Here is a 70,690-nt window from a genome sequence, read left to right on the forward strand (position 1 = left end):
TCGACTGTCATTCGACTGTCATTCGATGAAATGTCATGTAATCGAATGAACTATCTTACAAGTAAAGTCGTCCCAGGAACGCAACTCAACAATATTGGCAATATCATTTTAAAGTCGTCTACTTTAAAATGTATAATGTATGTCTGAATTGTCAATATAAATGAGTCAGATAAAATTAAATTATTAGAAGAATTTTTCAACAAGTAACAAAAAAACAAAATTAGTTTAATTTACTAATGTTGGTATTTTGAGAACGATTTTCGAAGTGGAAATTGAGACGTCAATAAACGTACTTTAACCTTTAATTGTGGCTTATTCCCACTGAAAATTCTCTTTGTATTGCAGTGATTGCCGATAAAACGACAGACGTTGCTGGTGAATTTCAGTTAGTTACAGTTTTCCGATATTTGTGTAAAGAATGTCCAGTTGAGAGATTTTGGAGATTTTACATGCTGGACGGACATGATACCAAATCAATCGCTGAATGCATTGTAAACATTTTAAATTCCTTATTAAAACATACTCCGAAAAAAATTATTAGAGAATTAAATGGTGTGCAAAAAATTAGTAAGAAAACATATCCTCTTGCAAATTACGTTCATTGCTATGCACACCAAATGAATTTATTTACGACAAGTGCATGTTCTATCAATAAGCTGGCTAGGATATTTTTTTCTAATTTATCTAGTCTCCTCAAAGAACAAACATTTTGGATGAGGTGGTTCATTGCAGGTTGCCAAAATCTTCCCAAACACATTGGAATTTTCAATCACGGGGTGTTCATACTGTTTTGAAAATAGAAAAGACCTCAATGCAGTTACGGACATTATACAAAGTACTTCACGAGATTTGTCGTCCATTTTGTATTTTGGATATTTATTTTTTTATAAATTATTTTTCATCAATTGTAAAAAGTATGCACTGATTCTGTTAAGGCGAAAAAAGATTTGGAGAATTTTGAAGCAGTAATTCGAGATGTAAGGGAGCAAATGGACGTCATTATTAAATAAAAAAAAAACACGCGAATTGAAGAGGACAAACCAGCAGAAAACGGGAACCCTTAAGGCGCGTACAGACCTACAAACGCATGTGGTGAGAAGCCACGAATACACATACGTGTGCAAATGTGGACGGCGCTTTCGTAAACTCTCGCCGCATGCGTTGCTTCTCGCGAATGACTTGAGCACACATGCTGCGAGCCAGAGTGGTGTCGGTTTTTTCGCACACATCAAAGAAACATACGTGTGCGTTCGCGCTCAGTTTAGACGGTTAGCGTGGGTATTTGTTGCATTTGCAAGACAAGTTCGGATTTATTGAGTTTTATTCATTTTATTGATTTATGTGTAAAATGGAGTGGTAAAATGAACAATGTTTGCAATTAATAGATTTGTATGAAGAAAACTATATTATGGGATCCAAAAAATAAGTTTTATTATTCAAAAACAAAAAAAGAAGATGCATGGGAGTCGATTTCAAGAAATCTTGATATAGATTCAGCAGTTGTGAAGAAGAAAATGAGTAGCTTACTTGGGTCTTTTAGGGCTCAAAGGAGCAACTGCAAGAGGTCCGTGGGTACAGGCAAAGGTATTGTGTTTTTACAGTAAGTACAGGGTGTCCCAATTCGGACACTTTCATAGGTTATTTCGGTTGTTATGGAATATAAAGCATTGCGATTTTAACGAACTTGTGCCACTTTTTCGTCAAACTTTTAATGCTGCAAACAAAAATGGGCTACCAAGGTTTTTAAGATGCCAGTTGAAAATAAAAATTAGTGTATAAATATACAAATGTGGTACATCATTAAATCCCCTGTGGCCAGAAATCTTAATGTTATCAGTAAACGTTCCTTAACAGGTATGGCTTTTCTTAAGACTGTGTTGTTTTTCTTTATTACGGGGCCTATATCATTTAAAAGGCGTTCAAAGTCTTCTACTGACATACGTGTAAAATTTTGAAATTGTCCAGTATTAGGTTCTAACGCCAAATCTACTAGTAAATCGGGCTTCATTTGTAGGGTTCTTCTTTTAATTAAATGCGTCGTCCACCATCGCCTATTTTTCCTTTATTTTTTCTTTTTTAATGAACTAATAACCACAAACGCGGCACTAACCATAAGCAGCTCCTCAGACATTTTTTCACGAATGGATGGAGCGCCTTGAGCACGCAAACATATGCGATGATTTCTAATTTCAACGAATGCTCTGAGCGCGAATGGTTTGAGTACGCACGCATATGCGTGGCTTCTCACCGCATGCGTGTGCTAGTCTGTACGCGCCTTTAGAGATAAGCGATGCAGTTTTGTTGCAAATAAAAACAAGGTTTACCTTCTTTGGACATTTATTTATGTCAGGGAAGTTTTCTGCTTATAAGCATCAGTTCTCCGAATCATTTCTTAATGAAACAAGTAGATAATTTTTATTTGTAAACAAAACTTGGCTTAAAACTGAATTACAAGTATTGTATCAGAGAGATTTATGAAGTACTGCCTCTGGGGCTGTTACGGTATCAGTTTTATTAAAAGAGGAAGATTTAAAATGTACATTTGAAGAAGCTATTAAGTGTTTTAATTACTATATACATTCCTATATTAACATCTGAAGCAGAGTGCTGCTTTTCGATGCTAAAACAAATTAAAACATTCATTAGAAATACCATGAAGGAAGAACGACTTATTGTTTTAGATATGCTATCTGCAGAAAAACCTTTTGGCATTGATAATTTGATGGACTTCATATATCGGAAACTTTAAAGGTGATATTAATCAGCTTTGTGCTTGTGTTTAAATACTGAAATGGTGTTATTTTTATAATTTTATAAATAGACTGTAGAGTCTTAATCGTAATAACAAACTTCAAGTACTATCAGCAGTAAATACTGGTGGTAAGTTGAGTTTTTTGTTAATTAATTAATGGAACTGTTTTGATAAATTTTTGACAATTTCTTGGCACCCCAAAAATAGTAGATAACTACATAATGTAAAAGTATCCGTGACTATATACCTGTTTTGGCAATATCGTGAACCCGTCACTAAAAATTTAGGCAGCTGCCCGAATTCTGGCACTTCTTAAAGTAATAGGAGTTGCCACTGACAGGACGTACGTATGTTATTGATATTGTAAGAAACCGATCTTGTAAATAAGGCAGTCACCTAATGTACTGAAATAAATACATTTTTAAGATGTAAGTATTGCCAAATAATTAAAAACTCGTAACAACATCCTTTTATATCACAATGCCTACAACGTTCAATTAACACAAGAACTAAAAACTAATGACCATGTCCAGCGAAAAGAGTTTATTGAATGGATTATTGAACATCAACAAGTGGGTACACCAAGTGGCCTACTTGGAACAAACTGCTTCTCTACAAGCAGATATTAAAACCCATTAGAATGTATGGTAGTCACCTTTGGAGTTTGTCAGTAAAATAAACATTATAGTTATTCTACTATTCCAGAATAAAGTATTAAGAAACTTCACCGATGCACCTCGCTACTGTCGTAACAGCTGTAAACAGACCTAGTTGTAAAAACTGTTGACAAGATTATATCTTAAATCACAAAAAAACCCTTAATTTAAATTACCGTTTACCCCTTCCCGTTTAAAGATTATATACCTACTACATTACAGGTAATAATACCGCGCCTCTGGATTACAACGAAATTTCCTGTATAAATAAGCGACTAACATCTAGGCTGGGAAGAAAAAACGGCGCAATCTCTACTAGTGGACTTTGTTGATCCAACGTGGCGAATGTAACGTTCTCGATACAATAGGTCGTGATTCATGTCAAACAAAACGACAATAAAGTAACTCTTTGTCAACATTATTTGTTAGAAAATATTGACAAATCGTAGATTAACTTTGTAATCAAACCTCAGATATCGTTTAAAATAATAAAGGTTGTTTCTATCAAAAATAGTAATGAAACACTGATTAATTTCTATAAAATTCGATATATATATATATATATATTGTTGTGATCTGCTTTATGATGTCTTATTATTGATTAAGACTAATTTAATTAATCCAATTATTTAATTAATTGGTTCACTAATTTATGCAGAGTCATACAATTTAATTACTATTAAAAATTCTCAGGGTGCCTTTTTAATTTTACTTTAATCAGTTTACTTTATATATCTCTTTTAGTGGGTTCAGTATCTCCTAGTTGCTCATAATCGGGATAAAACAGGAAACGGAACTAACATTAAAACAACATAAATATGCACACAAATTATTATTTATTTCAATAAGCAATACGGTGAATGTTAATAAATAACTTTTTGTGGGCAATTATCTTTCCCAACAAACTCCTATACTCTAAATTTAATTTTAATTAACAAACTATCTATTGATCTGCTTTATAATAATATCTACTAAAAAATTCACCATATAAAAAATATAATTTATTCACAAAAATATAACTCTTTAAAACTTGGAATCTTAGTTCGTATGCTTATATTTGATTTTATCTTTAGAATGTCTTAAAGTTTTCTTTCATTCAAATTATTTGACTGACCTTTATTTTTTTACACCAATGATGTCTTCTCTCGATCAAACCACAGTTCCTTCCTTGATTGATTATGTCCGGCTACCATCAAATCTTTCCAGTTCTCAGCATCGCTCCAAAACCGCATACCAGCAAACTACTCCTCCGAAAACACAAGCCCAAGCCTCTTTTGACCGGTACTCTTTATTCACAAATTCTCCTTTCTTTCTCAATTAGATCTCGTGGACTATGCAGACTCAAAAGAGGTATTAATCTTCTCGTTTTTGATCTGCTCTCAGCTTCCACCTTTTTCACTAACAAACGAAAAACACTCCTACTCCGATTGACTACACGAAAAAAACACGTCTTCTCTTCTGGTCTGCCGGTAACATAATAATCTTTTCAATCTCCCCAGACAACCTTCTCAAACTATCTCATCCCCCATCATTCCTTTTTAACCAATCATAAGCATTCATCTTTCCCACTAATTTTCGATTCAGAAAATTTCCAACATAATATTTAAAACAAATAAACTAATTTCACTCAAATTATTTTTCAGAAACCATTAACAATTTTGTCTTTTTCAACCGAAATAAGCTTCCAAATTCTTGTTATCTCATATCTAAATCTAATTCTTATTTACTTTCGAAAAATGTCCACCGCAAAATACAATTACAAAGTTTATTCCTTAAATATATAATTACACGAATTCCATTGTCCTTTCACTATTCACTTAGTCCTTCAAGGAAAAACTAGTCCGTCACGGAAACAATGTCTTTTCTTATTCTAACGATTACAAATAAGTACAGGGTTGTATTTTAACTTATATGCCCGCGGTATATTAAAATAATAAAAAAACTCTTTATTCTATTTCTGATCGATAAACTGATCCATAACAATATACATATTATATATATATATATATATATATATATATATATATATATATATATATATATATATATATATATAGATATATATCGAAATTAATCTGTGTTTCATTACTATTTTTGATAGAAACAACCTTTATTATTTTAAACGACACGTCCTGTCTAATAATCTTTAGACTTGTCTTTAGTCTTGTCTAATAATCTTTAGAGATTATTAGACACAAGACGTGTCACAAATATTAAGAACAGCCAAGCCTCCGAAAAAGAATCTAACTTACGAAAAAAAGAAAGCCTTGAAGAATATACAACAAAACAAAGACATTATCGTTCTTCCAGCTGACAAGAGCAACGCTACTGTCATAATGAACATTGAAGACTACGACACAAAAATAAAAAACATTCTAAACGATAGTGCATATCAAAAACTCGCAACAGACCCAACAACGTATCTGGAGAAAACAACGAAAGCCAAAATACAAGCGTCAAACATCAAGAAAGAACAACAGTTCCAGCTCATTCCACGAGAAAAATCGTCAAGATGTCCAAAATTGTACGGTTTACCTAAAGTATATAAGTCAGAGCTACCATTACGACCAATAGTCAGCTCTATCGGATCACCGTTACAATCACTGGCAAAATTTCTTGCTGACCAGCTACAACCATATGCGGAGGAAGCGGATTCTTACGTCAAGAACGCAAGTCACTTTATCGACAGTATCAAGGACGTTATTCTGGAACCTGAACACTTATTAGTGAGCTTTGATGTAATCTCTTCTTCTTCTTCTGGTTCCTATCCGTTTCGGATGTTGGAAATCATATTGGCAATCATGACCTTGCTCGCTGCGGCTCGAAACAGCTCCGTTGAGGTTTTCTTAAACCATGTTCTTAAATTCCGCAGCCATGATATTCTTCTTCTACCGGGTCCTCGCTTACCTTTGACTTTACCTTGCAATATAGATGTAATCTCATTATTCACCAATGTCCCAGTAGAAGAAACATTAGAAATTATACGTAGAAAATATCCAATACCACAGAATACACTAAACTTAACGAGGCATTGCTTAAACAACACCTACTTCATCTACAAGGACCAGAGGTACAAACAAGTCGAAGGAGCACCGATGGGTTCACCACTGTCACCCGTAATAGCCAACCTTTTTATGCAAGATATGAAATCAAAAGCAATAGAAACAACAGAGCATAAACCCAAACTGTGGCGTATGTTGACGACACATTTATTATCTGGACGCATGGAGAAGAGAAACTTGATAAATTCCTACAACATATTAACAATATCCATCCAAAAATACAATTTACCATGGAACGGGAGAATAACCAACAACTTCCATTCCTAGATGTGTTAGTTATTAAGAAAGAAGACGGAAGCATAGGACATACAGTATACCGAAAACCAACCCATACTGACAGGTACTTACACGCAGACTCACACCATCATCCTGCACAATTAAATTCGGTAATAAAAACCTTAATAACAAGATCTGAGAAACTGGCAGATGAGGACCATAAGAATGAAGAAATGCACAAAGTTAAAACAGCTCTAAGAAAAAATGGTTTCTCCATGTTCACGATTAAAAAAGCACAGAAATCCCGAAATAACAGCAAAGATCCAGAAAAAGAAGAAAAACCAGTCGGTAAAACTATCCTGCCCTATATAAAGGGTACGACAGACAAAATCTGCAAAGTTCTAAGAAAAAACAAAATAAAAACTATTTTTAACACCGACAGAAAAATCACAACCATATTACCATCAACAAAAACAAAAGTTGCATTGGAAAATCAAGGCGTATACAGGATCCCGTGTGAAGATTGCTATAAATCGTACATCGGACAAACAAATCGAAGGATCCAGGTTGGAAGCGAAGAACATCGAAACGCCATCGAAAGGAAAGAGAAAACTTCATCCCTAGCACAACATGTCATAAACACAGGACACAAAATAGACTTAAATGGAACAACAATGCTAGCAACATCGAAAATAAGGCCAAACGTGTAATCAGGGAAGCCATAGAGATCGAAAAACATGCGAAAAATTTAAACACCAGAGATGATGCCCAAAGACTCCCAAATACGTGGAAACCAATTCTGCAGAAAAACGTAGAAATTAAAATAGCGAAGAAGACCACGCCCACTCTGCGCACAGGACCAATCACAAGAAGCGCAACAAGAGATTTAAACTCAGCGTGCAGCGACAGAGAAATCTTTCCATCTTTTAGATCTAAGGAAGATATAGAACACAAACATATCGATGAAATAAACATGTTATTTACTGAAACTCTAATGAAAGTGGGTAAAGAAATAGCACAGACAACAACAAAAAAAGGAAGTTTCATATCCCAGGAAACAAAGATTCTTATGAACACAAGAAGAACATTACTAGAACAAGAGGACAGAAATAAAATGGAACACAAAGAAATGAAGAATAACAAATCTCCTGCGAAAGATGGAATAACTGTGGAAATGATAAAAAATGGGGGGAAAACTACAGTGTGTCTGAAGTTTTAGAAAAGGATTCAATACAAGCGACCATCTGCTTACGATAAAAATATTAATTGAAAAGGCCAACGAATATCAAATCCCAATGTATATGGCATTTAAAGACTTTGAAAAAGCATTCGATAAGGTGGAACATTGGGCAGTAAAGAAGTTTTTACAAAATGGGAGAATAGACTATAGATATACGGACTTAATTTCCAATATATATGATCAAGCAACAACATCCATCAAAATAGTTGAACAAACGGAGCCCATTAAGATATGGCGAGGAGTCAGACAGGGTGACACTATATCACCCAAACTATTCAATCAGGCTTTGGAAGACGCTATGAGGAAATTACAATGGGAAAAACGGGGTATTAACATTAATGGCCAATGTTTGAATCACTTGAGATATGTAGACGACGTTGTATTAATAACAGATAAAAGAGAAGAATTACAAAATATGTTGGATGAATTAAATAGCGAATTAACAAAAATAGGTCTACAAATGAATTATAATAAAACGAAAATTATGACAAACCAACCAGAAGAATTGATAATTACAATTGCACAAACAACTATAGAATAAGTAAAAGAATATGTATATTTGGGACAAGTAGTTAAATTAAAAAAAGAAAATCAGACCGGAGAAATAAAGAGAAGGATACGGTTGGCTTGGGTATCCTTCGGAAAATTTTCCTATATACTAAAAAATAGAAAATACCCCCAATATTTAAAAACAAGAGTCTTCAACCAATGTATACTTCCTGTTCTCACTTACGGTTCTCAAACTTGGACGTTTACAAAGGAAAACATGGAAAAAATAGCAAAGACCCAAAGAGCCATGGAAAGGCAAATGCTGAACATCAGGCTATCAGACAAGAAAAGAAATACTTGGATCCGCAACAAAACAAAAGTGACCGATACATTAACGCAGACAGCAAAACTTGAGTGGAAGTTCGCTGGACATATCATAAGACAGAAAGACGACAGATGGAATAAGATGATTATACACTGGAGACCATATAGTTACAAACGAAAAAGAGGAAGGCCACAAATGAGATGGTCAGATGACTTGAAGAAACACGCAGGCCCAAAGTGGACACAAACTGCCTACAATAGAGAGATGTGGAAGAAGAAAAAGGAAGCCTATGTCAAAAATTGGACAGCAAGGGCTGTATAGATAGATAGATAGAATCATATTTATGATTAGTTAAAGATTTAATAGATATTAAAATTGAAAATTTTAACATTAAATTAAAATTAAACAAAACAAATCTTGCCTGTAGCTTTACATAAAAAAAATTTGAAATGATACTTACGTATGGCTTCAAATGTTGTCTTCAAGTAGCTGGACAGGATTGCAGTAGAATGTAGTGATTAGATGTAGTTGAATTCGGATAAGTTCATGTTTGTATCTTCAGGTGGCCATTTGGTTCTAAATAGCAGCTGCAGTTAATATTTCATGTTCGACCATGTGCTGTGGAATTCTTTACCCAAAAAGATGGACAAAAATTAGGCTAAAAAAACTCAGAGAAGATTTAATATTCTAAATGAATTTTCAATCCAAGCATGCCTTTTTACAGATGAACGATATTTATAAAAAACATGCCACTTCTACATGATTGTGGCTATGTGAAGTGACACGACAGAGCAGAGTTGCCAACTTACAAATAACGTTTGTCGACTGAAGTGAGGCATAGAAATTGACCAAATATTTAGTAAATAGAAAGTTAATCGAAGAATTGAGTTGAACGCCAACTATTTTTAGAAAAAATAGTAAAATGAAAAAAAGTTAATAAATGAATAACATCAAAAGAAATGTGACGTTTATAAGGTTACAATTGCATATTGATCTTTCTAGATTAGATTGCAGTTATAATAAAATATACCACGTTAAGATACTTTATTAACAACAAAAGATATAAATCATTAAATTAAAATTAACGCCTAAAATCAGACAGTCCTTAAATAAAGGATAAAAGAAGTTCACAATAGGTGACGGTCCAATGTTGAAAAATGATTTCTGCAGTAGTCAATTAACTTAATACCTACTATCATTGTTTACTACTAATAATATTGTGAAATGACGTATTACTTTGATTTAGTTAAAATCATTTTAGAGATAAGTAATGTTATCGTAATGGTTCCAGTTAACACTTTTTTAATTTTGTCTCTCATTTTGTGGTGTAATTTTATGCCTGTTATCTTTTTTATTGGTATGTTAAGTACCATACGTTCTGTTAAAGTAAACAAATATTGTATTGTTTTTAATTATTTATATTTAGTTTAAATATTTACAAATATATCAAATACCTCAATCACGTAACTTTGAAGGCCTCCAAGTTTTGTTGAATCGTATCTGCGTAATAGGAAAGGAAATTAGTATCAAAATAAACGAATTTATTACAATCAAAAACTCAAAGATCTATTTTTTAATCTTCTTTATTTGAAATTTTACAATATTTTTTTTATTAGCTCCAATTAATATCCCTACTATTCTATCGTGCCTATATCAGGTCCATATTAGATTATGGATGTATCTTGTACGGCTCTGCTAGTTCACAGATTTTAAACAAAGTAGATCTTGCAGAACTCAGTCCTACGTGTATGTCTTGGTGCCAGGACAACAACTTCAGTCGAACCTCTTCATGTAGAAGCTATTAAGCCTCATTTAAATCACAGAAGGCAGTTCCTTGCAGACAAATTTCTTCTTAAAATATCCAGAATCAACAGTAATCTATATTCAAATATAGTAGTATTAAATGAACAAGATTTGACAAATAACTATTGGTCGAAGAAAAATTTTCCACTACTGTGCATCGCACTTCAATTTAATCAAGACATCCTTAGTGATTTATATGATCCCAGCTCAACTTTGTTAGATCTTTATCGTTATAATTCATTGTTTCTAAATATAAAGATTGTAAAACCTTCATATAGTGATAATTTTCATATTAACATTAACTTATTATAATCAATACTTGCAAGCTTCGAGGAATCTGTGGCAATATACTGATGCTTCGAAGTCTAAGGATGGTGTGGGATGTGCTTTTTATATTCCCTCCAAAAATATTAATTATTCCTACAAACTGGATAACATATTTTCTATATTTAGTGCTGAATCTATTGTAATCTACGAAGCGTTCACAGTCACAGTCTACAATTGATTCTGCAATAATTATATCGGACTCCCTGTCTGTTTTAAATTCCTTAGTTTTGGTTAAATACCCAAGTTACTCCTCCAAATATATCATATATGCAATTAAAAAACGGATTTTAGAACTGCAAAAAGTTAAGAAAAACATTAATTTTATGCTGGCAAAAAAAGTGTAAGAAATGTTGGTTACAACATACTTATACCAACCCTTCTAGATACTGCAGCATACAAAATAAAATACCGAATAAAACGTGGTTCCAGCCATATAATTATTCAAGAAATTATATCACAACTGTAACACGACTTAAGTTTGGCCACGCCAGTTATCCTACACATCTACATGAAATTCATGTTCTCGAAAATGATCTTTGTCAAAATTTGTGATTTAGATCTTATTTTGTTCGAATGCCAAAAATATAAGATGTTTCAGGCATTGCAGAGAGTAACTGTGATACAACTTCACTATCTTGTACTTGACCTCCTGCACAAGTTCCCACACAGTTTAATTTCATTCTGTTAAAAACGTATTTAGAGACCCTGTTCTCTGTTTCAATGACCTTTGTTTTTGGTACATGTGCTGAAATTTTCTTCTTTTGGTAAGCTTCTCCAAGGTACCTATAATCTCTATTGCTGAGGTAGTTGATTTAATTATTTCCAGTACATTGTCATGCAAACATTGCACAATTAGATTCTGGGCTTTCACATAGTATTTCTTATATACCTCTCGAGCGACATCACCTGCAGGTAGTACAGCTAAGACGCCAGCCTGTTCCAGTAACAATTTTACCCTAAATAACCAGTTGAAGAAGCCATCACATATCTAAAAATACTATTTAATATATGTCTATTCGAAGGCAACATACCCGAACAATGGAATACTGCTAAAACAATACTAATACACAAAAAGGGAGACACCACAGACATGAAAAATTATCGACCAATTTCACTTCTTTCACAACTTCACAAAACCTTTACAAAGATTATTACAAACTGGTTAACAATTAAATTTGACGGATATCAACCAGTAGAACAAGCCGGATTTAGAAAAGGGTACAGCACCTGTGATCATCTATATACTTTGAAAATCCTAATAGAAAAGACTAACGAATACAATCTCTCATTATGTCTGGCTTTTATAGATTATGAAAAAGCTTTTGATAGCGTAGAACTGTGGGCAATAGAAGAAGCATTAGTCAACAACCGAATCGACTCCATGTGCAGAATATTAATACTTAATATTTACGAACAAGCTGAAATGATAGTGACGTTGGTTAATGGAATCGAAACAAGACCAGTAAAAATCAACCGAGACGTAAGACAAGGAGACACAATATCTCCAAAATTATTTACAGCTGCACTAGAAGATATCTGTAAGTCAATACACTGGGAAAATAAGGGAATCCCTATTAACGGAAGATACTTGAACCATCTTAGATATGCAGATGATGTAGTACTAATAGCCGACACGTGGAATGCACTTAATACGATGATTGAGGAGCTATACACAGAATCCATAAAAAAAGAACTGAAAATGAATTTCAGCAAAATTAAACTAATGTCAAACAAAGATGACAAACCTACGATAAACATCCAAGGGACAGAGATAAAACATGTAGATAAATATACATATCTGGGTCAAAATGTCAAGGTAAGCAAAGAAAATCAGACTACCGAAATAAGCAGACGTGTAAAAATGGGATGGGCAGCATTCGGAAGACTCTCATACGTACTTAAAAATAAAAATATACCTCAAAGACTGCGAACCAAAGTGTTTAATTCCTGTATCCTACCTGTACTTACATATGGAGCTCAAACCTGGACATTCACTAAAATAAACATGGAGAAGATCAGAAAAACTCAGAGAGCTATGGAACGGCAGATGATGGGTATCTCACTCAAAGACCATAAAACCAATGAAGACATTCGTTATAGAACAAAAGTAAAAGATGCTGTGTCGAACAGACAGCTAAACTGAAATGGAAATGGGCTGGACATAACGAACATCTTAAGGATGGCCGATGGAATAAAGAAATCGGGAATTGGCGGCCATATGTAGAAAAAAGACCACGAGGAAGACCGCAAATGCGCTGGAGCGACGATATTAAAAGAACTGCAGGACCAATGTGGAAACGTTTTACAAAAGAGATGAATGGCGAGAATTAGGAAAGGCCTATATTCGGCAATCCGAATAGAGAGAAGGGTTTGAAAAAACCAGTTAGAAAAATTATTTCCATCACAGAGTTTGAGTATATTATTTCTCACCACACATCCCTAGAAAATTTAATGATACTTTATGTCGAAATTATTTGTTTCAACGAAAATGGTTTTCCATTGAAGATATTTCCCCTTTAATATATTTTGGTAATATAATTTCAACATTAAATAAAAATATAAACACAAAAGTATAATTAACATAAATATATAACATAGCAATAGCATTTAAAAAACATTCAAAACTTTCCTGAAAAAACCTAATGATTAATGCTTAATGATCAACAAACAATAAAAAATTGTATGTATGAACTAACACGTGAATGCAAACCCCAAGCTTATCAACAACTATTACCTTTATCAAACAATTCCTAATTGTAGGGTGATAATTTCATTGAGATGTCCGCAAAAGTTTAAGTGATGCGCAGACTGGACGACTACGTGGGCGCTCCCTCATGGATGTGTATATATATAAAGGAGCCTCTAAATGAAAGCGAGTTTTAAGAAACGGTTTTCAAAAAGTGATCTGACTTTTAGTGAACTTCACGTAAGTACTACGTATGTGTTTTAATAAGTGTTTTATTGTGTGCACAACATAAAAATATTATTTTATAAAACTAGTACTTATATATCACACGTGTTAAGTCTTTAATTAATAAATATATATAAATACTAAAATATATAATTATATTTATCAAAAGGGCACAAAAACTTCAAAATTACAAATAAAAATTACAACATAGAATCTTGTAACTGAAAATCAACTGAAATTATATGGAAAGGACAATTTTATGGTTTTAAAGGGAGTTTAATGTGTTTTCAATACATGTTACCAAGTTTAGAGGTAACAATTCTATAATTGATAGAATTTTAAATTGACCTTATATATTTAAAGAAAAAACCACCATTTTACAATTTTTTGAATTTTGAATTATTTATAGTTTGTAATTTTAATATTTTCTTAGTAATCTTGGTGGTGTTCCTTCTTAAAGTAATTATGGCTTGATTTATGTATTTTCTTCCTAATTGCCATAACTTTTGAGTTGTCTATTCAGTTTTGGACATATTCCTCTCTTTTTCTCTTACACCAATGCTGTTGTCATCCATATGTAACGTGTGTTTTTTAAGATCGTTATTTTATCTCATTTGAGGTGAGTTTATTTGACATATTATCCTTTTGCTCTTCTATCCTGTAACTGTTTTATACAATTTAATCCCGTAATTTTTTTAGATCAGTGTTCTTGTTTTATTGAGATCTTCCTTTATTTTTACCTAGATATGATCTTTTTTTAATATTTTTTTACGCAACTTGTTGTTCTTTGGTCTTGAAATATGTTTCGCAAACGCTAACTTTAATTTCGTGACAGTTTTTCTATGTCTCTTATTTTTCTTTTGTTTCTTATCTAATTGTTTCTTCTTTTATTTTAAAGAAATTCTCAGCATTGCTAGTTCTATTGCTCTTTGTGTTACTTCAATAATTGATGTTGTTTTCTTTATTAATGTCCATGTTTGTGCTCCGTACGTGAGTATTGAAAGGATGCTTTGATTCTACATCCGCAATCATTGTTACATAGCTATTTTTTGGGTTGTTCAATGTCTTTTTCAACGATACTTATTCATTCCTTCTAATTTTTCCAGTCTTCTTCTTCTTTTGTTGCCTATCCTCTGTGGATGTTGGCAATCACGTTGGTTCATAAAACTTTGTTGACAGCTGTTCTAAATAGATGTATGGTAGTCATTCCTGCCCACTGTCTTATGTTCTGCCAGTCCACACTCATCTAAAATCTTCAATTGTCTTTACGATTTTTGCTCAAATTTCACTTAATTTATTTATTTTTCCTTATTAGATCTTTATACCAGCCCAACTGTTTCTTTTAATTTTTTTCTAGTATCACCATTCATCATTCTGGTTTTACAAGCCTGCGTGGGCCATAGCCTCCTCAAAAAATTTTCGCCAGTCGTCCCTATCCATCGCCTTCCTCAGCCAAGCACGTATTTCTCATGTCTTCATCAATATTATCAAGGAACCTTCCTAGGTCTTTCTCTTTTTTTTTTTAAATATATTCTATGATATCTGGTTCCTGGCATATTCTATAAATTTCGAAGTTGTATCGTCTTTTCCATACTCCATTTTAATTCACCGCTTCATAGATTCGCCTTAGTTCTGTTCTTTCGAAACATCCTAACATGTTTTCATTACTTTTTGTTCAGAGTCCAGGTCTCTGAACCATATGTTAGGACTGCGCGTATTATTGTTTTGTAGAGTTTTACCTTTGAATTTCTCGATTTAGTTGAAGATTTAAGAAGGAGATTAAGCCCAAAATAAACTCTACGGTAGTAGTATTTTCAGTGTTAACGAACTCTCCCAGGTATAAAAATTCGTTCTTTGCTTCGATGACGTCGTTTTCTATAAAACATACAGTGGCCAGAGGAGATGTGGTTCACACAGTTCCCTCTGGATTCGTACTCTACATTTAAATTGTCAAGAGTTAGTTTTGTCAAATTTACCAACTGATTTTGTACTCCTAGCTTTTTCATTGCATTGAACATTTCTCTTCTATTTACAGAGTTGTAGGCTGCTTTAGTCTATAAATATGTGATAAGTGTCTCTCTTTAATCCTTACCCCCTGAAGGGAGTGTAGTGATCCGATCTCTATCTCTGGTCATTTCTTTTAACTCATGGATAGGTTTCGCATCGATTTTGTTGGAAATCTTTCCCGTAATCTTAGGCCTCCTACCTCTTCTTGGATAACAAGTCTTTCCATATTTTTTGTGTCTGCTCTCCTGACTGATCCAAAAGTGTTTTAATTGTTGGGGATGGACTTTGCTGGGACTTTTAGCACATTTAGAATTAAATTATTTGTCATGTGGTCGGTTTACGAAATTTATAACATTCTTCTCCAACACAACATTTCAGTGGCGTCTATCTTTCTTCTTTCTGCTTGTCTTAGGGTCCCAGATTCAAATCCGTGTGTCACTATTGGGAATATTAAGCATGTGATGAGTATCTATGCCATATTCCAGTGTTTTTTTTTTAAATATTGTCTCAAGGTGTCGATCTGATGAATTGTCAATTAACCACCTCTGAAACCACCCTGGTATTTTCCTACTATCCGTTCTGCATATCGTGCCATACGGAGGCATAGTATTGTGGAAATTCTCTGTGGTTTGAGCATTCAAAGATATCTCTTTTTTATGTATGGTGCAAACTATTTCAATATTCCAATCACTGGGGAGGGGTTTTTGTGTACATATTTCTTTTATGAGCTGCTGTATTGCCATTATGGTATCGTGGCAACCTTCTTTATATAGTTTAGCTGGGAGATTATCTATTCCGGGTGATTTGTTTCTGGTTAATTTTTTAACTGCGTTTTTAACAAGAATCGTTGGTGGTTCCTCTCCTCTCTCATCTGTTACGCTTGCCCCATCTCTTTTGTCTTCTAGGTTTTGATCTTATTCCTCTATATTAAGTACCTGATTAAAGTATTCCACCCATCTATCCAATACATCATTCCTTGTTGTTAAAAGGTCGCCATTCTAAGTTCTGCATTGGCTTGTGGTTGCCTTGAATTTTTTTCTGTTGATGTTATTTTTCTTATAGAATACTGCTCTGATTTCTACTCTCTGTTAACGTTTTCTATATATTCAAATTCCCTATTTAAGTGGTTTTGTTTCTTTTGTGTATCCTCTTCTCTTCTCTTTGTCTGGTAATTCTCTACAGTCTTTTTTCTAGTACAGGTTCTTGATTAATCTGTTTTTTTTTCGTCATGTGTGGTTTTATCCATTTTATTATGATATCTGCTATCTTTCTTGTGCCTTCGTCCAGAGAAATAAGGTAAAAAAGTATCCCCTTGGAGATTTTAATCCGGCTAGGTATCTAACAAGTTTTATGGACCTCAATAACCCAAAATTCTATGATTTCTGCAGAGGGTTTGTTGGATTTTTTTTATATTATTAACAATTTAAGGTCAAAAATTCACAATTTTAAGAACTTTTGGCTACCAGTACAAAGTAAAGCATTTTAAATGGATTTGGAGGTACTTGTTTAATACAAAATATTTAAAGCTTTAGAATGTCGATGATTTGAATGCTAGTTTGCTAATTTGTTACTTAGTTATCGATACAAAATAATTAAAAAAAAACTTACAATGAACTAAAAACTTCCTTTGTAAAATGGTATAAAATTTTTATTAAAATTTAAAAATTATCCAAAATAGATTTATAAATTTTTAGAACGTTTTCGATCCTATCAGATCATCATCGGTGAAAAACAAAGTAGTTGGAACCAGCCACATAATAAGGTCAGATGGCTCTTTAATTACATAATTAGAGTAACGAACATTTTAAGTCTTAAGACACTAAGTCGATAATAAGGGATTACATTTTTTAAGGGAACGTACAATTTCCCAGTTTGAAAAAGGGACTTTAGGCACTGAGTGGTAACAACCAATTGAAGGAAATTGGAACAACGGAAATTGTCCGTTCCCTTAAAAAGTGTAATCCGTTATCGACCTAGTGTCTTAAGTAATAAGGCTGGTCTTAATATACATAACTGGTCTTATTACTGTTTTATAGAATTTTTCCTTCAGCTACATTGGAATTTTTTGTCATACAACAGACCACTCGATTCCTTCCACTTCATTCATCCAACCCTAATTCTACTGCATTCGTCTCCGTCTATTGCCTCATTACTTTGTAATACCAAGTCGTCTTCACTATTTTCTAACACTACATCATCAGCATACATGAAGCACCAGGGAATGTTACTCTGTAGTTTCGTCGTCACAAGGAGTGAGACTTGGTGCAATTCTACTTTCATCAGAAATTTATCAGTCTCTTCCACACCTGTCCTAACCCTAGGTGTTACTCCCTCATACGTGTCTCTTACAATATTTACATATTCACCGGCGACTCCTTTCCTATTGAGTGTTTATCACAAAATAAATCGAAGAACTCTATAATATGCTTTCTCATGGTCAATGAATGCTATATAAGCGTTTGTTTCTCAATTCTTGTATTTTTGCATCAATTACCTTATAATGAAAATTGCATCATTTGCTGATCTACCTTGCATAAAGCCAAACTGATTTTCGGATATTTCTCTACACTTTCTACATATTTTCATGGTGTGAATAAGCAGTTTTATGGCCCTGTAGCTTGTACATTGTTGTATATTTCCCCTGTTTTTGTAAACAGGTACTAATTACTATACTGCTTTTTCATTCGTTTTGCATTTGTCCAATTTCCATAATTCTATGAAATAAACCTGTAAGTCAACTTGTTCCTATTTCTCGTAATGCTCTCCACACTTCCCCAGGAATATCATCTGGTCCAACTGCTTTTCTTTTCTTTATTTTTTGAAGTATTTGAACCACTTCCTTGTTTGTTATTTTTGTGATCATAGCTATTACTGTCTCCTTTAACTAAGTTTTTAATGTAATAGTGTTCCCCTTGAAATGGTCCTCATCTGCTAGCACTTTTTGTATAGGCCTACACTATAATACGGACTGCCTAATAGAGCCTGACTTGTATGCAGAAAGCCAGAAATGGAATCTCAGAGCAGAGAAAGGCCCCAGGTCCACTTAGTATAAATAAAATGAGTACCTTGGGTAAAATCAGGGGTAATAATAGGCAGTTGATGCGCAGCACTGGTCCTCTTACTATCCTTGTATACCAAGAGATAGGAGAATACCCTGATCTTCTTCTTCGCGTGCCATATCAAAATTATCTGACATTGGCGATCACCATTGCGAAGGCTTCTCGGTCTTCTGCAATATGGAATAATTGCCCTCCATTTGATATCCGAGTCCGTTCACGAATGTTCCTCAACCAAGAAACCCGTTTCCTTCCTACACCTCTACGGCCCTCTATTTTGCCTTTAAGGATCAGTTGTAACATTTAATATCGACTTCCCCTTACTATATGTCCCAGATAAGACATTTTTCGGTGTTTAACAGTCTTTTGCAGTTCTCTATCTTTGTTGACGCTCCTTAGTACTTCTTCATTAGTTTTCCTTGCTGTCCAAGGTATTTTCAGCATTCATCTATGAACCCACATATCCAATACTTCAATTTTGTTCATGATCGATACTTTTAGCGTCCACACTTCTGCACTATAAAAAAAATGGGGACCAAACATAGCACTTAACCATTCTTTGTCTTAGTACACCTTGATATAATGCCAAAACCGCACTACTGATATAAAGGGAGACTATTATTATGTTATTAAAGCTCATTTATATTTATTTTAAATTTCTTTACAAATTATAAGATAGATTTCAGCTACAATTCATGCCTCCCGTGCACAGTAATCAGTATATCCTTTATTTAATTATGTAATTACTGTACAACAAGATTTTAGTCGGTTATGCGTATTCTTTCCATTTTTTGTGAGTAAGTAATTTAGTATATCCTACTGTTATCTTTTTTCTTGACTGTTTTTCCGGGTAAATTTAAGTTTCTTGATAAATGAGTTGTTGATGATCGATTTTTCTTTTTATTAATAATAAACTTGAGACTATAAATATGTCTGCACTTTAAATTTTATTATTACATTAATTTTAATTTTATAATGTTTGTTTCTACAACTGTAATATGAGTTTTATGTAAAAGCTACTCTTTACCATTTACTTACCATTTCATTTCAATTTCATTCCAAACAACAATTTTTATGTTTTTAGCTTTTTATCAGCTACCGAACTATTCTATTAGTAATACTACATGTTTTATGACAGTTAAAAGTTAAACCAAAGTTTTTCTTTTTCTTTAGGGTCCATCATAACATCTAATCGTTTATCCTCACCAATTTTATGGCATGCTCAAACTTTACGATCTTACTATATAGGGTCTTTACTTTGAAAATGCAGTTATGTAATTTTTTGATATCCATGTGCGCCAACATGGATGAACTATGTACGACGAAACAAGATATGACACATAATTAGAAAATAATAAAAGTCCTGGAGTGACATCAGTAACAGCTGAAATATTAAGATCTGAATATATGCCGGAACACCAACGTATTTGTAACAATATTAGCTAAAACGAAAAACAAATTGAAAAGAACTATAAGAAAAATAGCAAAAGAAGCAAATACACATGGGTTCAGAATAAATCAAAAGAAAACTAAATATATGATGATGGAGGACACACTATAAGATCATGAAAAATACCAACTGTATAAATTGAACAAGAACATAGTTTTGAAAGAGTCAAAGAGTTGACGTATTTGGGTGTTAGAGTGATGGAAAACGGCTGTGAAGAATAGGAAATGCAAAAAGCAATCAAATGTATGGAATGCTGAGATCGATAAGAGAACTGTATTTTGTGTCCACAAAAACAACAGAAAGAATTTACAAAACAATTTCTTCAGACAAAAATGGCCAATAATATTGTGTCTAAATATTCGTAATCAAAAATTTATTTTTCGACTGCATGTGACGGGGATCCAATCAATTGCCATCTACAGTCATTTATTAAATTTTTAAAATAATACAGAGGCCTTCTTTAGGCCAATAAAGCAAATTTTTCTTATAGTGTATCTAATATCATCCACAGTGTCATGTTATATGTCGTATGTCGCTATACGTTCATTAAACAAAATTTTTTTTTTGGAAAATTTGGAAAAAAATTTCCAAGGGGGGTACCCTTGGATTTTTATCAAATTTGGTTAATCGGCTATATTGACGTCAATTTTGGTCCAAGAGTCAAGCGAATACACATTTCCTACATCAAATTGGCCTCTCGTTCTTCTGCTATACTCAGAATTTTCCTACATTTAACGGTTCGTGAGAAAAATTTCCACTTGGATGTCTGTATTTGCTGAAAATTTCGTGAAAATTAAAAGTGAATATTTTGTTTGAAATTTGAATTATTTCGATTAATGGTTACTTGCTGTTTAAAAAGAAATTAACATGTGGCTAGAAATTATGCACCGTTTTGCCGAAAAATCGAAAAAACTGTAGACCGTTGGATTTTTATCAAAATTCGTTAATCGGCTATATTGGTGTCAATTTTGGTCCGAGAGTCAAACGAATGGATATTTCCTACATAAAATTGGCCGCTCGTTCTTCTGCCATACTTAGAATTTTCCTACATCTAACTGTTCGTGAGAAAAATTTCCACTGGGATGTATGTATTCGCTGAAAATTTCGAGAAAATAAAAAGTGTATATTTTGTTTGAAATTTGAATTATTTCGATTAAGGGTGACTTGCTGATTAAAAAATCTAAACGCGTGGCCAGAAATTATGCACCGTTTTGCCGGAAAATCGAAAAAACTGTAGATTTTTTAATTCGATTTTTCCTCTTTTCCGGCAAACTGGGGTTAAGGGATCAGAAAAAACACATGTTTGGAATAAGCTGGACCAACTGTATGTACCAAAACAATAAACAAAATTTTTTTTTGGAAAATTTGGAAAAAAATTTCCAAGGGGGGTACCCTTGGATTTTTATCAAATTTGGTTAATCGGCTATATTGGCGTCAATTTTGGTCCGAGAGTCAAGCGAATACACATTTCCTACATCAAATTGGCCTGTCGTTCTTCTGACATACTCAGAATTTTCCTACATCTAACGGTTCGTGAGAAAAATTTCCACTTGGATGTCTGTATTTGCTGAAAATTTCGTGAAAATTAAAAGTGAATATTTTGTTTGAAATTTGAAATATTTCGATTAATGGTTACCTGCTGTTTAAAAAAATCTAAATACGTGGCCAGAAATTATGCACCGTTTTGCCGGGAAATCGAAAAAACTGTAGATCATTGGATTTTTATCAAAATTCGTTAATCGGCTATATTGGCATCAATTTTGGTCCGAGAGTCAAGCGAATGGATATTTCCTACATAAAATTGGCCGCTCGTTCTTCTGCCATACTTAGAATTTTTCTACATCTAACTGTTCGTGAGAAAAATTTCCACTGGGATGTATGTATTAGCTGAAAATTTCGAGAAAATTAAAAGTGTATATTTTGTTTGAAATTTGAATTATTTTGATTAAGGGTGACTTGATGATTAAAAAAATCTAAATACGTGGCCAGAAATTATGCACAGTTTTGCCGGAAAATCGAAAAAACTGTAGACCATTCGATTTTTATCAAATTTCGTTAATCCGCTATATTAGCGTCAATTTTGGTCCGAGTGTCAAGCGAATAGACATTTCCCACATAAAATTGGCCGCTCGTTCTTCTGCCATTTTCAGTATTTTCTTGCATCTAACTGTTCGTGAGAAAAATTTTCACTTGGATGTATGTATTCGCTGAAAATTTCGAGAAAATTAAAAGTGTATATTTTGTTTGAAATTTGAATTATTTCGATTAAGGGTGACTTGCTGATTAACAAAAACTTAACATGTGGCTAAAAGTTATGCACCGTTTTGCCAGAAAATCGAAAAAACTGTAGATTTTTTAATTCGATTTTTCCTCTTCTCTGGCAAACTGGGGTTATGGGATCAGAAAAAAACACATGTTTGGAATAGGCTGTACCAAGTGCATGTACCAAAGCAATAAACAAATTTTTTTTTTGGAAAATTTGGAAAAATTTTTCCAAGGGGGTACCCTTGGATTTTTATAAAATTTGGTTAATCGGCTATATTGGCGTCAATTTTGGTCCGAGAGTCAAGCGAATATATATTTCTCACATAAAATTGGACGCTCGTTCTTCTGGAATATTTTGTTTGAAATTTGAATCATTTCGATTAATGGTTACCTGCTGTTTAAAAAAATCTAAACACGTTGCCAGAAATGATGTACTGTTTTGCCGGAAAATCGAAAAAACTGTAGACCATTGGATTTTTATCAAATTTCGTTAATCGACTATATTGGCGTCAATTTTGGTTCGAGTGTCAAGCGAATGGACATTTCCTACATAAAATTGGCCGCTCGTTCTTCTGCCATACTCATAATTTTCCTACATCTAACTGTTCGTGAGAAAAATTTCCACTTGGATGTATGTATTTGCTAAAAATTTCGAGAAAATTAAAAGTGTATGTTTTGTTTGAAATTTGAATTATTTTGATTAAGGGTGACTTGCTGATTAAAAAAATCTAAACACGTGGCTAAAAATTATGCACCGTTTTGCCGGAAAATCGAAAAAACTGTAGATTTTTTAATTCGATTTTTCCTCTTTTCCGGCAAACTGGGGTTAAGGGATTAGAAAAAAACACATGTTTGGAATAAGCTGGACCAAGTGCATGTACCAAAACATTAATAACGAAGATGCTGTGTGCCCATTTGGTATTTACCTTGTTTGTTTTTTTTTATCTTAAAAAAATTTCCGCTCGTCTCTTAGCATCTCCTGTTCTTAGTTCTTAATGACAGTGAAATTTGTACGAACGGAATTTGTTTCTTTTCAAAAAATTTAAGGCTCTGAAATTATAAATATCGAACTGGTGTGCAATGGTTTAAGAACTTTTTGTAGGATTTTCAACTACTGCTGTTACTACATTGATTTCATTTTAACTTTCTAAATTTCTTGGTACCTCAGCAATATTTGTACACGTCGAATTAGGAATCACAGTCCCAATATTTTCAAACATTTTTAAAATTGCTGAATGTATTGCATATTGCTCATTGGGAAATTTTACGGTAAATAAAGAACTGACAGTGCGCGCACTATTGCCCTAGTAAAAACATTTTTATTATTGCTTTTTTCTCCTTAACTAACTACATTTTATCAACTTAATTATTAATCATAAACTAAAAAATACTGACAATTCAAACAGTGTCAATATCTAAGTTTATTGTGACTAAACGCAACCCGTAATACACATTGTGCACCACTTGTGGCCTAACTTTTACAATACTCTGAAAAATATATTATTTATATTTTTGGAAAATTTTGGAGCAATATAAAATAATTTTACATTTGTTGTCAATACAGATTTCAGTCCTTTGCAAGTAGTATCTGATAATTTTTGATGTAAAATAATTAGGGAAGTAGGGGTTCAACAGTCCAGAATTCTCACATACATAATACTACAATCGATATTTGGAGAAATAAATACTGAAGAGGGTTGGAGATGAACAACAAAAAAGCAATTAGTAGCACTACACACAGAAAATGTGCAAAGAGTAGAAAATAATAGAATGGCTAAAATGGTATTGAATAGAAGACCCATAGGGAAAAGAAAAAGAAAGCAACTACGTAAAAGGTGGTAGGATCGATTTAAAAAATTTTTGGACATCATAAATTGGAAAGAAGGATTAGAAAAAGGAAAAGGTGAAGAAAAATAGTAAATGGCACATGGACAAAAATGTAACAGAGTATATTAAACAGAAAAACTTATAGTTGTTTAATTTTGTTTTGTCGTTTAAAAATGTAAAAATGCAAGCAGGTGTGAGGTATCTTTGATTGGATGTTGACAAAAGATGAAACTATCTTGTAGTATTAATAAGATGTAGCGTTTGTTTCTAAAAAATTCCACAGGCTGCAAATAACATGAAAAAACAAAACTTTATTTTAACACCTTGTATATGGGTCAAACGTTAACACTTCTCAAAAAATGTTAATACAGTCATTACTTAGAAATAAACTTATAATGTAAAAAAAATCATTGAAATCCAATCAGCGGTTTAGAAGAAAAATAGCTTCAAACTTTTGGTACATTTTAAAGTGATGCGTTAATTTAGATATATATATATATATATATATATATATATATATATATATATATATATATATATATATATGTTAGTTTTGATATTTCCGCGGGAGCTGTATGTTATATCAATGGTATTCCGGGTTTGACTCCGCGTTAAATGTTGTTGGTTTTGATAAAAACCATTTTGACGACGTTTCGGCAAGATCTCACTTGCCATTTTCAAGTCTCTCTGGATGGTCCATGAGCAGACCATCCAGAGAGACTTGAAAATGACAAGTGAGATCTTGCCGAAACGTCGTCAAAATGGTTTTTATCAAAACCAACAACATTTAACGCGGAGTCAAACCCGGAATACCATTGATATAATATATATATATATATATATATATATATATATATATATACATATATATATATATATCAAATTTGTTTATTTTAATAAACAATATCGAAAATATCAAATAATTATATTCTGCGTCATAAACTATCCGTTTGACGATTAAAGTCTGCGAGATTCTTCTTTTTTTTACCGAACTGTGAGGCAAATATTTGCAAACAGAAAACCGCGGAAGCAATCGGGCAACATTGTTTATTTTTCAGTTCTGACGCAACTGCATTTTCTGCATAAATACGTGGCTAGCTATATGAACTTTATTGCTACTTTACTAATTGTAGATTAAGAAATACTATGTACTGGATATTTATGATTAAATTGAGATGATTCACATACTTTCGTATGCATTCGTGTTTTATTACCACAACCAAGCTTTATTAAAACTTCTATTCCCGGTTTTCCGATAAATTCTTCATAATGACTGTTCATAAAATTGTAGTCATTAAGTAGTGAATTGTAAAAGGCATAGTTAGACCAAGGAAGTAATGATTTTCCCAAGGCACTCTTTGATACAGGTATCTTAAAACTGCTTTTGATTAATTTTGTGATAAAAATTGTAATAAACAAAATATGCAAAATATTAAACGTCATTTTTTATTTGTAAATATTATATCAGCAAGTAAGATCGCTATTTTAAATAGTAAAGGTAAAGACCGGTAAATTATATGGAAAAGTGACACAATTTTACTGAAAAAGCATAGAAAATCATTTAAAATGTAAATTTGTAAAATTATTTTTGTTATTGTGTTGCATAGTTATTGGAAAAACAACTTCAAAGGCGACACAAAATTGTTTTTCTTTTGCATTCCATTTCAGCACCTTGTCATCTATTTCTTATTTCTGGTATCTGGTTTTTACTTTTACTCTTTTCTTCTTTCTTGTTTTACTATGTCTTTTTCTTGCAGTATTTTCTGCTTGTCTTCCCAGCTCTTTGTTTCTATTATACGTTTCTTGTATCCTATCTTAAACGCACTTTTAATTTCTATTTTCAGTTTAAGCTCTTTGGGAAAGAGCTCTCTTTTTCCATCATTTTTTGTATGTCTTTTTTTAGTACCTCTTCATCTTCTTGGTCTACCTCAATTTCTGTTATGATTAATATATTGCGTATTTTAAATAAATAAACAATAAAAACATTCAAATCACATTTCATAATGTGAGTTTTTATGTAGTTACTACAGTTGGGAACAATCGGTCAAGTAATTTTTAGCAATTATATTTGTATATTCCGTTTGAGAGAACAAAGGTCATTTTCAAATGGCTGTACAGGTGCTTTGTCAATAATTAGGGGAGCATTAAGTAGTGTAGTGCTTTGCTCTCTACACCACTGTATAAACGACGTTATCGAATATACAATATATCGAACATTCGCACTGTATATACTATTAACTGTCTGAATCAGACCATGCTATTCTTAACAGTAGTTACGTATGATCAGTTTTGAGACAGCTACCTGTTACAGCTCAATGTTGGTTTTGGTCTACTCCGATTATTTTATTTCCCCAGTACCACCCATATCCGGGAGAGCTTTCCCCTATCCGCCACTACTAAACCCCACGCTCAGTTTTATACACGACAGAATACTTTCTCGAAGTCTAGTAATTAATATTTTATTGAGCAACTTGTAAAGAAAATTGAAAAGCGTTATTGGACGATAGCGATGTTTGGAATTTAAAAAGAGTACACTATTACCTTTTTTAATCTCAACGGTAAAATGTACATTGTTGTTGAATGAGTTAAATATTTGTATTGTTCTATATAAATTGTATTGTGAGACTGCGCAAATTGTATACTCAATATATTTGAACAGAAAAATATCGTGTATCTAAGTTTGCTTACAATATTTTCTCCTTTATGACCTAATAAAGTCTTTGCTAATATTGGACTGTCAGGATTAGCTATGATTTTTCAAATAATTTGATTGTACAAATTATTTGAAAAATTTTGTACTTGAAAATACTTGAAAAAATGTATTTTTCAAGTATTTAATATTAAAGTATTTTACATTTTGAGTATATAAGACATATTAAGTCTCCAATAATATTAATAAACAGCAAAAGTATATCTATGAGAAATCTGTGAGAAAAGAGTTTCTGTCTCAATGAGCTGGAAAAAGTACTTAGCTGTTCCAATATCGAAACCAAATAGAGATGCCTCCACTTACGACTCTTATCCTGGGATATCATTAGCTTCTTGCTATTTGAAAATATTTGAACGAATGATAAAAAAAGACTTCAACACTGGCTCGAATCCAAAGAAAAACTGTCTAAATATCAAAAAAAAATTTTCAACGGCAGTAGCACACTTACTAACGGGCATTTTTAATTTAGATACCATAGAGTTGGATTACTTGATTACAATTAATTCAATAATACCTGCCATACTGATAAATATATCACAAAACAAAAAATATGATGTTATGCCACTTTTGTCAAAGAAATCTATAAATTTTTTTTGAAAAAACCAAAAAAAAATCCAAAAAAAAAAAAAATAAAATAAAAAAATAAAAAAATCAGTGAAAATAGCAAGTAAAGCTGTAATAAAGATTATTTGACATCAAGTTTAACTTTGAAAAAATCTATTACTATTTTACAGGGTGAAATAAATTTTTGAGACCACTTATTTCAAAACGTTTCAAAAGTAACAAATTAATATATTCTCAAAAATTTTACATTGTATTAGACTTAAACCTTAGTTAACAATATTTTTATTATTGTAGTTACCTAACCTATTATAAAATATTATCAGCTTCAATCAAATCTGCTAAAAATTTGAAACGTTCTCGGCGAAGAAGGTGTGGGGCTGGAAGACGTACGACTTCATTTCTGTTCACCATCGATTCGTCTATTACGTCAGGATATGGAAAAAATGTTTCTTTTTTACCCACATTTTTCGTAAGAATTTAATTTGAAGGTGCTCTTCATCTATGACTTGATAGATTTCTCTAACATATTTTACAAGCCGTTTCTCTGAATTAAAGTTCACGAGAATAAACTCTTCACATTAAAATGAATGTCGTTCCACAGGTTCTATATTTTACTTGTCTCGATTTCGCATTTGTAAATTATTATCCTCGGACTCAGTATCGCTGAACTCTTCTTCGTCGGTCTCGTCTTCAAGTTCTATATCATGTATTTAACTTTCAGAAGAAAGTTCGAATTTATTAGACTGGCGTGGCTTCGGATTTTTTTAACTTTTCTTTTGATTAGATAGTCGTACTAGCACCGTTGCCTCGTTTTCTGCTTCTAAATCTTCTTCACAGATGCTCTCTCCTGGAGCAACATTTAGTTTCTTCCGTCTACCGGATATAGTTGGTTTTACATATCTTGTTGTTTCAAACATATCCTTCAATACGTTGGCAATTTCCCCAACAGGCATATCTTGAGAAGGGATTCGTTTTAAAACAGCTTCTCGGTTGAGAGGAACAAGTCCTGTCGCTTTGAACCTGTCTTTTATGTTGTCAGCATTTTTTGCCCTAGTTCTAGGACTTTTGCCTGGGAATCGATCTTTTCTTATAGGACCAGGTGGTTTGCTTTCAGTTAGTTAAAACAGACCTTCATTTACCCTTCAGTGGTCTAAAATATCAAACATCTACTGGCTACTTTAGATGAACTCCAAAAGCACAAAGTTAATGTTTTAGCACTCTTGTATGACAGTGATGGAAATATCCACCATCCCGATATATAAACCATCCCGATTTGCTTCCATTTTAACGGGAGTTTTCAGGACCATTTTCTGTCCATGTAGACCACAACTCATCTGCCTTATATACAACAAAATGTGGCCACATAACGCTTGATCCACTAACGGAAAACATCACACTCGTTGAAGATTTTGTGTGAAATCAACAAAACTGAGGTTCGGAATCCCTTAAGAAGGCAATACACTATTGTAAAATAATGTTACATGTAATTTGCTGATACAGGCACCTGTTGATGACCCTAATTATATAGAATATCAAAAATCGAGGTTTTCTTACTTTTTATTCAGTATTTTTTTGGAGCCAAACAGAACACTTATGACAATGACTGAGGATATCTCACTTTATAATGTTTTATCGAGGAAGATGGATCTCTCACTTTTTTCTTTATTCTAAAATAATTCCAGTGTTCCAAACTCGAAACAACACTAGCATAAAAAGTTTAGTATTCCACGTAGATTTATTACCATAATAATTATCAGACTTAAATTCGAACAACTTCCTTAATGTTTGTTTAAAATGAATTATATATCAACTGATAAATGTAAACACTGTTCACATTGTTCCAATTTGTTGTTACAAATTGCTACATTTCTTGCTTTTATTTAGATATTGATATTTTATAAATTACTTAATGTTTGTTTTAACTTTTCTTGTTCACTTGTATCCATGTACAGTCGAGTTAGCATAATAGTATTTTTCTTTCGTTCCTTTTCCAATCATTCCATTCAGTTTCGTGTATAAATTTTTTGTCGTTTCTATTTTCTCTTCCTTTAATTTCCCATATTTTCTTTGCAGTTCTTCATTGCTGTTCTTTTATGGCCTAGTTTGATTTCCCCTCTAAATTCCTTTTTGGTGGTTTCTCAGTCCTCATGTTTTGTTCGAATCTAGGCTTTTTAGGTCGCGGAGGGAGCATTTCGGCCTTCCTCCTGCTGGCTGTGGACTAAATTACTTTGTAGCTGATCCACTTCTAGCAATTTAAATATCTCGTTTCTTGCCGTGTATTCCCTAGAGACCTGGAACCAATACCATGTTCTGTGACACTGTTATGTTCAACTTTAATCTCAGGGTTCTTTTGTGAGTTCTGAAATACCTTTCCTTTTGATAGTGTTCAATACATAAAACAGAAATAGAAGGAAATGAAATAAATGCCAAAATGTTCGATTTAATTATTTACTGTTCTGTTTCATAACTTTATATCTCTGTAATATTGTTCTCAAATTTTTTATAAACCGGTTAACTTTTATTTTCTTTCAATTCTAAAATTGATCCGGATACTCTCTTGCCAATTCGCTAGCTTAACTCCTTTCTTGGATCTGTTCCCAAAATGAATCTTGATCTCACGTCCTATACAAAACTCCTATCTCCTATTGGATACTAAATTCTCCTAACTAAATCAAAGACTAAATAGAGCACTATATGAAGAAAAAATGACTCTTTCCAGTTTTATGTTTCGAACCTCTCACATAAAGACCACTCTACATAACAAGCTACAAAAAATTCACCTTTAAGAAAAACAGGTATAACCTGGGCCCGCACAAACGCAGAAAAAAACACAATATTAGCAGAGCATCTTGCAACTGTATTCTCAGCGCCAGATATTAATAACGACGAAGATTATGATATAAAATTGTAGCTCGAAACTCCATGTCAACTATCTCTAAAAATGTTAAATCCTAAGAAAGCTAAGATGATTTGATAACAAGAGAATTACTTTGACAAAAGCAGTGGTATTAACAATAATATACAACAGCCCACTACGTCTTCGCTACTTTCCAATACAATGGAAATTTGCTCAAGTTACTATGATTCCGAAAGCTGGTAACCCTTCAACACAAGCAAATTCATATCACTCTATAAGCCGACTCCCAATAATGTAGAAAGTATTAGGCTACTATTACATAAAATCGAACAAGTTGTTCTCATAAACGAAATTATATTACAACTCCAAATCTGTGGCATCCAGAAATGCCACAGAATATTAAATATAATTAAAACAACTCTCGAAAAGAAAACGTTTTGCGCTGTAGTGTTCCTCGATTTGCAATAATCATTTGATAGAGTATTGCATAAAGGTCTCCTCTGCAAACTTAAATTATACCTAACTGGCCAACTATACTTTATACTAAAATTGCTTCTTACTGACCGTTACTTCCAAGTCAAAATTGAAGACAGCTACTCAAATTACCACATCATACAATGTGGCGTACCTCAGGGTAGTGTTCTGGGCTCATATCTGTATCTGATATTTACAGCAGACGTTTCAACCAGCAATGATACCTTCTTAGCTATTTTTGCCGATGATACGGATCCTAATGTAGCATCACAAAAAGTACAAAAATATTGGATTACAATTTTTAACTTGCAAATGTCGCCATTTGATTAACATTCATATTGAAGGAGATAAAGGATTTGTTACGAAACATTATACATGGTACATTTCTCTACACCCATCAATTATGTCGTATTTATGGGTAATACCCGTTATCATTTATATAAAAGGAACTACATAATAGCCTTACAGTAATTGCAAAAAGAAAGAGCTTTCAACTCTCACTGCCAAAAATGATCTACGCTCTACTACCGATGTTCTTTCTCCTGATTATTTTCTGTTTTTTATAATATTTCATAACTATTTTTCTTTCGTTATTAGTTACTTTTAAAACTTAATAAGATTATAAGCATTTGTTGTTTATTACTCGTATGTAAAGATATTATTTAAATGAGTTTCTAGACGGCTAATACTCCCATTTCTTAAATTGTTAATTTTTGTACGTTTCCAGAAACATTTGGAGTGAAAAAGCTTCCTTATATTTATCGTTTAATTACCTCACATATCCCTTTAAATTTACAACACCTGCACGACCATATAAACTCAAATTTTTGAGGACTCCAAAGAGCCAATCCTTATAACACTGAGACTAGAAATTATTCCCTATGCAGTTCGGAATGACACGTACCCGATTTGAAAGTATCATTTTTATGTAAATCCATACAAAAGAAATGAATATGAAATCGTCTTTGTCATGCAAATACATAGGAGACACAGTGACATATTTGCCGACAGGGTCAGTTTATATTAAAATATTTTTTGATTTCAAATAATGTTTTTACTTGGTAAATTTTATTTCACTTTTGCTTAATAATAACAATTATAATAATGGCTTTATTATCCAATAGGTATTCATTTATAAGACAATTTTACAATAATTCTAAAATAAATTTATATTATATTTACATTAAGGGTTACATTAATTAAAGAAAAGCTTAAACAATGACCAAATTAATCAAATACATATCTGAACGAATCTTAATCATTGCGACATCAAGAACATTTAAAATACAGTTGAATTTATCAGTTTATTGTCTTTTGTCAATTTGTTGAGATCTTTACAGTTCCTTACCAGTTTTGATTTGGTGACTATGCTCTTTAGGGCCAGAATAGTCGCTTGGCTATCTGTATAAATGTTAATTCTCTAATTGAAGTATTCATCAATGCACGACACCAAAGCAAAAACTTCAGCCTGTAACACAGTTTGTATTGACCTAGGCTGTTAGATTTGTTATAATTACGTTTGCCCAAAGACTCCTGATCCAGTATCATCGCCAGTTTTAAATCCATCAGTGAACAATATTAAGTCCCTATTATTGTTTGAGACTTTGATCTGTATGTAGTATAATTGTGTTAATCTTTTGTTGTTGTAATAATAATTTCAGCAGGGGGAGACCAGTGACCTCTAAAGATGCCATTTCTATAGTAATCAAGGCCCCTGTCATTTTTAGAAGTAATTGTGTTTGTAGGATGGTGAGAGAGATTTCAAGATTGTCTTTTTCCACCAAAGTACTGAACTATATGTAACTGTTGGTCGTATCACTGACGTGTGTAACCTACAGATTACCTTTGATTTTAGTCCCCAGGATTTACTTATTTCGTTTAGAGTTTCAGAAAAGTCATGTAGCTCTATTGGTTGTGTTGTTAATATGGTTGCTTAATTTGAGTTTGGAATCCAGAGTTACCCCTAGATACTTGACCTCATTGATTTTTTGTAGTTTCTCCCCAAATAATTTCAGCTCACTCAGTCTAGTAAGCTTTTTCTTATCAGTAAAGCATACTAATTTAATTTTAGAAGGATTCACAGAGGTTCTCTTTCACACAACAATTATCTATGTAATGAAGGCAATGCTGCCTTATTTCCAAAGAAACCATGTTAAAACTGGTACATCACTCACTATTATTGACATTACTCTTTGAATATATACCTGCATTCTTTCAACAAAGCTATAGGTAAGCTATATCAATTGGATTAGCTAGAATTCCATATCTTAGTTTCTTATAAAGGACAAAAATTTAGATACTATGTTTTAACTGATAAAAAATGACTGCTGAAAGGTATTTTTTTTCGGAAGCCATCTTTTCTGTATAAACTAGTGTACTACAGCAATAACTTATTTAATATCTTCCATTTATGATACCAATTCCATAATTCCTTAAAGCTGTACTAGCTTGTGCAGGTCTAGTGGATGGATACCATATGTTTTTGGAGTCACTAGATAATCTCACAATGTAGCACTCTGCAGCTGTAGCTTAAATCTTCTGTAGCACACGTCCGTCCAAAATATATTTTGCCATATGTTTGATCGATTATACTTTCCCAGTGAGAGTTATGTAGGAATTCATAAGACAATTTTTGTAGCTTAGGATAGGTCCAAATAAAGTGGGCACTTAACCACCCTTTCAACTGACCTAAGAGCTTTATTGTGGTTCATCCCTAGGTTAAAGTTGTTCTTTCAGCCCAGCCTTTTTAACAAAGTCTATTAGGACATTTGGTGATACTGCTGCAATTCGCAATTTCTGTCAGTCCGATTTTATTCATATGTCTAGTCTATATAACTAGTAGACATCTGTATCCCTTCTTTAAAGGTTTATGTATAAAATCCTTTGAATGTTTAAGATCCTAATCCTTTGCAACTCACATGGTCATTCCACTGAATACGTTTCTTCCGTTCCACTCAGTCCGATATTGTTATTTTGACTGTGCTTTTTGCTACGCCAGCGAAAGGTTTTGTGTTTAGGTACCTACAGTCAATTTAGTTTGTTATCTTTTCCTATCCGAATCAGATTCTGCAGAAAGTTTCAACCTAATTTGAAATGAATTCCAGTTCCCTCAATGTTGCTTGCACTTCTACTGGACATTACTTTACCACAGGCCTGACGTTACTTTACCACCTGAGCATCAACGAGCGAGATCAAGTCATCCATCCAGGAGTAACCACAGGAGGGAGGATAGCATTCTTCCCTATGAACACCCCTTAGCTGTATTAGCCATAACATCCTCTCCTTGCAGGTTTATTAGAATCAGCTTATTTTTCAGCTGCTTTGATCTAGTTGCATTCAGTAGTGGATATCCAATATGATGCTGGTTTATCATAATGAGAATGTGTTAGTGTATTATTTAATGCTCCTTCTCTATATCTAGACAGGCGGTTGACGAAGTCTCTCATTATTAATGGCCTGATTAATATAATACCTCGTCCAGTGCTGTTGATTTTCGTTCTTGATAGGCATGCTGGTTGCTATTGAGAGGATAATCCTTAAATGGCCCTTTCTTAATATGTATGTTAGATTTTTTTTCTATTTCCATCAACAGAAATGATGTAAGCCTGTAGGATTTAGGTAGGGCGTTGTCTTGTCGTCCTATTTTGTGTATGTACACTACTCTTACAGATCTCCATCTCTTTGGTATATAATCTAGTGATATGCTAGCTCTAAAGATCTTTGAAATGAGCAATAAAATGTCCAGTCTTTTTTCTTTTTGTAGTAGGGCAAGAAATATTCTATCCTCCCTTGGAGATTTAAATGGGGAGCAAATTGATTTATGGACTACTTTACATTCGACAGTTTAATGTTTTTTTACAGATAATTCTCATTCTTCTTTTCTAGGACGTATAGGTTATCCTAGGTTTCCATTATAAGTCAGCCCAGCAATAGTTGTTGATCCTGGGAGCATTTGTTTAATATAAATTCAAAGTTCTTCCTTTTTTTATTCACTCTACTAAGAATCATACTTGGTCTTTTGGCGACGTTTTAATTTTACTAGAATTTTTCTCCTTAATTCGAGCAGAAAGTATATTAGTATCTAAAGAAGAAGGGTTAATAAAAATTGAAGAGTCTATATTAGAATAGTTCAAAAATAAAATTTAAAATACAAAAGTCTTGTCTCCGTATCAGTTTAACATATATTCTGAGACAGTGTTGAACGAAACTAACCAAAATAGAAGCAGAAATTAGATTGATGGTAATTACAGTCGAAAAGATCTGACACAGATGACGTATGAGGTGAAGTAATTCAACAGAAACTTTCAGATCCGAGGCACAGTATATTGCGAAAGAATTCTTTTAGCATTAAACTGTGTCTGAGGTTTCGCATACAACCTCCAACCTCCTTACGAATAGAATGTCGGGGCAAGATATATGACGCAGTCAAATTTGATTTAGCATTTCATGCTACCATTGATCTACCACTTGATTTAGCACTTCATTCTAGGGAAAAATGCACAAAAGTTTGAAAGCATAAAGTCATATTGGAACACCGAAACAACGCCAAAACCTAAAAATATTTAAACTATTAATAACATTTAAGACACTTTTATATAATTTTATATGTTCTTTTAAATATGTATTTAATTTATTAACATATTTTTAAAAACTGAATTATTATAATTTAGGTTTTTAGTGAGATCTTTTTGTTACTCAAACATTCATTCTTTGAAAAGCAAAATTTCATCGATGTCTATTAAAAAATAAGGCATTTAGGTAAATTTCAAAATTAACGATAATGATTTTATTCCGTAAAATATTACCTGTACAATAACCATCCTTATCTGTCAACATTAAGATGTCAAAGATAATGTAATAAAAAGTTGTATTTTCCTTTAATGCACGTTTTATCGTGGGGAAATAGAAAAACAAAAATGTTGTGTTTAACAATATTTTATCGGGTGCGGACGTGAATTACCATCGATTTCTTTTAAAACCAAGCATTTTGTTGGGTAATCGGAAAAATAAAAATAACTAAGAAAAGATAAATTTATTTAAAAATAGATTTGTCGATTATTGAGAAGGGTGCCAATGAAGCCATTTGTTAAAGTGGAAGACAACACGTAGAAATTTTGGACTTTTTTAATAGGTGAATGTGTTTTTTATTGCCTTTTTATTGTCTTTTATTAATTACAGTTACTTAAATTAATTACAAGTTTATCTATTAATTATTTAGCCATAATCTATGATTTAATATTTTGCCATTTTCATTTATTGTTCTGTAACGAATTGATTATCCATATTTTTGGTGAACTATTGATTACACGGCCATGGAATCGCTTATTTATGCGAGTTGACAAAAGCACGCCATGAAAATGACGTGACATTGTCAATGTAAAGTTTGACTATTTTTAACAATATTTTTGGGAAAATTAAGCTCGGATACCTTTTGTTGGTCTTTGGATTTCAATTCTTATACATCTACAGGGTGTTTCAAAAAAAAGGTAGCCCCGTCTCTAGGGTAGGTAAAAAACTGAAAAATAATTGGGGTTTGCTTAGTAAAAAATGCTTGTAACGCCATCCGTTTTCAAGATACAGGGCGTTAAAGAAAAAAAATTTTACGCATTTTTTACGATTTTGCCGAAACTACTGGCAACATTGTAATGAAATTTTATACGAATATTTTTATATCTGATTCTTATAGAGGGCGGTAGGTACACTGATCGTACTAAGTATTAGTCAATATAACTTTTTTAAGAGTAGAATTATTAATCAAAATTTCAAGTAAACTTAAACATCATTCAATTTTACAAGAAAAAGGTACTCTTGGTAAAACTCGATACTGTGTACCGTTTTCGGAATATTTTGATTTCAAAATTATGAAGTAATAATTGATGCTGGTATAAAATAGTTAGTAATTAAACAAAACTCACAAGAAGAAAATTAAATTAATGACTAAGAACATAAAATAAAATTCAATTACAGTAAGTGTTCAAAATGCCCTCCGTTTTCGCGAATACACAAGTCTATTCTTTCTAAAGATTCCATTAACCTTCTAAACGGTAGAGGATCAGCTATGATGTCATTAAATTGACGTTGAATTCTTTCTTCCAATTCTTGGCGTAAATTTACCTCTGTAGCATAGACTTTTTCCTTATAATACGACCAAACTGCGTAGTCCAAAGGGTTAAAATCGCATGACCGAGGAGGCCAATGAATCGGAGCTTCTACACCTCTACCAATCCATCGATTCGGAAAATGATTACTCAACCAATTACGACACCTTCTATCAAAGTGTGGTGGAGCTCCATCGTGCATAAAAAAATAAAGATCTTCGCTCGTTTAGCGTTAAATCTTCTAATATCTAGAATAAGGAATTGTTTAAAAAATCAAGATACATATCACCATTTAAATTTCCAGGTAGAATATGATAACCTATTAATTTGTTACCTAAAGTTGCTGCCCAAACATTAACTTTAAATGAGTGTTGGTAATGTGACACCCTTTTGACTCGTGGATTCTCATCACACCAGTAGTGTGCATTATGGGAGTTAAACATACCTTGTCGCGTAAAGGTGGCCTCGTCCGTAAAAAGAATGCATTTTAAAAAATTTGGATTGTGGGCTGTCCTTTGTTGCAATGTTTCACAAAAATCCACTCTAACCGGTATATCATCTGGCAAGAGCTCTTGGTCTTGTCTGTAATGATAAGGATGTAATTGCTGTTCTTTCAGTATCCGCCAAGTACTTGAAGAAGAAGTATTTGTTTGTCTTGCTATATTCCTTACGCTAACTGTTGGATCTTGATCAAGTAAATTTAAAATATTATTTTCTTTATTAATTGTTCTTGTTGTTCTTGGTCTACCAGAATTTATTTTATTTGGTCTCACATTCCCAGTTTCTCGACAACGTCGTTCAATGGCTCTAAATGTTTTTTTACTTGGTAAGTTTCTTCTAGGAAACTTTTCTGCATAACGTGTCACAGCTGCACTAGAACATCCTAAACATTCGCCTAAGGTTAATAACATGTCAGTGTATTCAACATTTGAGTACATTTTGATTTGATTTTACAAATAACAAGGTTTCAAAACTCTAATTATTGTTGTTTTATCGTCATAACAATCAATAAATGTCAGATTTCCATGGCACACTTGGAGAAAATAGAGGTATACCTATTAGAACTTTATCATTACTATCAGCATCAATTATTACTTCATAATTTTCAAATCAAAATATTCCGAAAACGGTACACAGTATCGAGTTTTAAAAAGAGTACCTTTTTCGTGTAAAATTGAATGATGTTTAAGTTTACTTGAAATTTTGATTAATAATTATACTCTTAAAAAAGTTATATTGACTAATACTGAGTACGATCCGTGTAACTAGCGCCCTCTATGAGAATCAGATATAAAAACAAATTCATGGGATGTATCAGCTTCCAAAACATATTCGTATAAAATTTTATTACAATGTTGCCAGTAGTTTCGGCAAAATCGTAAAAAATGCGTAAAATTTTTTTTTCTTCAACGCCCTGTATCTTGAAAACGGATGGCGTTACAAAAATTTTTTACTAAGCAAACCCCAATTATTTTTCAGTTTTTTACCTACCCTAGAGACGGGGTTACCTTTTTTTGAAACACCCTGTATACAAGCCTTATAGGAAATATCCTTCAAATCGCGATATTGTGTTGGTGTTTACCAATTTATCTAAATACAACGACTGGCCAATCGTAGTTCTAAGGCATATATTGCCTTAAACACAAACCTACACACATATAAGTATATATGTTTATATGAAAGATGTTTTTTCTCTATCTTTAATTTTGAGAGTGATGTACCAGAAAGCTGCATTAACATCTTAAACAGTAAAATATTTACAATTTACAACTTTGTCTATCACGTCTTGACTTTTTGGTAATGGAATACATTCTGATACTACTAGTTTATTCAATTTTCTAAAATCTATACACAATCTAGATTTCTTTCCTTCATTGTCTTTATAAGCTATCGTTACCGGTGACGCGAGAGGAGAAGCGGACTCTCCTATAATTCCTACCTTTAATAATACTTTAACCTGATTTCTCGTTTCTCTAGGATTGAACATTTATGAGAATTTACGAGAAGTAACATATTCATCTCTAATTAATTTTATTTTTGCTTAATTCATTCTAACTTTACCTGTATCAAATTTACCTTTTAACAACCTGTTAGTCTAAGATACGATATGATATCCGATCTGTTTAATGGATAAAAACTATTTGATAGGTAATTAATATGTTAAAATTATAAAAAACACGAGGGGCCTTATATAATTTAGTCCAGACTATAATTAATTAATAATTAAAAAATGACTTCAAAGATATTTTATTCAGTACAAAAATTTTATTATTCTAAACCAAAATATAAATATTATATTTGTAAAACATTGATTCCAATTAGTGATTTTTATTCTACTTCTGATTCATCGAAACTAAAATTATCATTATTGCCTTCGCTATATTCGACATCATCTTCCGTTATTTGGAGAATGTCTTGCACTTTCAAAGGCACTTTCAATAAATCCTGTTGGTTTTAAATAATCATCTTAATGTTAGCCACAATTCACAGGCGAGAATTTTGTACCGGGTGGTCCAATAAGCCGATCTCTCGGCTATATATCAGAAACTATTCAGGTTATATATTTAGGAGAAAAAATTCCTTAGTAAAAGTGGCCAAGAGAAATCGCTGGAAACAAGTTTCTGGGTTAACCGCTAGGGGGCGTAACCTGTGAAGAAAAATTTAAAAACCAGTTTTTTGTGAAATATGCCCAATTATACCAAGTGTTAAATAAGTAAACTAGAAAGAGGCCTAAATTCCGCACAAAGTTGTTCAAGTACTTTTTTATTTTTTCAAATAAAGGGTGGGGGAGAGTGGGAAAGTATTTGTGGATAAATACCTATAACTTTGGTTTGGATCAACCGATTTTAACGACATAAGTGTAATTAGAAAGAGTGTGGATGATTTAATTTACATCTACTATAAAACAATTGGATTTAGTTTTAATTGTCATGGGTAGAGGGAACTTTCCAATAGAAAAAATTAAAATTTGTTTTTTTTTTAAATGTTTAATGGACAAACTTATTTATTGTAAATTATAATAGAACTGGATTAAATTCTTAACAAAATGGCGTAAACCGCATGTTGATAGCTTTTGTCGAACTCGAGATATGAATAAAAACGCATAAACATAAATAAGTATAGTATTGACTCACCCTTTATTATAACTTAAAATTAAATATGTGAAACATCATACAAATATTTCGATGATTAAAATTTAATGTCCAATTAAATGTTTAAATTGTTTTCCATCGTTGTCCACACAAAGATGTAATCTTTCGCACGTAGACATAACAGCTGCTATTTATTTCGTTTATAATGCGCTGTTTCATGTCGTCTCGCATGGTTGGTCGAGTTTGGTATACTAAGTCCTTTAATCTTCCCCACAGATAAAAGTCCAGACATGTTAAGTCTGGAGATCTAGCTGGCCATGAAAATATACTTCCCCTTAAAATCCATTTATTTGGATAACTTGCATACAAATAATCTCGAACTCGTCTGGAAAAGTGCGCAGGATACCCGTCATGTTGTAATATCATATCTCTCCTTGTTTGTAAGGAAATATCTTCCAATAAAACAGGCAACTGATTTTCCAGAAAATCCAAATATGTTTCGCCATTTAAAGTTCTATCAAAGAAATATGGACCTACGATATTTCCATCAACTATACCACACCAAACATTAAGACTCCATCTACCTTGAACCTGCACCTCATGTATCCAGTGCGGATTTTCTTCAGCCCAATAATACATATTATGCAGATTAACACCACCCGCACTATTAAACGTTGCCTCGTCTGTCCACAAAATCTTTGACATGATATGCGGTTGTTCTTCTAGCAGACCTAACATCCAATTGCAGTAATCCAGCCTTGCATCAAAATCTCTCTCATGAAAAAGCTTGGTGGAGAACTACATGATAAGGATGCAGTCTAAAAAACAGAACAACAAATATTGGTGAAAAAGAAACTACTATATTTACTAAAACTCAAAAAATCTTGAAAAATCCACATTTGTTTCACAACATAAATCGTGCATAAGTATTTTTAAGAAACGGATAAAAGGATAAAAGCGCCTTGTTGCCATTTTTATCGGAATTTAAAATAACAGTTGAATCTAAAGTTTAAAGGGAATTCCAAGTTTCTGACCTAAACGTTCACTTTATAATATGAAAAACCAACCTGTGATGTTTTAAAATCCTTAGAACAGTAGTTTTGGGTATGTTTAATTCTATAGAGATTTGCCGACTACTTATATGTGGATTTTGTTGAATTAAGGCAAGAATATTGATTGAATTATCTTCGGTCATAGCTCTACTACGTCGTTTAAAACAATGACGATGAAAACTACCAGTTCCTCTTAATCTTCTTGCCTTTCTTTCAAATACTTCTTTGCCATAATGTCTCCTGTCAGGATATCTTACATAATATATACGTGAGGCAATAACGGCATTTTGGTGACATTCGAAATAAACTCCAATCATATCATACAATTCTGCATTTGATATACTCATCACGAATATTAGTACTGATAATTAATTACTAATATTACCAATATTAATATCTATTAAAAAAAGTGCAATCTTTAATTCGAATTATAATATAACACTTCTTAACAATGTTTTGACTGCTGTCAATAAATAAACAATATGAACTCCCCGTCAAATTCAATGTTGTAGCCAACTTAGTTACGAAAAAACTATTTTTAATCATATGAAATAACAATGGCCAAAATAGGTATCAACATTAAGATTCTTCAGCTATAAAAAAATTTGAAAGTACCTACTGACTTATTTTTTAATTTAATTTATAATACAGGGTGAGTCAATACTATACTTACTTATGTTTATGCGTTTTTATTCATATCTCGAGTTCGACAAAAGCTATTAACAGGCGGTTTGCGCCATTTTATTACGAATTTAATCCAGTTCTATTATAATTTTATAATAAATAGGTGTTTCTATTAAGTAACCTCTATCCCCTAAAGTACCCTCACTAATTTCGTTAAAATCGGTTGATCTAAACCAAAGTTATAGGCATTTATCCACAAATACTTTCCCACTTTCCCCCACCCTTTATTTGAAAAAATAAAAAAAAATACGTGAACAACTTTGTGTAGAATTTAGGCCTCTTTCTAGTTTACTTATTTAACATATGGTATAATTGGGCATATTTCCCAAAAAACTGGTTTTCAAAGTTTTCTTCACTTGGCCACTTTTACTATGGAATTTTTTCTCCTAAAGGTATAACATGAGTAGTTTCTGATATATAGCAGAGAGATCGGCTTATTGTACCACCCGGTACATTCCGACTCAGTTGCATTAAACCACATTTAATTAACAACAATAATTCTTAAAATTTTTTGTTATAAAGATTTCTAGTATGGCGTTATAGTGTTGGAGTCAAAACTTTTAAATTTTTTTCAAAAACTGTTCGTTGTCTTCTTTCGCAGCATAAGTTTTCATTAAAATGCGGTTTCTTGCATCATTTATTCTGCTGCAGTTACTCACGGCATACATTTTCTAGGTAATTTCTTGAACAACATTCATTTTTTCATTAATGAATATGTCGGCTTCATCAGTTAACGTAAAATCTGTTTAATACCTTTCATTCTGAGAAAATATTTTGAATAGTCTAAGCGCCAAATTGCAGGTTGTGAAATTTTGTGCATTTTTCCAATTAAAATCACCAAAACATCAGCATCCGAAGCTCTAATTAAAATCAGAGCTCTAATTAAAATTAGGTGCAATTTTATGAGCGTAAAAAATAATCCGCGTTTCCGCTTCTTCGTGGTAACATGTAAAATACGGGGAACACTGATGATCAACGATTAAAAATATTTTTTTAGATAAAAAGAATCCTTCACATATCAAATGTGTACTGCACTAAAAAGATATAAATTAAAATAAAATAAAATCTCATTTCAGGTTCAAACATGCAACCCTCAACAATCGTCGTTTTTTTCTTCGCTACAGTCCTAGGTGTTTTGTCTGTGACGAGAGCTTCAATTATAAGTTGTCCACCAAATCCTATCCAAGAACAGCTAAACCCAGCTGTAAGACAACTCTGTGTGGCTATCGAACAGGCCGTTGAAGAGGTTCCGAAAGAATGTATGTATACGTTTTTTATTGAATGTATAGTTAAAAATTGTTTACGTTATATAAAATTTTTATATTAAGAGTAAATATTATGATTTTTTTAATTTAAAAAATAAACATTTGCTTCCGTCAAAACATAAAATAACTTCTTTGGAGTCTCTTACTAAGCAGATAAAGTGTTATTACATCACGCTATGTATACTATGTATACCTTTATGTATTATGGCACAGGCTTGAAATAAAAAATTATATAGCAAACATAGCCTCGAGTCAAACCTGGAAATTAAGCCTTCATGCATTAGTAGCTTATTATTGATATGTGCCTGATATTGTTTGATATCTAATGGGAGTGTACAGATACCATGAGATTTATTTTTATCATCGAGTTAGAGTCTATGGAGAAGCTATGAGCATATTAACGTGTGTATTAAAAACGGCGTAGGTAGGCGTGGCTAACGGTGATACCAATATGGCGGTGGGATCATGGCCGGACTCAATAATATTAAAACTACTATAAAAATATGACTAGTTATTCAGAAGATTTAATCATAATCTACAAAGTGCAATACATTTTTAATAAACTATGATTTATTTATCCCGCGGTAAACACTAAAAACACGATATATTATAGATAAAGATAAATTAATACAGTCAAATACTATTAATTTATTCTCTGAAGTACGGGCCATTACTTTGTTTACGTATTTGTATACTAACCTGTAGAACGTTATTCCTGAAGATTTTTTATTAACATTGCTTCTGCCACTGCAACTACGTTGAGAACAAGAAACCATTATTATGCACTATCACAATATATTATTACAGTTTCTATAAAAGTATTATAAAACTAAAAATATTCGAAAAACGACAAACGTAAACAAACATATACGATCTGTCAACAGTATCAAAACAATATGGCCGAAGTGAGGTCGTTTTTAGTCACGTGATGCCCTCTCCATAGATTCTAACTCGATGATTTTTATCCATTATGTTCCTTTCTCTTTTTATATTGATTTAGACTTTAACTATTTGTTTTTTGTCACTTATGATGTAGTCGATTTCGTTCCTTGTTCTACCGTTTGGACTTTCTCAGGTCCATCTTTTGTTAATCTTTTTGTGAAAGAAGCTGTTCATGTTGAATAAATTATTCTGGAGTAGAAATCCTAGTAGCGTTTCTCCTCGGTCATTTCTTCCTGGAGAACCGAATTTTCCCAAGGATGTTTCTAGCTCTGCTTCGTTTACACCTATTATTGCGTTGAAATCGCCACATAAAATTGTGAATTGAGTACGAGAGTCATTAAGTGCAGTAGATATATCGTCATAAAACATTTCGATTTCTTCGTCTGCATGGTCTCTTGTTGGAGCGTACACTTGGATAATTTTGAGTTGATATCTACTGTTCAGCTTCAGAATAAGATATGCCACTCTAGATGATATGCTTTGGATGTTTATTATCAGACAGAAATCGATGCCTCCAACTGATGTAAATTTTATTGATTTTTGTGAACCTCACATGAACACTCATTTCTGTATGTACTAACGTAAAGAGTTATGGGATTTTTGGGTTTCCGTATAGTTAGTTTTTTTAGAATCCTTGGGACAGACTGATGAATCAGTGTGAGATTTTGGACGCATTCTACTCACCTTGGGTAAATCTGTGTTTGTTTTAAAATCTGACATCGCGGTTTTAAGGGGTATATTGGCATTAAAACACCACGTCTGCCAGACGCGTTGGTGAGTGTTCGCAGTATCACAGCCGGTTAAGAACTTGATTGCCGCCTGCGACTTTGTGGTACCGCACCTATTGTATTCCTCTGCCACGGGCCACTAATGACACATCTGCTGACCTGTGTCATGACCTCAGTTGATCCGCGGGTACTTATTTGGCTAAGAATTATTCGTACCTGTCCTGCATTTCTACAGAAACTTCCCTATCAGCTATTGGGACGCGCAGTGTCGGGGTTGAGGACTCCCCCGCTCAGTCTGTCTATACACATTTTTTATACACGTATATTTTATTTGTTCAATAATAGTCAAGTTACATCCTATAATAGTTTATTATAAAAATTATTCTTGCCATTAATGGTAACAAAGGTAAAATAAACACTGGAATAAAACTTAATCAACAAACTAAATAAAACACAATAAGTATACAAATAATTAGTAAGATTCTCTTTAGTGCCGCCGAACGCGTTCAAAATCTCATCTATCATTTTCAGATGTAAAAATTTAGTCTCTGAGGAGTGGATAAAACGGAAATTTCAATCTCTGCAACTGAAATACTTTTTGTATTTCATGTCATATTCTTTAGAGCACTTCATTTCTTGTTGTGGGTCTGTTGGCATAGACTAGATCTTTTATTCACCCCCACAAATAAAAATCTAAGCCCCGAAAAGGTCCTGGGAACCTTTCACGTTTATTTTTTGTTTATTTTATACACATTTATTACTATTGAGGTGCAATCATTTGACAATTATTGGGCAGTTTCAATAATATTTTCTCTTAATTTGTGATACTCAATATATATTTTTAAGTTTACAGATATCTAGATATTGTTTGACAAACGTTATCGAATTTCCATTAAGTATTAGTAATTTTGTAAACATTGAACACCGAACTTTATCTGTATTTCAGATAACTTTGTCGTGTTTATTTTTAGTGTGACGCTCAATATAAAAGCACATATTTTTCTTAAAGCATCGGTTTATGTTATCATTTTCAGATAGACTTTTTAAAATTTTCAAATAAAAACAATCCAACGCCCTCTAGGGGCAACAGTAACATTAATGTGAGAACAATTTGTTGAAGCCTTTCAGCCTAATTCAAGCTAAATGCGATTTTCGGCATTTTGTTGATAATTTGTTTCACGTTTATAATCCGTAGTTAAAAATGCATCCTTCTATTGTATATTTTTTGTAGGTAATCCCGCCAAAAGTAGCGAACCTATCCACGTATCGTCAATTTTACAACCAATTTTTGTCTTTTTTGCAACTATTTGATTTACATAACTTGCCATTGAACTGCAATTTTCCAATCGCGTTGAAATTAGACTTCTCAATAAACTGATTTTTCTCACGTACCTTGAGTCATCAAAAAACTTTTTCAAAGCGTCCCAAATTTCTTTCACGCTTTTTGCTTGTTTTATATCTACATATAAAGATGAATCAAGCAAAAGAACTAAGTTGGCTTTAGCTTTTTCTTATTTGACTACTTCGGTTTCAGTTCCGTGGACAAACCTTCTAGAATAAGATAATGTTGCACTGTGAAAGCCCAATCATCGTAATTTTCGCGGTCTAACCACTTTGGCACCGTAGACACAGAATAATAAACAATCAGAATGCCCACTCCGCTTGAAAAACTAAGTACGCGCATCTCGTTCGCGCAGACGGAATCAGCCATGTTTTAAACGGAACCAGTGCTGTTCAGTGACATTTTATCTGGCGTACAAAGAAAAATTAACCCGGTTTAATTTATTTACGGCAACTATAGATATAATATGCACTATGTTATTCGTACTTTTAGTTGAAGAATACTAAGAAATGATAAATATAGTCTTCTGCAGGTCATCATGCAGGGTAGAGTCGATGGCAAAAAGGGAATAGGTAGAAAGAGGAAGTCATGGCTGCGAAATATTCGAGACTGGACAAACATGACTGTAGACGAATTATTCCACGTTGCAAAAGACAGAGAAGCTTTTAAAAATGTGGTCGCCAACCTCCGTTAATGGGGACGGCATAGGAAGAAGAAGAAGTTGAAGAATAGATTAAATTATTTCAAATGTACTAAATTATTAATCTCTAAAAATTTAAATTACAGTTTTATCGTAGCTTGTCACAAATTTCTCAATTCGAGTCTATATTTCCGTTTAAAATATGGCGATCGCCTGCTGACAAACTTCAAAGGCGGCATCTGAGAGTGGGCATTCTGATTATTATTTATTCTGTGTCGTAGATATGTAATTCACTGCCATTTTGAACCTTAACACTCATTAGTATACAACGTTTATCTATTTACTGAAGAAAAAAATAGTCTGGGCCACCATAACCTGTTTAAACGTATAAATGAAACTAACCAGTTGAGTAAACAGTTAAGACTAACTTTATTTTGTTCCAAAATTGTATTGTATTGTACAATTGACAGTTTACATTGTACTAATCTTTACTTCCTGCAAATGACATATGGTGCTAATATTTAAATTTTGTTTAGTCATATCAATATTTTAACATCGTTATGTCTATACAAAACGCTACAATAGTTCTGCCACGTTTCCAATATTTCGTCAGTTATCGGTTTAAACACTCTGCTGAAAATTTTAACCTTTTTAAATAAATTTCTCGGTTAATTCCGCGATATCAATATTTTTTTTTCTAAGCATATCTGGGAGATGTAATCCGCTTTGTTTTTGCGTCATTGCCTTCTTATTTCTTTCGTTGAATCACATTTCAGTGTGTCACCAGTTATCCCTGGCTTATGTTTTATGGACAGTCTCTACAGCATTATTTTGTCTTTGAGATAAATCCAAGTCTTTCAGGAGAACTATCTACTTGATCTAAAGGAAGCTCTTGTTCTAAGCCTTGTTGTAATTCATTGATTTTTGAGGACTTTGGAGGATAGCTGGATGCATATTTTCCTGAACAATGGATAGGAAGTATAGGTAGATCGATATTTTCCCCAAGATCATCCGATTTAACAATCTTGGATTTTTTTATGGGGCTACCAAAACAAAAAAAAATTACAAAACAAATTTGAACCATAGTATGTATTAAGGATTTGAAACACACGACAATTAATCTCGTAAATGATATCACCTCATAAATGCTATAGTCTCTCTGATTGTGTGTTTTTGTGTTATTAAGACATCATTATTAATTTTTATTTTGCAATTCACACTATTTTGCGACTAGTTGTTTACTTTTTCATCTATATAGAAGAAATAATCGTGAAAATTATTATGTTAAATACCGTTTTTATGTAATATATACTTCTCTCACCAAATGGAAATAAGCGATTTAATGGTCTTCTTAAATTGCGATTTTTTAATGATTCTATATAACAAATAGACAATTTTATCACTATGAACTTATTTGTTTCAGATGCCGAACGATTAGACGACAGAGCCATCAACTTGAATACTAAACGACAAGATGTCGACCACGTCTTTTTGAGATTCGGAAAAAGATTTGGATTGTAAAAAGCTAACTAGATTTTTAAAAGTACAGCCGTTCTTTTAAACCTTCGTAAATGTTCTTTTGCGGCTTTAAAATTACTTTTTGTTTCAGGTAAAATACCGAGAAAGCAACCTTTGTTTGTAAAACTATATTTATAATTATATTAATTAAATGATATTATCGTTATAAATCAATTAAATTTTATTTCTACCTAGATGTACCTAATTTATTTAAAGGCGTAAAAAATAAAATAGGGTACAGTTGGAAAATCTAGTAGTCGTTTTGTTTGTTTTGACCAAAATATAACTAGGGGAACGGAGGGTATTGTCGTAGACATAACTTTAAATGTCTTTATTATATAGGTATTAATTAAAAATAAAACCTAAAAATAATAATCTACTTCAAATTATGTTTTTTTATTTTAAGTTAACATCAGAAAAAAAACCCCATTTAAAGAAATATTAGCACTTTAAATGATTACTACGTTAGTACGGTATTAACCGACTCATTCGGGTAACTCCGTACACGGAATCGGCTAATTTCGTACATACATAATAATTTTTCATTATTGTACTAACCATCATAAAAACACTTCAACTTCAAAATCATTTCAAATTTCTTCTCGCTGTCTAAATGTATTTCATTTTTTTCTACAATATCTTGCAAATCAACATCATCACTACTTTCTGATATACAATCAAAATTATCATTTTCCTTGTGTTTTAAAAAGTTTAGTGTAGACCTAATTCGTTTAACTTACGGTATGGCCTTTCTTTTTATACATATATATATATATATATATATATATATATATATATATATATATATATATATATATATATATATATATATTTTTTCAATTTCTTTAATTTTTTCTTTCTTCTCTTGGTCTTTTTTAATTGGATAATCTTTGCAGGTGATAATTTCACAGTTAGTGACCAGAGTTTTATGGTTCTTCCATGAATTATGTGATCTTTTATCTTTTTTTCATCAATTCTAACAACAATTCCTCAAATGATTTACGTGTTTGTGAAGTAGGTCCAATTGGAGAGACAGGACTTTCTTTTCTACTTGAAATTGGTTTGCAGAACTAGCTTCTGTTCTTTTAACCATTGCAAAGGTAGAGACAGAGGTCTCTGGCTGTTTTGTTATGTTTAAACCGTTCGAGACATCTGATTGTACCGTATCTGAAGAAGTATGGGATACTTGTTGCCATATATTTGGATAATTGTAGTCTTCCTGATTTTCAGCGGCTATAACAGTACTCTCATCTGGTTGTAGTACTACTAAATATGTAGGCCTACTGGCTTTTGATTGTACTGTGGCTGAGGAAGGGATAGTTACTGAGTGTTGGACAGCCAAAGAAGCAGTGGTTTCCATGTACTGTAGTGGAATTGTGAAGATTATTTTTATACCTGAATAAATCATCTCTTTTGAATATTGATGCAGGAATTGCACCTCTGTTAGGACCTTGTTTATCGGCGTTATAAATTCCTGTGGCTTTAAATCCATCAATAATATTAATACTAGGTACGTCATCTGATACCTTGGTTATCATTTGTACAAATATTTCTTTATGAATTTTTTTGCCAGGATTTTTCTTTTGCCACTTACTGAGTGCCTTGTCTCAACTATTCTTCAGACCTCTAGAGACTGACACATCTAATAGTTGTAATAAATGTATCATGTGTGGAGTTAACTTCATTATAGTAATTTCATTTTTTTGTGTTGACTTAATGAAATCTGTAGACACATGGGTAGCATGGCCATCATAAATTAATAAAACTGGTCTCTCCTTTGTAATATTCGGCAAAAACATCTCTAAACCAATTAAAAAACAAAGTAGTGTCCATCCAACCTCGAGACGTAGAAAGTACAGTTTAGGATGCTGTATTCTGATTAATCCAATTATCCATTACATATTTACCTTTAAATACACAGAGGAGAGGTATCATTTGACTATCAGCAGAACAACACAACAAGATAGTCCAGTCCACGCGTTCCTTTCACGCGATGCTTCAGTCGTCTGGATACCATTTCTAATATCCTCAATTGCCCTATCAAGGTCTTCCGTGGCATATGAGGAGCCAGCAGCTTTCTGAATTTTTCTTAGGTACGTTCATACCATTTTCTGCAACAAAAACAATCTGATATAACCTAAGCTTTGAAAAAAGAATGGAAAACATTTTTAGGTCCTGAGATCCTGAAGGTTCCTTCCTGGGCGGGGAGTAACTGGCTCCAGGTCCTATCCCAGTTACTCCCGATATGAATAAGCATGCAACACTTATTTGAACATTATTAATAGTATAGTAACTAACGCTTTTACAGTAAAAAACATGGTAGAAACACTTACCTTAATTGTCAAAACAATAATGTAAATCACAATCACGCCATGTTGATTTTAGTTAAAAATAGTTAGAAATTTAAATTGATCTTCTAACAACAACCAAAAGTGCTAGAAAGGTTAGAGTAATGTTATGGAGGGAAGGCACATTCTTGTAGTATAGCCAACAGCAAGAAACTTAAATACTCTTACAGTTTAAGAATGAAAAAGATGACCCAGATACCCCCTGGGTCCCGTTACCCCCATCACCCTATGTTAAAAAGTTCTATTTTTTAAGAAGTCACATCATGTCAAACTACAAACAGATCACTAGACGTTCTATATGATATTGAAAGTATTACTGAAACTGTTAAGTAGCATTTCTACAATAATAGTGTTTTAAAGATTTATTTTACTTACCGATAGATATGACAGATTTCGATAAAACCTGTGGCTTGTTTTGTTAACGTTTTCAAATATAGAACAAAAGGTTATTCTTTTGTTGCAATCACTTTTATGTTAAGTAATTAAATTAATGTAATTTAAATAAAGGTTTTGATATATCCAATTTAAAAGTTAACCCAAAAGATGTTCTCATCGCAGCTATAGACTGGGCACTTCAACATTAATTAATTGCCGGTTGTTTTCGTCCCGAAATTAAGGAGGGGGAAGACGCGAAATTCAGTCAAGAGTCCATTTGAATTTTAAATTAGGCGACATAAATGACTAACGTAAAATTTATTTACATCTATATAGAGTGTTTTGTAGCATATTAAAAATAGTTTAAATTATAACTGCTTGCACATATAACACTTATTGTTTCATCTATCATTATTAATATTGAGCGAATTTTCAAATAAATTCTCCTTATATTTTTAATTGAAGAGAAGATTTATCAACTGGAAAGAGTTTGCTTTCCAGTCTTTCTTTATGTTTTCCTTTCCTATCATTGCGTTGATATCACCTATTAAAATTAATATGTCATTCTTGGATATTTTTTCATATAGGTATCTCTTTGAGTTAAAAGTAGTTCTAACTGAAAAATCTACGTACATAGTTCAACACAACAACTATTAGCAATTATATTGCTGGTTCTTTATTTTGTACATGTAAGAAGAACTAGTGACAGCAGATGGATAAAAAGAATAACCGAATGGAGCCCCATAGGAAGGAGGAAAAGAGGACGACCCCGAAAATCCTGGAGGAACGAAGTAGACCATGGAGTCCATGAGTAAGAGAGGTCTAAACGATGGAGAATGGGACAACAGAGAGAGATGGAAACGGTTGAGCGAGGGAAGGCAGCGAATACTGTAGAATCCCTGAATATATACCTTTATTTTGACACAAGATAATCTTCCACATATAGCTTTAAAATCTATCACATTGTCCCTTATTTTACTGCTAATTAGAAAAGCTGTACCATTATGACTTTGTTTGGTATCTCCGGAATAAAACATTGTACATTTCTTTTTTACTATTGTCCGTTGATCTTTCCATCGAATTTCTTGCAACGCTAAGATTTTGACTTTGTATTTTTTCATCACATTTGCTAGCTTTTCCATTTTACCGACTTAATACAGTTTTAGTATTCCATGTTCCTATTCGCATCCTGTTAGATTTTCTTTTATTTCGATTTTTTTGTTTTTGCATTCTTTATAAACTTTTCTTTTCTCTATTCATAGTCAATTTTTGTTCCGTATTTTTACCAGTTGCTGTATTCTTCATTAGTTTTTTGAAATCTTGATTATCTTCGTTATTTTCGCTAGTTTATCTTCTGTATTTGAGCTTACCATGGGAGATTGTTGACTGACTGTTCTAGCTTTCTCTTTGTTTTCTTGTGATTTACTTCTTCTTCTTCAAGTGCCATCTTCGTTCCGAAGGTTGGCGATCATCAGGGCTATACGTATTTTCGAAACTGCTGACCGAAACAATTCGTTGCTACTACAGCTATACCATTCCCTTAGATTCTTTAGCCAGGAGTTTCGTCTTCTTCCTATGGACCTTTTTCCTGCTATTTTCCCTTGCATAATTATTCGAAGCAGTTCATATCTTTCGCCTCTTGTAATGTGTCCCAAGTATTGCAGTTTTCGTTTTTTGATCGTAAATATGACTTCCTTTTCTTTATTCATTCTTCTCAAGACCTCGACATTTGTGACTCTCTCGGTCCATGATATTCTCAGGATTCTGCGATACATCCACAGTTCAAATGCCTCTAATTTTACGAAAGTACGTAACATCTCATCAGGCGAAGTTTCATTTCAAGGCTCAAATCTCTTTCGCAGAACACTCTCTTCATTTTAGTGAATATGGATCTGGCTTTTTCTATTCTTATTTTGATTTCTGCTGAGCTATCGTTGTCTTCATTTATAAAAGTGCCTAAATATTTGTATTTGCTAACTCGATCGATAATTTCATTGTGTAAATATAAATTTTGGACATTTTGTGTTGATTTCGATATTACTATAAATTTAGTTTCCTTTATGTTCAAAGATAGTCCATATTCTTCGCTGCAGTCTGCTATCTTATTCACCAATATCTGTAGCTCTTCAAGTGTTTCTGCGATCAGAACGGTGTCGTCGGCAAATCTCAGATTGTTTAATCTAACACAATTTATTTTAATACCTATGGATTGCTCAGAGAGTGTTTTATTCATTACGTCTTCGGAATAGAGATTAAACAGGGTTGGTGACAGTATACACCCTTGTCTCACACCTCGCTTTATTTCAATTTCTTCAGTGGTATTATTCTCTACTCTCACTACTGCTTTCTGATTGTAGTACATATTTGCTATTAGTCGGATGTCTCGTTTATCTAAATTCTTTTCTGTCAGGAGTCTGATTAGGTGATCATGCCGCACTTTATCAAAGGCCTTGTTGTAATCTATGAAACACATGAATACATCTTGATTTATGTCAAGACATCTTTGAGACATAACGTTCAGTGCAAACAACGCCTCTCTTGTTCCAAGTCCATTTCGGAATCCAAACTGGGTATTATTGATGTCCATTTCCAGTTTTCTGTGTACTCTAGTACTCTTTTGATTTACAGTGTTCTCCAATTGTTTTTCCCCTTGTGCACATTGCTTTTGCCGGTTCGTTTATATCGTAGTTTTGAAGTTAGTCGAGCGAATACCTTTCTCCAATTATCCACAGTGCCTGACATCCTTCTGGTCTTGATTTTTTCATGTGTGTTCGACAAGTTTTTTTCAACGATAACTTGCTTTGGAATTAGATAGCTTTTATTCTGATGAAACACAGTCTTCCATATATTACTTTAAAAGTTAACCTTGCATTTATTTATTGACTCTTCTATCTGAAGCTGTTGCTCAGCAAATATGAATCTTTTATACCGGCAGTCGCTCGATTTTTCTTCTTTAGTGCGCCTAAAATATTCTGTTTTAATCTTATATAAAATTATTAATAGGATACACAAGCTTGATTCGTGTATTCCCATTAAAACTTTTAGGGATAGTATTCTTTGGTAACGGTATGAAAATTGATTTGAGCCATACCTATAAAAAACTTATAATTATAAGAAAAGACAGAATGCATCCTGATTTCACACTTGCTTATAACTACACGAACTTGGCATTTTCTTATTCCTAATACTATAATTCTCCTATGGTTCTGAATTATTTTCTAGCCAAACGTTTTACACTGAATATTTCATTATATTAGGAACTTTTTAATTGTGATCATTGTCGTTTATTTTTAAAAAATACCAAATATTAATCGCCTTAGTAAAGACTTTGATAGGCCAGTGAACAGTTGGGTCAGATATTCTCTTCACTTTCGCTATTGCACCGCTTTTTTTATAACATATTTATCTGAGCCTAGACATGTCCTCGAACATATCTAGGTTTGTAATTGACAATTTCGTATGCTAGTGACTTTACATTTACAGTTGTAGCTTGACTTTTATCAGGTTTATATTTCATATTTTATGTTTTTGTGAAATGTATAAATAATTCCTTAGTTACGATTGCTGTTCCATCACACTACATTCATTAAACTTAATAAGATATTCATCATTAAAGACTCGCATCACCGTACATAGTACCTACGTCAAGAATACCTACAGCTCTGGTTGAAAACGTACCAAAAAGAGTTCCTTTTGGTTACCTGGACACACTGGTATTGAAGGGAACTAAAAAGTAGAACTACCTACTTGCCAGGGGACTAGAAAAATTCATAGGACCAGAACTTTTTGTTGACATATCAAGAAATAGGGCCTGCGTAGCGCAAGCGGTAGGATGCTTGCCTCGCATGCCGGTGGTCCGGAGTTCGAATCCTACTGCGGGCAAGAACAACTAGACATTTTTAAAAATGTCTATAGGCCCCAGGTCGATTCAGCCTGAATAAAATGAGTACCTTGGGTAAAACCAGGGGTAATAATAGGCGGTTGAAGCGTAGCACTGGCCATGTTACCTTCCTTGTATACCGTAGGCCCTAGATATAGCAGACTACCCTGCTATACTCCCAAAGCCGCGAGCTGTATAAAACGGGAGACTATTATATATTATATCAAGAAATATAGCCAAATCCTTTTGTGAGTTAATGTCTAATTCTTCTGGTGAGCTATTTGTCACTATCCTCCCATGCTTTGGTTTATTTGAGATTTTTCTGCAGTATCTTTAGATTTCCGTGTGGAGTCTTTCACAGTTTGCACACTTCGCAGGTTGGTCTCGCAGGATTGCACATGGTGTGGTTCTGTTGTCTCCAGAGCATGTCACACACTTAGTATGGCGTGGTATTTAGACTGACAGCTGTAGCATTGTATGGGTTTTATTGGTCCGTTTCAGGTTTCGATGGTCACTTAGTCTATAGTCTGGCAAATATCAAATGAAACTATAAATCAGTAAGTGGTCTAATAATGAATTCTAGGAAATTTTGAATTTGATTAGTACTAGCAACCGCAAACGCTTCTTTGTTCTGTATGTACACAATGTGTCCAATATCAAATCTTCATAATTCATATTCGAAATTGGACAGTATAATTTTATCACCCAGTAGACCGAATGAATCTATTTGTTATTAAATACACACACGTAGTTAATTAGGTTACATACACATTTGGTCAATTATAAATAATAATTTGGACATCAGTCAAAAGTACTGACAAAGTTAAACAATTTACATAAATTAAATACACATATCACGCTAGGTACGCGAAAAATATTGACCCAAATAGAATTTATATAAAACTAATATCTCTTGACTAGAGAAGCATTCAATCAATATTCACTCAACGAACATATAGTCTTCAACGATCCACTTCATCAGTCTCTACTCAAAGTAATCCCGGGTCTACACCCATAGTGTACGTCTCAACAATAAACTCTGCTACTATTATTTGGTGTTTCCATTACAACAGAACGAACATCTTCACTGAGCCAACGAAGGGAATTTGTTCATGGTCCTATCGAGAAACAGAATACTTCAAGGAAGTTTGAGAGAGCCTATACAGTCCACGACAGCAACACGCTCAGTAGCAGAGAGAGACCACTAGACCCGGGAGAACGAGAGCAGTACCAAAGCCAAGAGCCATACTAGAGCCGAGAGCAGTACCAGAGCCGAGAGCAGTACCAAAGCCGAGAGCCATACTAGAGCCGAGAGCAGTACCAAAGCCGAGAGCCATACTAGAGCCGAGAGCAGTACCAAAGCCGAGAGCCAGACTAGAGCCGAGAGCAGTACCAAAGCCGAGAGCCATACTAGAGCCGAGAGCAGTACCAAAGCCGAGAGCCATACTAGAGCCGAGAGCAGTACCAAAGCCGAGAGCCATACTAGAGCCGCAGAGCAGCCAAAGGACAGGACCGATTGCAGAACCCACCAGAAGCGAGGGATCCTCAACGTCTAAGAACACAAAAAACCGTAAGTTTTTGAATAATTACAAAATCTTCCAACTTTTACAATCTTACAATTTAACAAGTTTTTTTTATTACAATTTAACAATTTAGAACAACAATCTCCACTCTATCAATCGTATAATAATGTACTTTAGAATGCATACCATTTAAATAATACAGAGAATTGATAAAACAAAAATAAACGTCATTCACAACTATAATTAACTAAACAGTAATTTTGTATGACAATTTAAAAAAAGAAACGTTCATACATATAGCTTGCTTTTAATTACAATTAAATATTTTATTTCGAAAAATTAAAATAATTACGTAGCAAATAATTTCATTTATTTTGATAACAATATATATATATGTATATATATCATTATAAGAGTGTGTGGATTACATCTTGACCTACCTCAATGCAAAGAATAGCACAGCAGGCAAGGTCAAACTCATATTTCGCTAAATTGCACATTCCGATAGAAAAGAAAGTGTTATAATACAGGTATACTTATTTAATACATAACGTACATTTAGTATTGTCTAATATATTTACCGCTGAATGTAAAAATTTTTTAAAATAATCATGGAGAGTCTATACGTTAAGCAAGCGGAAATAGGAACAGAAATAGTGAAACTCGTTTCAAATACAAAAAAGGATTCCCAATCTCGGAAAAATCAACAATACATCCGGGATAGACAGGAAAAATTAGAAGAATATTGGGCAACATTTTTAAATAACCACGAAAAGCTGCTAGAAGGGGGTATAACGAAAGAAAAATATTTTGAAACAAAATACTATGATCAGGTATTTAAGACATACATTGAGGGGAAAACCCTGTTGGAAGAATATGGAAGGGTGCTGAAAAGAGGAAAAGCACCGAAAGTAAAGGAGATACAGATAAGAAAACAAAGAATCGAGGAATTATTACGGCCAGAAAATGAACAAGACTTGCAGGAGGATGAAGAACTGCAGTCAGAGTTAAGAGAATACATGGAAAAGGTGAATACACTAATGATTGAAGCAGCAGTAAATGAGGAACTGGACGCTACAGATATTGGAGAAGTAGAGAGAATAAATCATCTAAAGAGGAAAGTCAGGGAAGTTTTAAAGAAAATAAGGCCAGGAATGCAACGGCCAGAAAGCACACAGAGGAGGGACGGTGTGACATTGCCGCAGGTAAAAATCCCTGTGTATGAAGGCAGATATGAAACGTGGAGAACTTTCCACGATCTGTTTACTAAAGTAATACATGAAAACGACCAGTTATCAAACGCAGAAAAAATGCAGTACCTAAAAACTCAAGTAAGAGGGGAAGCCAACAGAATGATACAACACTTAAACATATCCGAGGCCAACTACGAAGTGGCCTGGAACATGCTAAAAGATAGGTATGAGAACCCAAGGATGATATTGTTTAAATTAATAGACAGGATGCTACTAGCGCAGGAAGTAAAGGAATCTTCTGCTAGAGCATTGAAATCACTACATGACACCTTCCACGAAAGTCTGGAAGCCATAGGAGGGTTAGGAACAGACACGGAAGCGTGGAGCCCATTGATAGCCCGAATTATCATAACGAAATGGGACAATGAAACTAGGAGGCTGTACGAAAACCACATTGGAGACAGTAGAGAGATACCGACGTACAAATCGACACAAACATTCTTACAGCGAAGATTTCAGACACTGGAACTGCTGGAGTCAGAAAAAAGACAAGAGAAGCAAGGAGGATCTCTTAGGAAACCAAGAACACATTGCGTGATATGCAACGGAGATCACGGAGTACCGAACTGCAGAGAATTTCAGGAACTCAATGTAAGAGACCGGAACAGGATGATAAAAGAAAAAGGATTGTGTACAAACTGCCTAGCACATAAAAAAGAAAAACAATGTTATTCACAATATAGGTGCAGACACTGTGGCGGAGACCACCACCATATGTTGCATTATGAAAAAGGAAACACAAGCAACAAAAGAAACTCCAATGAAACGAAACGAGAACAAACACAAGAAAGAAATGGAAGAGATTCAAACAATAGAAGAAACGGGTACCAAGCTGATAGGTACAGAGGAGGAAATAATAATCCATACAACGCCAGAGAACAAAATAACGGAAGGCGAGAAAATACACAAGATACCAATGGGCCTAGGAATAGCAACGACCAGCAAAGAGGGCAGAATTCAGTAAACTGTGCAAGCCATAAGGAAGGTGAAGCATTACTAGCGACAGCTGTGGTACGCATAAGAGATGCGAAAGGAGATTCACACATAATGAGAGCACTAATCGACCAAGGGTCACAATGCGCATTTATAACGGAACAAGCTGCGACGACGCTAGGAACAACAAGGAAGCCCATACAGGCGACCATATCCGGGATAGGCTCGTCAGGAGAAAAAACAGCCAACTGGAGTATGAAACTTTTAATCGAAACTCATTACGAAAGTGACTTCGAGATGGAAATAGAAGCACTAGTACTACCGAAGATAACAAGGAATTTACCGGAAAAGGATATAATTCTACCGGACTATAACGAGAAAAATGCAATACTGGCAGATCCAAGATATTACAAGGTAGGGAAGATAGACTTACTACTAGGAGTAAAAGAATACAGTTACATATTGACAGAAGGGATGCACAGAATAAGTAATGGACTCCTGAGTCAAAACACCAAACTAGGATGGATAGTTTCGGGAATAGCACGAGAAAGGGAAAATATAAAAGCAGAAGTATGCTGTATGATATCAAGACAAGAAATGGACGTACAAATAAAGAACTTCTGGGAATTAGAAGAAGTAAATCAGGATACAAGTTTCTCAGTGGAAGAACAAGAATGTGAAGAACTGTATCGACAGACTGTAAAAAGGAATGAAGAAGGGAGATACGAAGTAAAAATTCCGTTTAGGGAAGACGTCGCAAAGTTAGGAGAATCTAAACAGCAAGCATTCGCCAGATTGATGCAACTAGAAAGGAAGTTTGCAAAAGACAAACAATTAGAAGCGAATTACAGACAATTCATGGAAGATTATGAAAACCAAGGTCATATGGTAATAGCAGAAAACCAGGGAGATGGGTACTACTTACCTCATCATCCAGTGAGAAAAGAGGACAGTACTACAACGAAAATAAGAGCCGTGTTTGATGCATCAAGCAAAAGCTCATCGGCAGTAAGCCTGAATGATATTATGCACACAGGGCCGAAATTACAACAAGACTTGACAAATATACTATTACGATGGAGATCCAATAAGGTAGCATACTCAGCGGATCTGGAAAAAATGTTTAGACAAATCAGAATGGCAGAAGAAGACCAAAAATATCAAAAAATTTTGTGGAGAAAGGACACAAAGGACCACATACAAGAGTATAACTTAACGACGGTGACATACGGCACGGCCGCAGCACCCTTTTTAGCGTTAAGAACAATACAACAATTACAAGAAGACGAAGGAGCGAGGTTCCCGTTGGCATCGAAAATTGTAAAAGAAAACATGTATGTAGACGATATACTAGAAGGAGCTGAGACAGTGCAGGAAGCAGAAACAGCCCAAAAGGAATTAATACAACTGTTCAGAAAAGGAGGTTTCACTCTTAGAAAATGGTTGAGCAACGAAGAAAAAATAATGGAGAACGTACCGGAGGATATGAGGAACGTAGACTCGAAGGCATTCAAACAAGAAGAAGTACGGAAAACGTTAGGAATACACTGGTCACCTAAAGAGGATATAATCACATTCAAAATAGGGATAACGACGGCAAAGAAAATAACGGAAAGACACGTACTGTCAGAAGTAGCAAAACTATACGACCCACTGGGATGGATAGCACCTGTAGTAATTCAGGCGAAAATGTTCATACAGGAATTATGGGAGCAAAAGACCAGTTGGGATAAAGAATTAACTAGCAACCAACAAAGCAGGTGGAATACATACCAGGCGCAATTAGTAAATCTGGAGAAAATAACATTGCCCAGGTGGAACAACTTAAGCAAGATAAACAGAGTAGAACTGCATGGATTTGCAGATGCGTCTATGAAAGGATATGGAGCGGTAATCTACTCAAGGGTATTAGGCCCAGAAATTAAAACGAATCTAATGATAGCAAAATCGAAAGTCGCACCATTGAAAGGGAAAACGACGTTACCGAGGCTCGAGCTGTGTGCCGCGGTACTACTAGCAAATTTAATGAAGAAAACCCTACAAGCATTGAACAGGGAAAACATTGAGGTATATGCATGGTCGGACTCAACGATAACCCTGGCTTGGATAAGGGGATCATCAAAAAGGTGGAAAATGTTCGTCGCCAACAGAGTAGAGGAAATAAGACGCGTTATAGGACCGAAAAATTGGCATAAGGTAGATACAAAGGAAAATCCAGCGGACATCCTCTCACGTGGAAGTACCGCATCAGAATTATTAGAAGCAGAGCTATGGTGGAAGGGACCAACTTGGCTGACTAGTAACAAAACTTTAACTCAGGAATCAGAAGAAATACCAGAGACAAATGAGGAGGAAGTCAAAACGAAAATAACGGTGCACACGACAACGATAAAGGAGGACATATGCGAGAGATTCTCAAATTTAGAAAGAATGAGAAGAGTACTTTCATATTGTAGGAGATTTGCAGACAAATGCAGAAAAAAGAAGGACAATGGACAAAGTCAGCTTACAGTCCAAGAATTAGAGGAAACTCTATTAAAGGTGATAAAGCACACACAGCACGCCTACTTCAAACCAGAAATAAATAAGCTGGAGAAGAAACAGCAATTAGACAAGAAAAATAAATTAGCGTCATTGGTACCATTCCTGGATAGACAAGGAATTCTAAGAGTCACCGGAAGACTGAGACACACGAATCTAAAGTACGGAGAAAAACATCCGATAATTTTGCCAAAGGATAGTGCATTAACAAAGTTACTTATAACAGATAGTCACGCAAGAAATCTACATAGCGGATTACAACAAACACTACAGTACATAAAAAGGAAATACTGGATAATCAACGGCAGAAGAACCGTGAAAGATCATCTAGCAAAATGTTTAAGGTGCAGGAGGTATAAAAGCCAAGCAGCACAACAATTAATGGGAGATCTACCGAAAGACAGAGTGAACCCGAGTCATCCCTTTACTAACACAGGGATAGATTATGCCGGGCCAATAAAAATAAGTACCACGAGAGGCAGAGGACAGAGGAGCTATAAGGGCTACATCTCAGTATTTGTGTGTCTGTCAACGAAGGCAGTACACCTTGAGGTAGTAAGCGATATGTCTACGGATGCTTTCATCGCAGCGTTCAAGAGATTTACGGCACGCAGAGGACAGTGCAACAACGTATACAGCGATAACGGAACCACATTCGTAGGAACAGCAAATTTGTTGAAAAAAGAAAATCAAAAAATAGATGACGAGATAAAACAAGGATTACTGGCACTAGGTACTCAGTGGCATGTCATACCTGCATATGCACCACATTTCGGAGGATTATGGGAGAGCGCAGTGCGAATAATGAAATATCACTTGAAAAGAATCATCGGGGAAACAGTTCTAACATATGAAGAATTGAGTACGGTGCTGGCACAAATAGAAGCATGTATGAACTCGAGACCATTATGTGGGTCATCAGAAGACCCTGAAGGGAAAATAGCCCTGACACCAGCTCACTTCCTTATAGGGAGAGAAATTATATCACCAAATCGGGAAGAAGAGCTTACGACTTATTTGAAGATGCCGACGAGGTGGAGATTAGTGGAGAAAATAAAAAGAGACTTCTGGAAAATTTGGAAACAGGAATACCTGCACCAATTACAACAGAGAAATAGATGGCATAAGGCGCACCCTAACATAAAAGAAGAAGAAATAGTTATAATTAAAGAAGAGGATACACCTCCAGGCAGATGGCCATTAGCGAGGGTAACAGAAACACACCCGCTCCAGGGATTAACCAGAGTAGTAACAGTGAGAAAGGCAAACGGGAAACTGACTAAAAGACCCATACATAAGCTAATACGACTGGAAGAAGAGAAACAGGAAAAGCCGAAAAAGGCAGCAGCACTAAGATGGAAGAAAATACTAGTAGCTATAATGTTTTTAACGATGTTAAAACCCATAAAGGCAGAACCGTATAAAATATATAATCCGGTACCAGGATTTTTCACAGAAGACCTTGGAGAGGTCGTCATAGACCGGGGAACATTTCGAATAAAGGTGTTACTCGAAAAAGGAAGAATTCGAACAGAGCACCAACTAATAGGAAATATGATACAAGGCGTACGAGAACTGTGTCATGAGATAAAAATCGTGAATTGTAAGGATATAATAGAGAAATTGGAGGAAGGACAAAGAAAGGCGGAGTCAGTAAGCGAGGGGCTGACAGTAGAAATAAAAGGAAGGGAAAGAAGAGAAATATTAGGAACAATATTAACCTCAGTATTTGGAGTCAATGACGAAGCCTACAGTAACATTGAAGCATTAGATAATAACCAAAAGGAGCTAATAAAGGAATCACAGCACCAGGCGAAGATAATGTTAGAAACAATAACATCAATCAATCACACAGAGAACAGGATAAACGAGCAAATGAACAAGTTTAACAAAGCACTAATCACAGGTCTACAAGAAATATCTAAAGGACTTAACGAAGTAGAAGACAAAGCACAAAAACTAGAAACCGAATATAGCACGTTACGAATACAAACGATAGCATTACAAGTTATGGACTTCATAAACGAATATACTCAATTTTACGAGGGAATATTAAACCTTCACTATAACCACGGACACTTCATTGATATAGTGAAACCGGGTGAAATAACCAAATTAATAGGGAAAGCAGGGCAGATACTGCCTCAAGGGGTCGAAATACGACGACAACCCATTATAGAAACAGAAGTCAGTCATGACGACAGATATATAACAGTCATCGGCTACTTCATAGTGACAGGGAAAAATAAGTACAGCATGCTCAAAGTCACGGCCATACCACTTAACGTTGAGGGGTCGGTGTTGCGCACATTTGTCGCCCCAAGGAATCTACTGGTCGTAGATTATAACACACTGCACTACTTCGAATTGACCACGGAAGATAGAGAAAGGTGCTTACTGTTGACAAAGGCGCAGATAGCGTGCTCACCAACGGCTATAAGAAACATGGATACCCAACCAAACTGCATACTAGAAGAAATTTATGAGCGATCTAAGAATAGCACATGTCCAGTGGTAGCCAGGACAATACAGACAGCTCAATGGAGTAAGATGGGTACTCCCAACCTCTGGCTAGTTATCACGCCAGTCACGATACACATATCCATTATTTGCGATGGAAATCGGAGCGAAAGAGTACTGGAACGAGTCACATTCCTGAAGCTTTCACCCAAATGTATCGCCCAAACGAAAAATATTACATTACTCCCCACTAACAGTGGGGTGGACAGAGCAGTGACGAGTTACCTGAAGTCGCCAATCACTCCCGTAGCCCAACTGGTGGCGAGGACACCCCGCAAGTTTAACACGCCTCTAAACACCTACCTTGACATACCAGGAGGAGAGCTACGTCATGTGTTACTTGAGGAGGAGAGTCTGGAACAAGAAATGACGCATACGCAGTGGCGATCGATTCACGAATCTAATTGGCATTATTTTGTGGCCACCGGGATCATTACTATAATGGTAATAATTGGGATACTCACGTTATGGAAGTACCGTCCTGTTGCACGACTATGTCGTTCAGGGAATCCACAAACTCAGACTAACGAACAGGAAGTACCTGTATTAGTTAGTAATCGGCACAACAATGTACGGTCGACTTCCCAAGTTGACATCCCACTTTCCACATTTTCATCCAATTGCCCTAATTTTAATCTAGAGATAGAGTCGGACATTGATAGCTAGGGTACGGTTGGAAGATTATTGATTATTCTTAAACTATTTATAATTTATCATGTTTGAATTTTACTATGTTATGTAATACTTATATGTAAACTTTGAGTATTGACACTTGGGCCAGATTGCCCGATTCCGCAGTATGTCCAATATCAAATCTTCATAATTCATATCCGAAATTGGACAGTATAATTTTATCACCCAGTAGACCGAATGAATCTATTTGTTATTAAATACACACACGTAGTTAATTAGGTTACATACACATTTGGTCAATTATAAATAATAATTTGGACATCAGTCAAAAGTACTGACAAAGTTAAACAATTTACATAAATTAAATACACATATCACGCTAGGTACGCGAAAAATATTGACCCAAATAGAATTTATATAAAACTAATATCTCTTGACTAGAGAAGCATTCAATCAATATTCACTCAACGAACATATAGTCTTCAACGATCAACTTCATCAGTCTCTACTCAAAGTAATCCCGGGTCTACACCCATAGTGTACGTCTCAACAATAAACTCTGCTACTATTATTTGGTGTTTCCATTACAACAGAACGAACATCTTCACTGAGCCAACGAAGGGAATTTGTTCACAATGTCTTCTAAAAACGTGTCAAAACCTGTTTATTTGGAAAAAGTTATACCTCGAGTCATGTAGTTCATGAATTATATTGTTACAAATACATTCTTCCCTGCAATTGATTCTACGCATTGCGTTGACGGCAGTGAACAGAACCAAATGCAATTATCAATACTCGAAGTATATTTCTGAGAAAAAATTAATTCTCTTGAGTGTCAACTAACCGAGTGACATTATGTCGAAATGTGTTTACACAGCTATATAAAGACACAAGAGATGAATCAACAGCTATATAAAGACACAAGAGATTAATCAACAGCTGACTCAGCAGATTGCTGTAAATACACAACTACTTTCATTTTACAAGCGTCATTAAAAAACTGAAAAATTCCGCCAACTGAAGAATTCTTCTTCTTCTTTCAGTGCCTATTCGTTCCGAATATTGGCAATCATTCTGGCTATAATTATTTTATTGACTGATGCTTTAAATAGATTCGTTGTTGTTGTGGAGAACCATTTCCTCAGGTTCTTCAACCATGATATTCTCCTTCTCCCAATTCCTCGCTTTCCGAATACTTTACCCTGTAGGATTACCTTCAGTAATCTGTATTTAGTGCTGTTTCTCATTATATGTCCTAGATATTCCAACTTTCTCCTTTTAATGGTATACATCACCTCTCTTTCTTTGCCCACTCTTCGTAATACGGTCTCGTTGGTTATCTTGTCTGTCCATGATATCCTTAGAATTCGCCTGTATAGCCACATCTCGAAGGCTTCAAGTTTTTTCTCCATTGCTTCAGTTAGTATCCAGGATTCAACTCCGTAATACAATATTGAGAAGATATAACATCGTAGGAGCCTTACTTTTATCTCCAGATTAAGATTGTGGCTTTTAAAGAGTTTGGCCATGTTATTGAATGCACTCCTAGCCTTCTCTATTCTACATTTTATTTCCTGTGAGTGATCCCATTGTTCATTTACTGTTGTTCCAAGATAGTTATACTGTTTTACTCGGTCCACTGGTGTATTATTAATAAGTAGTTGAGCGTCTCTAACTTTATTTTTGCTGATGATCATAAATTTAGTTTTTGTTATATTTACTTGAAGTCCAAATCTTTCACTTACTTCATTTACTTTGTTTATCAGTTGCTGTAAACTGTTCAAACTGTCTGCAAAAATAACGGTGTCGTCTGCATAACGGATGTTGTTTAGGCGTTCTCCATTTAGAAGTATTCCATGTTTGCATTTTTCCAAGGCTTCACTAAATATTTCCTCTGAATATAGATTAAATAATATAGGTGAAAGTATACAACCTTGTCTAACGCCTCGTAGAATCTGGATCATTTCCGTTGGTTCACCTCCAAAATTCGTTCTTATTGTGGCTGATTGGTTCCAGTATAAATTTTGTATTATGATCTTTATCATCCATTTGGGCTTTTGTTAGAATATCCATCATTTTTTGGTGTTGAACTGTATCAAATGCTTTTTGGTAGTCCACAAAGCAGGTGTAAATATCGCAAGTCATATCTCTGCATCTTTGAAATAATACTTGTAGACTAAACAGTGCATCTCTTGTACCTACGCCCTTCATGAATCCAAACTGTGTGTCTTGTATTCTCTCTTCGCATAGCTTGTATATTCTACGATGTATAATTTTAAGAAAAAGTTTTAATGTATGGCTCATTAGACTTATTAGCCTATATTCTCCGCACTTTTTTGCTCCCTGTTTCTTTGGTAAGGTAATAAATTCTGAAAGTAGCCAATCTTTTGGGATATTGCCTGTGTCATAGATATTATTGAAGATTTTACATAGTACTCTTAAAGATTCATCATCAAGAAGTTTAAGAAATTCAGATTGTACTCCGTCTGGTCCTGGAGCTCTACCTTCTTTTAGTGATATTATGGCTGCTCTTATTTCTGCCACTAGTACAGGTGGTCCTGTTTCCGTAGGTATTGGGGGCTGGTTCTCTCTCTCATCAAAAAATAAATTTCTTATGTAATTTTTCCAGATATCATTGATACTCTCTTTGTCCACGATTATCTCTCCATTGTCATTAACAAGTTTACTTATTCTTCTGTTTTTACATTTACCTGTAATTTCTCTTACCTTCTTATGCACGTTGAAGTCGTCGTATTTACTTGGAGAATTTCGATTTCTTGGCATTTTTTCTCCAGTTCTTTCTGTTTGGCTTCTCTGATCTTTCTCTGTATCTCTCGCTGTAATGTTTTATACATGGAGTTATCGTTCTTGTTTTTCCTTCTTTCTTCCATTAGTTGCAGAATCTCTGTCGTCATCCATGTCTTATTCTTACCTTCTTCGTTCTTCATAAAATTGTCTTTAATGTCGTCTATTGTTTTCTTAAGGGATTCTATCTTATCTTCTGTGCTTTCCGTTGTATTATCGATTTCTTTAAATTTTCTATTTAATGTTTTGCTGACTATTTCTTTTACTTCGCTACATTTCAGTTTTCTCATGTCATGTTTTTTTACAGTTTTTCCGCGTATTTTCTTTAACTTAATTCTATACACGCCCACTAAAGGATTGTGGTCAGATTGAATATCAGCGCCTGGGTAGGTTTTAATACTGTTGAAACTATTTCGATATCTTTTGTTAACAAGCATATAGTCTATTTGATTTCTAATAATAACGTCTTCTCCGTTGTCTCTAGGTGATTTCCACGTATACAGGCGTCTAGGCGGTAGTTTGTAAAATGTGTTTAGCACGATTAAGTCATGCTCAGCTGCAAAGATACTCATTGTTTCTCCGCGTTGATTTCTCTCTCCTAATCCATGTGGGCCAATATGTTGCCCTTCTTTTCCGTTACCTATTTTTGCATTGTAATCTCCCATGATTATAAGGAGTTCGTGTCTCGGTATATCTCTTATAAGGTTGCTTATTTGTTTGTAGAATTCTGATATTTCTTCATCACTATGGTCTGCTGTGGGTGCATAGACTTGTATGATGTTTGTGTTCACCGGTGACGTATTTATTTGTAACAGGAGGATTCTATCGTTCACTGGTATGAAGTTGTTGACTTGTTTGGCTATACTTTTATGCGTGATAATTCCAACCCCATTCTCATATTTACCATTTTTTGATCCTGAATAGTATACTCTGTAGTCTTCTATATCACAATAACTTGAGTCAGGCCACCTCATTTCACTTATGCCCATTATTTCTATTTTCATGCGTTCCATTTCTTTAATTGCGCATTGGATTTTTCCTGATTGAGCCATCGTCCTAACGTTCCAAGTGGATATCCTCTTCAGACAATTCGTGTGGACTTTTCTTAAAGGTGTTTTATTGGGTATTTCACAGGGATTTTGCATATTAACGACCTGAGAGGCCCTGTGGTCATGGGAATGACCTCTCTTGCCGGATCTTGGTCTCCGATGTCCATGATCAGTATGCGACTTTTTATTGAGTTGTACAGCCATTATAATTGTACTAGAGATATCCATAGGGATCTTTAATATAGTGGTTTCTCGTTGCCTTCTATATTCTTATGCCGTTGACCAAACCATTGATTCTTCTGCCTTTGGGGCCGGTTTCTCAGCCCCAGGACAAAAGAGTGCCCTACCACCTACCAACTCGTCCGCCCGGAGCCGTTGGTCGGTAAGTGGGGGACTGCTTATACCGGCAATCACTCGGTCCCTATCTGCGCTAGCCATCAAAATTGATGTTGCCCGTCCTCTACCGCGTGGAGGTGCAGATTCGGATTTTTCCTTCATCGAGATTAAGACCTTTCGGCATTTCCTAATCTCTCCAGAGCTTTAGAGAACTGAAGAATTAGAATACAGTAAACACTTAACTGTAGCTGTAAACATTTAATTCGCATGTTATGAAAAAGCAATAATAATAACACAGTCCAACATTTTAAATATTTTTGATGCTGTGATTTCAAAAATGTCTTATTTTTTTCTTAGTTTTTTTAAGACTATGTAATTTTAACTTCGCTGAGAAAGATATACACAAAGACACCTGGAAATCACCCAGACAGACTTACAGTGAAAATAACAGATCATGCTGTTGTAGACTCTATTCGCTAATTGTAGAATATTCGCTTGAAATTAGATTCATCAGAATTGTAATAATATTTTTTGCTTATATTAGTACTTACATTTAATAATTTTCACGGCTTAATATGTCTATTTAAGGGAGCTTACCATTACTCTCACTATCACTGCTGTTATCGCCTGTTAACTTAATCACTACGGATTCGATTATAGTGTCAACATGAACATCTAACTCTTACATTAGTTTGTCGGCATTCCGTACACGGGATATAGCATTCTGCCAAGCTAATGGCGTAACCTCATCAATAGCAGTATTTAGCAGACGCTTCACAACTACAATTTTAAAAGTTACATTATGACGTGCCACATAACCCTTTGTTTGTGCCCCGATTAACATAATCGGGTTCAATTCGCAGTGATATGGTGGAAGTCTTAAAACAGTAACACCACCAGCACGAATCATTTCATCCATTACGTGTAAACGATATGATTAGGGCTATGTTCTTTGATTAAACACATCAACTCTACCCTAACTGCATTTTTCCCATTCGGCTGTTTGAAGTGGAAATTTCTTCACTCCGGCGACTATGGTCGATGCATTGTCCAGAACGATCACGCAGTTATCTTCAACACGTTGCAGAACATATTAAAACCACTGTTCTAAACGATCTGCATTTGTGTCCTGATGGTAATCACCGTTTTTTTTGATAAAAAAATTAAACCACTGTCTTTTAGAAAGCCGCTGTCACTTCCAATATGGGTTACCATGAGCCGCTGTCCTGTATCTGCCAGTCCTCGGAATCCTTGATATATACCTTCAATAAAAGCTTGTAGTTTAAGAGCAAAATAATTTATTGTGACAATCTCATCTCAGAAAACTAAAACAATAGTAGTCACCAAAGAACCAACCAGATGTAAAATAGAAATTGATGGCATCAGTATTGAACAAGTAATGGAAATAAAATACCTGGGAATTACACTGTCTAGCTATTGAGATGTGGACAAAGAAGTGAGAGATCAAGAACAAAAAGGAAATAGACTGGCAGGATTCCTTAATAACACTATATGGCGAAGCACACACATTAACACTAAGACGAAGTCAAGAATTTATAAAGCCAGTGTAAGACCAATAATGACATATGCCTCAGAAACAAGTTCCGACACAGCCACAACGCGAAGGCTACTGGAAACGGCAGAGATCAGAGTACTGAGAAGAATTACAGGAAATATGTTGAGAGATCGAAAGAGAAGTAAAGACCGAAGAAAATTTAACGTACAGTGTATAAATGAATGGAAACTAAATAGGAAAAAAGAATGAAATAACCACATATGCAGAATGGAGGAGACCCGTGTCGTAGAAATAGCATTGATTCGTGTACCCTCCGACAATAAATGTCAGCAGGACCCTGGTCTACCTGGCCTTTCGGCGTACGACTGTTAGCTAGCCACTAACCCCTACGAGTCCGACAATATTTGACGGTGGCGCGTTGCACGAAGCATCGCGAGGCTCCACCATAGTACCTGTGTTGAGGTACGCACATCCGTCCGTTATCTCCCCGGTGCGGAAAGGTGAATTCAGGTCGAGGCTCGACTCGCACGTTTGACAGGTAGCCGCCGAGGAGCTCTCCTCTATCACTCTTAAGTCTCCCGAGGTGAATACGTGCCGTAACCCCACGCCCTTAATGGGAATGGGTG

At 34.0% G+C, this 70,690-nt stretch overlaps 1 protein-coding gene across 1 annotated transcript; it reads left to right on the plus strand.

Moving 5' to 3' along the window:
* The first annotated feature begins 13,647 nt into the window (after positions 1 to 13,647).
* Ms (neuropeptide receptor myosuppressin) lies at positions 13,648 to 48,540 on the plus strand. The gene is made up of 3 exons (XM_072546510.1): positions 13,648 to 13,796; positions 42,994 to 43,176; positions 48,258 to 48,540. The coding sequence occupies exons 2-3, from the start codon at positions 43,002 to 43,004 to the stop codon at positions 48,353 to 48,355; spliced, it is 273 nt and encodes a 90-aa protein (XP_072402611.1). The 5' UTR covers positions 13,648 to 13,796; positions 42,994 to 43,001; the 3' UTR covers positions 48,356 to 48,540.
* Positions 48,541 to 70,690: the final 22,150 nt, after the last annotated feature.

The sequence above is a fragment of the Diabrotica undecimpunctata genome, chromosome 10 (genome assembly GCF_040954645.1).
Source record: "Diabrotica undecimpunctata isolate CICGRU chromosome 10, icDiaUnde3, whole genome shotgun sequence".
Lineage (NCBI taxonomy): Eukaryota > Metazoa > Arthropoda > Insecta > Coleoptera > Chrysomelidae > Diabrotica > Diabrotica undecimpunctata.

Bases quoted from the DNA above. Each gene is read 5' to 3' on its own strand.
- Ms (XM_072546510.1), top strand. From the start codon at position 43,002: ATGCAACCCTCAACAATCGTCGTTTTTTTCTTCGCTACAGTCCTAGGT. The intron at 43,177-48,257 runs GTATGTATACGT...TATTTGTTTCAG, and splicing joins TGAAGAGGTTCCGAAAGAAT to ATGCCGAACGATTAGACGAC.